General features: G+C 39.2%; 1 protein-coding gene across 2 annotated transcripts; it reads right to left on the bottom strand.

The window, feature by feature from the left end:
• Window positions 1-14,732: 14,732 nt before the first annotated feature.
• Window positions 14,733-47,683, bottom strand: LONRF1 (LON peptidase N-terminal domain and ring finger 1). Of its 2 annotated transcripts, none has more exons than XM_047771914.1 (12): window positions 46,863-47,641; window positions 36,996-37,114; window positions 35,576-35,698; window positions 32,622-32,771; window positions 31,815-32,055; window positions 31,618-31,714; window positions 29,959-30,073; window positions 26,409-26,530; window positions 23,481-23,639; window positions 23,206-23,368; window positions 20,117-20,269; window positions 14,733-15,097 (listed from the first exon to the last, which is right to left on the bottom strand). In XM_047771914.1, the coding sequence occupies exons 1-12, from the start codon at window positions 47,572-47,574 to the stop codon at window positions 15,056-15,058; spliced, it is 2,196 nt and encodes a 731-aa protein (XP_047627870.1). In that variant the 5' UTR covers window positions 47,575-47,641; the 3' UTR covers window positions 14,733-15,055. The 2 variants fall into 2 exon arrangements, with proteins under 2 accessions (XP_047627870.1, XP_047627869.1); XM_047771913.1 differs by lacking the exon at window positions 14,733-15,097 and adding an exon at window positions 15,118-16,461 and having other exon boundaries at window positions 46,863-47,683.
• Between the last annotated feature and the right edge of the window lie 24,406 nt (window positions 47,684-72,089).

Below are 72,089 nucleotides of genomic sequence, written 5' to 3'. Positions count from 1 at the left end.
ATTGCACCCCCAAAAATCTAATACCTGGGAATACACCTGACCAAAGAAATAAAGGACTTATATGCCGAGAACTATAAACATTAATCAAGGGGGAGTTCCCATTGTGGCGCAGTGGTTAATGAATCTGACTAGGAACCATGAGGTTGTCGGTTCGATCCCTGGCCTTGCTCAGTGGGTTAAGGATCCAGCAGTGCTGTGAGCTGTGGTGTAGGTCACAGACGCAGCTCAGATTTCGTGTTGCTGAGGCTCTGGCGTAGGCCTACGGCTACAGCTCCGATCAGACCCCTAGCCTGGGAACCTCCATATGCCATGAGAGCAGCCCAAGAAATGGCAAAAAGACAAAAAAAAATTTAATCAAGGAAATTAAAGAAGATGTACAGAAATGGAAAGATATTCCATGTTCCTGGATTGGAAAAATTAAGATTGTAAAAATGGCCAGACTACCCAGAGCAATCTACAGATTCAATGCAATCCCTACCAAATTACCATGACATTTTTCACAGAACTAGAACAAACAATCCAAAAATTTATATGGAACCACAAAAAAAAAAAAAAAAAAACCAGAATCGCCAAAGCAATCCTGAGAAACAAAAACCAAGCAGGAGGCATAACTCTTCCAGACTTCAAACAATATTGCAAAGCCACAGTCATCAAGACAGTGTGGTTCTGGTACCAAAACAGACATACAGACCAATAGAATACAATAGAGAACCCAGAAATAAACCCTGACACCTATGGTCAATTAATCTTTGACAAAGGTAGCAAGAACATAAAATAGGAAAAGGACACTTTATTCAGCAAGAATTGCTGGGAAACCTGGACAGCTGCATGCAAATCAATGAAACTAGAACACACCCTCACACCATGCACCAAAATAAACTCAAAATGGCATAAAGGTTTAAATAGAAGACAAGACACCATCAAACTCCTGGAAGAGAACATAGGCAAAACAATCTCTGATATCTGACATTATGAATATTTTCTCAGGTCAGTCTCCCAAAGCAACAGAAATAAAAGCAAAAATAAACCAATGGGACCTAATCAAACTGACAAGCTTTACAGCAAAAGAAAACAAAAAGATAACTTACAGAATGGGAGAAAATAATTTCAAATGATGCAACTCACAAGGGCTTAATCTCTAGAATATACAAGCAGCTTATACAAATCAACAGCAAAAGAGCCAACAACCCAATGGAAAAATGGGCAAAGGACCTGAATCGGCATTTCTCCGAGGAAGAGATACAGATGGCCAACAAGCACAGAAAAAAATGCTCAACATCCCTGATTATTAGAGAAATGCAAATCAAAACTACCATGAGCTACCACCTCACACTAGTAATAACAGTCATCATTAATAAGTCCACAAGTAACCAGTGCTAGAGGGGGTGTGGAGAAAAGGGAATCCTCCTGCACTCTTGGTGGGAAATTAAGCTGGTACAGCCACTTTGGAGAACAGTATGGCGGTACCTTAGAAAACTGTACATAAATCTACCATATGACCCAGCAACCCCACTCTTGGGCATACATCTGGAGAAAACTTTCCTTAAAAAAGACACATGCACCCACCTGTTCACTGCAGCACTATTCACAATAGCCAAGAGCTGGAAACAACCCAAACGTCCATCAACAGACAACTGGATTAGGAAGATGTGGTATATATACACAGTGGAATACTAATCAGCCATTAAAAAGAATGAAATAATGCCATTTGCAGCAACATGGATGGAACTAGAGATTCTCATCCTGAGTGAAATAAGTCAGAAAGAGAAAGACATATACCATATGATATCACTCATATCTGGTATCTAATATACAGCACAAATGAACCTTTCCACAGAAAAGAAAATCATGGACTTGGAAAATAGACTTGTGGTTCCCTGGGGCGGGGGGAGGGAATAGGAGGGATTGGGAGCTTGGGGTCAATGGATGCAAACTATTGCTCATGGAATTGAATGAGATCCTGCTGTGTAGCACTGAGAACTATGTCTAGATACTTGCAACACAGCATGACACTGGTAGAAAAAATTATGTATACATGTATGTGTAACTGGGTCCCCATGCTGTACAGTGGAAAAAAAAAAGTGTGTTGGGGGAAATAACAATAAAAAATAAATTAAAAAAAAGAAAGAGAGGAAGTTCAAGCCAATGAACTCTGAAGAAAACATTTCTAGATTACAGAATATAAATTTTTTTTAAGTTAAAATTCAAAGGTTTCCCCTTTTTTATGACTTATATCAACTTATATTGTCACCAGCTGAGCTTGGGAGTGCCGTCTCCCTATACCTACTATTAGATGCTAATGATCTATTAAACTGTTTTCCAACCTAAAAGGTTAAAAAAAAATTGACTCTCATTATTATCCTAATTTGTATTTTCCTATTACTGAAGTTGAATAATTTTATTTATATATTTATTTATTGTCTTTTTAGGGCCGCACTATGGCACATGAGGGTTCCCAGGCTAGGGGTCAAATCAGAGCTATAGCTGCTGGCTTACACCACAGCCACAGCAATCCAGGATCCTTAACCCACTGAGCAAGGCCAGGGATCAAACCTGCATCCTCATGGATACTCGTCAGATTCATTTCCACTGAGCCACACAGGAGCACCCTAAATAATTTTACTTATGAATCATTTGTATTTCTTGTTCTGTGAACTAGCAATTCATATCTTTTGAACATTTATATTGGATTGTTTGTTTTTTTCTTAGTGATTTATGGGAACTATTTATATATTCGAGATAGAAGTTCCTATCTTACAAGTTATCAATATTTTATTATAATCAGTTTTGTCTTTTAACTTTAAGAAAATTTTGTTCACACATAAATGTTTAATTGTTATCTAGTCAAAGTTATCTGGGTTTTGTGACTTTCTTAACCCTGAGGTACACTATACTCTTTTACATATTCCCCTGCAATTTTTTTTACTTACTTATGTTTAACACTTCAGTTCATCAGAAATTATATATAAACACAGTAACAAACTTACTTTATTATGTTTTCCCAAATGAATTTACTGGTACCAATATAGTTTATTGAACAGACTGACCTTTTCTCATTGAGGTGAAATGACTCTTTATAATGAGTGGCGTGTGTGTGTGTAGTCTGGTCCTTTTTATTGATCTGTCTATTCTAGGCCAATATCGCATTTTTATTATTCATTATATTTTATGGATTTTTTTTGGGGGGGGGTTGCTTTCTTCAAGGCCTATACCCACGGCATATGGAAGTTCCCAGGCTAGGGGTCAAATCAGAGCTGTAGCTGCAGGCCTATGCCACAGCCATTGCAATGCTACATCCGAGCCAGGTCTGTGACCTACACTACAGCTCACAGCGATGCCAGATCCTTAACCCATTGAGCGAGGCCAGGGATTGAACCTGCATCCTCATGGATCCTAGATGGGTTTGTTAACCACTGAGCCACAAAGGGAACTCTTTTTATGGTATATTTTGATATCTGACTGGGAATATGCTTCCTCGCTTTTCTTTTTTAAAGGTTTTATAAATGAGCCTAATTAATATTTTTTCCTTTTTCCATGGAGTGTTGGAAACAATTTCAGTCCGTTTAAACATTTTCCTTTGCCCTGTTCTCTGAGTTTGCTATAGATGGAAGGGGGAGGATGGGCACAGGGTACCATCTCAGAGGCCTGCTTGTGTATGACTCTAGTATGTTCCCTGACATGTGCTGCCTCCTCCCTAGAAGGCCCTGAGTTGGAACTTTTTTCCCTTTTCATTTCCTGTGCCATTGTTTCTAGCAGGGCTACTCTTCAGTGGAGGAAGAGTCACAGCACAACAGAAAGAACAGTTAAAAATACAATGGTTACATATCAACTATTATTCTATACATTATCACAAAAGAAGGGAGTCTGCTGGGAGTCTTAATTTGGGATTTCAGATGGGATTTCCAAGACTTTGTGAATCCTTCCCATTTAATGAACCTCAGGTCTTATCTGCTTTCTACTTTTCGTCTAAATATCACACAGTCCACCCTTCACAATGAATGTCTATACTCTCTATCAACAGACACTGACCGGATTCCTTGTAAAATTATAATCCTGGCCTTACTGTGCTAAAGATGTATTGTCCTCTTTCCTGAATTGACTTTCATTATAAAGGGTCTTTACATTATTTGATAATACCTCTAGCTGAGTCATAAAGATTAAATATTATCACATGGAACCCCCTGGTGCATGCCAGTTATTGCAGTGGGCCCTGGTTTATAATCACCTGTTTCTCCATTCATCTTCCTCATTATAATGAGAGCTCTCTGAAGGCAGGGACTTGATGTTATTCATTTTTGTTGCCGAGCATCCAGCAGGATATTCCTTGTGTGAATTACAACAGAGAAGTGACTGTGGCTTCATAGCCACCCCGAAAGAACATTTACAGGTGGCTTCATAGCCAGAGCTCTCCTGGGTCTCAGTGACTTCTCAGATTGTGGGGCAAAAACTGACTTGAAGATGTAAGGGTTCACAGGAATGACACTAACATAACACCCCTAATCACTGAGACATAAAGAACCATTATGTGGTAATAGAGATTGAGGGAGTATACTCTGGTTATCTTCCTCAACCTAAACTAGGATCTAGCCAACAGAATCGACATGGTAAAAGGAGAGAAAAGTGGAGTTTGACTAGTGTACAGAAATGCATCTGTCTGTATGGCTAGAGAGCTGTTAAAAAGTTCAATTTGACAGTGGACTTGCCGTGACTTTTCATATGTCAACACCAGCAGCAAGAAAGTCTCAACGAAAGTTTAGGGCAAAAATGCACTAAGTATAGTCTTTAAATGGTACCATTTTAGTAGACAGCCTAAGTTTGAGATTTGGTATTTATTCATGTGTTAGCGTCAATTGTAACAAATTTTGGATCTCTGAAAGCTGGTGGGTAGAATTTTTAGATTTCTTAATTGAGACTTATTGCTACAACTGAGGAAGTGTGGCAGATGGAGCTTCCTGCTGAATTGATTTTTTTCCAATTCTCTACCAGTTTAGTACGAAGAAACCTCCAGCAAAGCTCTTCTCTCTAAAAACATGTCCAAACAGTGAGCAGAATCCTTATGGGGTTCAAAATTTGGAATAGTTGGGAAGAATAGTGAGGAGATTTTGCTTTCTGCTTATATGTCTGTATCACTTAATTTCCTTATAAAAATATGTTATATATTATGATTACATTAAAACTAGCCACCAAAGCAATCATCTAAATCAGCGTTTGGTAAGCAGTCAGCCTAATTCTCGATTTTTAGGTTCGGGCGATAATCTTCAATGCATTTGCAAGTTTTTTCTGGTTGTTATTGGGAGGCAGGAAATAAGTCTGAGCCTCAATATTTATAAGAAGGTCCTCCTATTTCCTCCACTTTTTTGTTTTCCCCCTCAAGGACGACAGTGCAAGAAAATAGAAAGAGTCTTTTCTAAAAGCATTACATTTTCAGTGCAGATAATTCTCCTGGCCACCAGGTGACGCTTGTGTGCCGCTACAGGGAAAGATAGATTTGAGTAACATTAATCTAAACAGAAATTTTTCGAAATTCAGGATATTAAACAATTGCCAGATTAACCCATGGAGAAATGGAGTAAACATTTTTGACGCATTTTTATGAACAGATCAGAGAAGTTTACCTTGGTAAGAAATTCTATTTTCTCCTCAATTAAGATGACATTCTGATTTCCATCGGAAGATCCCGTATCTAAATTCTGAACTCATACTTAAGATTGCAGTCATTAGGTCAACAATAAAAATGTGCATAGTTTATGCATAGTCATCTCATTCCAAATCACAGGTTAAGTCCATGTAGGTAAAAAGTCAGACATAACCTGCCCTCCCCACCAGGATAACTGAAAAACATTTGATTCCTTCCTAAGCTTGGGTGACATTGCAAAACAATATTCCATTAATTTAACACAACAAAATGGCACAAAACCCAGGCCCAACAAATTCCTAGATTTTCCCAGTAGTTGAGAGTGATTCCACCACACTTAGCTTCACATCTTTTTTTAACATCTTCAATATGTGTTTGTATCTTCTTTAAGAGACATACACAAATGCATTGTTCAAACCTAGAAAAAACCCATGTGTCTATTAATAGTAGAAGAAATAAATAAATTGTGGTAAGCTCATAAAATGGAATACTATTCAGCAAAGAAAATGAACAAATGATGATAATATTGATTGAAATTAGCCAAGCCAAAACAATTTTAAAAAAAGAATATATATCATGTGATTTCATTTATATAATTCAAAAACAAGCAAAATTAATCAATGGTTTTAGAAGTCAAGGTAGTAATTACATTTGGGGAGAAGCCAAGATTAGCAATTTTGAGTGAGTTTAAGAGGGGATTCTGGGTACCACTTGTGTTCTATTTCTTCACCCAGATATCTTTATTTTGTGATAGTTCATTAAGCTGTACACATTATTTGTACACACTTTTCTATATGTACATAATACTTTGAATTTAAAAGTTTAAAATACAAAAATAATTATTTTTCTTAATACCTCAACACAGAGATTTAAAATCAACTGGCATAAAATTTTAGTAATTACATAAATGTTATATACATAGTAAAAGCTCAACAAATAGTAGATAGATTAGGGGATTTCATGTATTAATTAAAGCTATTTTGATATCGACCAACCTTGATTTTTTTCTGGCTATGCATATTTTGTTATAAACTGTTGAGTGCAGGAATAACATTGGTTAGGTCTAATGTGAGGTAGTCTTTTTTTTCTAATTTAAAAATTTTTTGGAACTATATCTAGTCACTTGCAATGGAACACAATGGAGGGTAATGTGAGAAAAAGTATATATGTAAAAAATTATTTTATTATTGGAGTTTAGTTGATATACAATGTTGTGTTAGTTTCAAGTGTAGAGCAAAGTGATTCCATTTTACCTGTGCGTGTGTGTATTCTTTTTCAGATTATTTTCCCATATAGGTAATTATAAAATACTGGATATAATTCCCTGTGCTATACAGTAGGTCCTTGTTGGTTATCCATTTATATGTAGTAGTGTATATATGGTAATCCCAAACTCCTAATTCCCCCCAACCCCCCTTTCCTTTTAGTAACCATAAGTTTGTTTTCTATGTCTGTGGATCTATTTCTGTTTTGTATGTAAGTTCATTTGTATTTTTTTTTATGTTCCACATGTAAGTGATATCATATGATGTTTGTCTGGTTTACTTCACTTAGAATGATAATCTGTAGGCCCATCCATGTTGCTTCAAATGGCATTATTTCATTATTTTTTTACATATATACATTTGTTTATTTTTTATCATATACAATTTAAAAAATTAGGCAGGATACAAACATCTGTTTTATGTTGTATTTTTACAGGAACATACCATGACAGATTAATTTAAAACTCTTCTGTTTTAAATTTTTTTTTCAATCTTGATAAAATTGATACACATAAATAACACTGTAATAATGAACATCCCTCTGGCTAATTTTTGCATACATTCAAAATTATTTCCTTAGGATAAATTATCCTCTGTATGTTCACAAACTCTGGGGTGGTGAAGTGGCCAGTCACGTATGTAGTCTGTAATGTTTGTGAAAAAATCTGGGTGAAATGAGTATTTGATAAAAAATGTTTTCTGTAGGAGAAAGTCCTAGCTCATTCTAGTGCCTTCATAATTTGACATGCACCCATCGTCTCAACTTCATCTAGACCCCCTTTCTTTCTGGCCACATGGTAAACAATACAAGACTCCCTGTGGTCCTCTGATCTCATGTTGACCCCTTTACCAAGACCACTGCCCACACCCATTTTTTTTCAAGGGTCAAGTCCTAGTCTACATCCACTGTTCTTTCCGCTTTCCTTCTTCATGTACTTCACAGCTGCCATCCATCCACTCCCCAGCTAGCAGACCTATCTTGAAACACTGATCATGCACGTAACACATTTTTGGACTTAATCTGTTTTTCCCACCAAACTGTAAGTTTATAAGGTGTTGATACAAGTATTCCTAATAACTGCAACATGCTGGTCCTGCCCTTCCCGGGCAACGTTGACTTGGGAGAAAGAGGCTAAGGTGGCGCAGCCGATGGCCTGTGGGTCCTGGTAGCACGTAGCTCTCACGGTTTGGATGGAAGAAGCAGAACAACCGACCCAATGGCAACTTTCACTTGGAAACAGAAGGTGAAGAGCGCTGGCTTCAGTAGCCTTCCCAGCTTCAGCCGGGAGATGGTGCGGAGAACCGGCCTCTACCCGGTCCAGGACTTCTGGCAAGGCCAGACGTGTACCCTGGACTACTGACCCCGCCTGGCCGCGGGGGAGCGCCCGCCCTGAGCCTCAACCTCCTCTAGCCCCAGGCGGCTTCCCTGAAGAGGCCTCTCTGAGGAGGCCCCACTGCCCCAGCAGCTCAGTCCGGCTCCACTCCGCGCTCCCGGCTGGGCACCCCAGCTCCACCCAGACAGCATGCCCTCTCCCGCGGACATAAGGGCCTTGGTGGGCGCCACCTTCAGAGAGCCCTGGGCGAGCCTGTTCTGGCCGCAGGGACCGGAGGGGTAACAACGAGCGCCAGCCAATCTTCCTCCTTCCTTCAAAGGAAGCCCAAGTTTCCAGAAAAGATAGCTCCTATATACTCACACCGTGGAGTATCTGCCCTGCCAGAGTTGGTTGTGATGGAACGAATATGTGCCAGGCCATTCCCCTTTGACCTGCACCAGGGCCGCTGGTCTGGCTATTTAATATAGTCTCTCTCCCCTGCTCTAGCGTTTGAAGCTTATTGAGGGTGGAGACCTTGTTTATTTGACAAAGACCTTTGTCGTTAGGAGAGCACCTGGCAAAGAGTAGGCTTTTTTTCACAGGAAACATCCTGACCAGACCCACTTGTGAAGGGTTGCAGGAAGGAAGAAATGAACACACCTCCTCTGGAGTCTGGGGAAACCAGGACTTTAGCCCCTCCTCTTTTGGTATAAAAGAAGCCTGAACCCTGGCTCAGGGAAGATGACACTAGGCCAGCATCTTTTCTGTCTTCTGGCTTTCCAAAGGAAGTTGCTATAAGAGTAGATTTTCTAACCATTTGACATTCTTAACCCTTATATATTATCAACAAGATGGTGCAGAAATAGCATAAGAATTTGTAAAATTAAGAATAAAAGTAACTCGGGTTGACTTCATGAAATTTGTTTCCCCATAGACCCCAATGATCTTTCGATTTTGAAAATCAAACCAACTTAGTAGTAACAAAATCATTTGTTTATATTTATATCCAGATAGGCAGTCATTCTAGAGGTATTTATTGAACACCTAGTATGTGTGTGTGTATATATAGTATATATTCTTGTATATGCTAGGATCATTCAGATATGTTGCCATGGGATGAGAGGATGATGTCTATTTGTCTCATATTTACAAGTCTGAATGGACTTGGGAATAGATGTTTCTGGAGTCAAAGGCATATTTATTTTGAGTCTTATCTGTTGATTTTTCCTTAAGTCCTTTTCTTTCTTCATTTTTTGGCAATTTTATCTCAACCTACAAGTATTCCAACTCCAGCTACCAGAATCAATTACATCTGAAAAAAGGAAGTTTTCAACCAGTTTCAGACCCACTTCCATATGGCTTTGCATCATATTCTTTATCAGTCTAAATTGAATGTGATATTAATGTCCTGAGGTTGCAGTAGCAAAGCACCACAAACTGGATTGTTTTAGGCAATCTATTCTCTATATAATAAACCAGCAGAGCCATCTTCAGAGTTCATGCTGGAGTAGAGTGTCTCCAACTGAGGGGAGGGGAGCAAGATGAGAGAAACCCCCTTATTTACCAGGCAAGTAAGCACTGAAAAATAAAAAACTGCTATGAGGTACAGGTAGCAGGAGAAGCATTAAGCTGAGTATAAAACACAAACACAAAGAAAAAACCTCAGGCAAACTGTTGTGATTTTGTTAAATTAACATTTGCTAAGTAGAGCCTTGGGTACCGAGTCAAAATGATGAGCCACAGTTCAACAAAGATCGAAAGGGAAAGTGAGCTAGAGAAGGTTATCACTCACAGATCCCAGGGGAGGTCCACAGCAGCCTCGAGGGGCCACACAGTGATGTTAAGGCAGGATGCAGGTGGCGTTCAAGTAGCAGGACCTGGGGCACATGCCTTTACTAAGGTCCACAGGTGCAATGCTTTGCCGGGCTCAGGCTAAGGCTGGATCAAATCATAAAGAGCAGGTTTTAAGTAAGCTCCCAGGGACTCTTACTTAAAGGACACACGAATGGAAAAAGCTAGGCGTCTGGAAAGACTGTTTATCACCAGGGATGTTGGGCAAGTCATACCAGGAACTTGTGACTCCAAGGCTGTCATGGAAAGCATGCACTTGTGGGTGGGACTAATGTCAGTTCAAGGTCACAGCAAAGCCACTTAACCACACAAATGGATGAGGAGGCAGCAATATTTTGGAGTAGCTTAGTGAAACTTTAAACACAAACAAATGCCCAAACTTCAAGAGATCAATAAAAATTATCTAAACTACAACATAAAGTGGAAAGGGAAAAACACTAGAGCATCAAAGAGCTATGAAAGAATATCAAATGGGCTAACATATATTAATTGTAAAGAAGGGGAAAATAAATGTATATATGGAGATATGTGTTTGTGTGTGTGTGTATATATATATATGTGTGTATATATATATATGTGCATTTATGGCATAGTTTAATACATTTACAGTGTAATACCAAGTCTGAAACTGAATAAATTCAACCACTTTTTTCATACTAAGAACAGGGAAGTTATTTTTAAAAAATTGGGGCACCCGGGTATAAATCTAGATCACTTAACAAAAAACCAGGATTGCATTAGACTTTCAGTAGCAACATCTATATGTAACTACATATATTTAGATCTATGCGTATATATAGCTATCTATATACACACATCTATCTATATACATATATTTAGATATCTATATCTATATAGATATCTATATAGATATATTTATATGTGTGTATGTGTATATATATATGGTAGGGGGTCTGGTACTTAAGAGAAGCTCAATTAAAGGCCAATAGTGCAGACCCAGAGACCTGGTTTTGCATGCCTGTTTTCACTTGCTGCTTAACCACCATCTTGGGCTTGACCGTTTGAGTACAAGAGGTAATTCATAAGTCTGTTCTAACTCCACCGATGTGGAAATATTCTTGGAACTAGCGATATGTTTTTCTTCCACTCTGGCTTGTATAAGGAGTTCTTATAACCTTTTACCTTCCCATTTTGTTTTCTTTGTTGTCCCTACCCTTCCAGCCTGCTAGGCTCTTCAACAGTGATTTGTTCTGTATGTTGCAACATTGTTACTTCTTTACCTTCATATTCAATTTGTTGGTGATAGTAAAATTTACTTCAGGAATCACACACACCCCTTCCTCCTTTACTTTACTTGAAAGGAAAGGTCTCTAGACAGTCTTGACTAATTTCAGTGACACTGACAATTAATGAAAGTGGATTAAAATTTGGGGATCAGAGATTGAGTACTCAGCAACAAAGGCATTCCAAAGAATATAGAAGATATTCTAAGCATGGAGCATATGAGATTTTCCCAATTTCAATGTTATATACCATTGTTCCGTTCTGGGTTTTTTAATTTGGGTCTCTTCTAATTGAAACAAGGAGAGATAAGACCCAACAGTGAGACTGAGTTGAAGATTATGAACATCTTTGATACGTATCCTGCAATATTACTTTCTAAAAAGATTGTTAGCAATTTATACCACTCCCAGAAATGTAGGGCTGAGCCTGCTTTGGCCATATCACCATCTTGGTGAGGTGCTTAAAAACAAGTTCTAATTCCATGGTGGTAATATATACCCTTCCCCCAAGTGCCAAGTCTGCTAAGTTAGAGAGTCACGTCGATCACTTCCAGACCCTTCACACATCAACCTTCTTAGATGCTTTATATCTTGATGTGGCAGAAAAGTTTAGACATATTGCCTGGGTTCAGTCAGTCCCACCAGATATTAGCTGTGTAATCCTTTGACAAATCACATAACTACTTAGTGTTTCCTTTTCCTCATCCTTACAAAGACAATACCTATTTCACAGGACTTTGAGGATTAAATGTGAATGTTTACCACCTTTTGAAATGAAGCCTATATGCTTTTCCATATCCTGCTATGACCAAAAACAACAAAAATCTTACATTTAAATTTTGGTGAACAGCCAAAAGCTATTTGGAGGCAGGTCTATAAGAGAGCTCATTTAGTAAACCAGGTCATAAATATCTTATCTATAAAAAATGTTTAACATTTTCAAAATGTTGGCATTTAAACATTGGCTTAGAAAGAAAATTCATCCCATTGAGCTAGCCATTTCCCTGTGGATCAATGAGCCAGACAATTGAATTATTGCTTTGTTCTCAGTCATCTAAGTTGGCCTTACTGTTCTCTTTAAATGGATGAACTAGGTCCCTAAGAAAGTGCATGTTATTTCATTACTCAAGCTAATATTTGTATTGTTTCTTGTCTACTCTTAAGAAACTTCTATCAATGGATGTTAAAACTTTGAATCTCTCCTCCATGTCTCCATCTTTCCCTCCTGCTTTGCCTCTCCTGCTCTCTACATTATGTTCAGGAAAGGTCTCCAACTCAACCCTCTACCTCATCCCTTCATTATTTGTCTGCATTCATTCTTCTATTTAACTCCTCTGCTTAGTTTATTTTTATGATTTATTCCTTGACTCAACAAATTTCATTGAACGTTTCTATGGTGCCAAGGACTGAGGACACTATTGTGATTCCCAGATCTTTTTAGGAATTGCGCATGCTCAAGTCAATGGGTGCTGGGTTTGTCGTCTTTAGTGTTTTTCCTCAAATCAATAGGATTTGACTGTCTACTTATCTTCGTGGTGCGGGACCCTTGTTCCTTCCTGTGGGTTTGGTCACAGGTGGCCTGCTTCTGCTGACCGTGGGGAACGCTGGGACATAAGCCAGGTGAGGAACATCAGCAGCTCGCTGTGCATGCAGGCTCTCTACCCTATTAGGAATCTGTAGCTAATTAAGGTTTCATGGTCTTCTCTGGTCCAATGCCCACATTTGGTGTTTCAGCCCGAGAACAGCTGCTATTGCTGCCTGCTGCCCAGGACAAGTTGGGGAGAGGCCAGATGATCCAGCTGTGTTAAGTGCAGCCTCCCCAAGGAATCTTCCCAAGTTTTCCAAGACTTCTATTAGTTTCGGGCACCTCTGAAGTCCGCTATTTCTGTAAAGCCATGCTCTCTTCTGGTCTTCTATATTGATCCCATTTTGACATCTCTGAAATTCCTCAAAAGCATTGGTCAATTGACAGACTTTGTTTTCGCAAAGCCATTAGATTTCCTTTTCCTTACTGTCATTGTTTTGAACTTGAGGAGGAAGGGAAGGCAAAAGTATTTGCTCATTCTAACCATCTTTATCCAGCTTCTCTTTTCAACTGGTATTTATTTTAACTCTGTTCAGTGGTCAGCCTATGTCTTCGAGGTTAAATCTGTCTAAACTGCTAGACACTGGTCTTAATACTCAGGAGAGGGTTTATGTATTTAATTCAGTTATCCCACATAAGTGCTACAAGCAAAGTACAAGGAAAGTGCTATAGGGTTCTGGCTGAATGTAGGCGTTCAAGTTGACCTTGAGGAACAGGAAGAACTGGACATGTAGAGACAGATGTATAAGAAGAGAAGAGCAGGGAGCTCCCGTCGTGGCACAGTGGTTAACGAATCCGACTAGGAACCATGAGGTTGCTGGTTCGATCCCCGGCCTTGCTCAGTGGGTTAAGGATCCAGCGTTGCTGTGAGCTGTGGTGTAGGTCACAGATGCGGCTCGGATCTGGCGTTCCTGTGGCTCTGGCATAGGCCGGTGGCTACAGCTCTGATTAGACCCCTAGCCTGGGAACCTCCATATGCTGCAGGAAGTGGCCCTAGAAAAGGCAAAAAAGACAAAAAAAAAAGAAGAGCAACAACTAGCCACCTTGGCTTGAAATATGGGAATTCATGACAGAATTTAGTCACTTACTGTGGTAAGGGAAAAGATTATGTCAGATACTTTGCTCTCTTTTTTTTTTTCAGATAAACTGAATGGAAAGTGCAGCAGGAAAAGGATTCCAGAGTTAAAAAAATCTATAGACAGAATAACTACCAGAGATCATTCACTTATCACAAAATTAGGGTCAATGATAAATAAAACCCATCAATTACCATTGGGGTATGTGTGTTTGTGTGTGTGTAGAGACCACCTAATGCTCATTTATGTATGTACATACACATGTATGAACATTCCACAGATGTAGAATTGGAAACAGGTATTTGATACATATTTTGAGAACTATACAGAACTATTAGGTAAACTCTTCATTTATACTATCCAGACACTATTTAAGCTATTTAACAGACATTTGATAGTTTTTTATTATAAGAAAGTTTAATCTAAAACATCAGGAACTATTGACAAGGTATATGGCCCATTCTTTAGACATTTTTGATAGAACTATTCAAAATTCTTGATTAGCATAATTGTGAGGTCAAAGAGTGGCCCTCTGTTGAGACAGTCATTTCTGCCTATTTTTTTAGGGCTGTACCTGTAGCATATGTTCCCAGGCTAGGCCAACAGCCACAGCAAAGCGGGATCTGAGCTGCGTCTGTGACCTACACCATAGCTCGTGGCAATGCTGGATCCCCAACCCACTGATAAAGGCCAGGGATCAAACCTGCATCCTCATGGATACTAGTCAGATTCATTTCCGCTGTGCCACAATGGGAACTCCCTCTGCCTATTTTTAAATTCAATATTACAAGACGACTTATTTCCATTTGAAAAATCCTAGCTGGGAACTGGGGACTGAAAGGGTCAAGGCTGTTTAGCCAACAGGAGTCCCAAATGGGGTTAACAAAAATGTAAGAGTTTTATCTTTATCCTACAAAGACATGGATTTTTAAGAGGTTTGAAAACTGTGCTTTAGAGCATGGTTTTAGGGCCTAAAGCTTCCTTAGGATACTGCATTATTTGATCAAAAGGTGACTAAAAAAAGTATTTTGAAAGCTACAGTTTATGTGTCATGGCACAAAACAGTAAGCAAAACTCATCTGTTCTTTATGTATCTTGATTCCTCTGCTGATCTTTTTTGTCCTTGACCTAAAATTTAAGAAAAAAAGTACTATGAATTTAGCTTTTATTCAAAATTAAATAAGCAAAAGCAAAAATTTTAAGAAACTTTTACAAATTACTTACATAAAAGAAAGTTAAGAGAGACAGTCACAAGTCTGCAACAAATAATTACAAAAGTATCTAGGGCAGCATGAATACAGACCATGTCACAGCATGGTGACCTAACTGTGATATGAATAAGGCATAACTAACATTTGCACCAAGACCAGAATTTAAAAAAAACAAAACGTACTTTAAAAGCTTAGTTCTACATTAAGCTTCTTCGCTTCCCTCAGATCCTTAATGGGTTTATACTAGGTAATTTTTTTAAACAAACACATCATGTCAAACTATAAATTACACAGATGGGCAGTTAATGTGAAAAGCCCCCCTTAAAATGTACAGATTGATACTGAACTGAGCTCTCCATTTACCTTTATGTACAGTTAAGTGTAAACCATATTTTCACAGTTTTAAGTGTTTTATGAATAGATGCACAGTACCATGTCAGGTTTGCAATTGTTCCTGAAAACTGGCTCTAGATTCTGCATCCGATGCCTGTCGGCCATTGGGATGCAAGTATTTACATAAATAAGAGACTGTGTCATAGTCAATGGTCAAGACAGTTCAGCAAGAGCGGTATTTCCAACGAAGAGTGATACTCAATACCATAGCTTACATACTTGTGCAAATATAAGCATTAGGACAGAGAAATTTGAGGCAAATTCAACTTGCAAAAACTTATATCGCTACTGTTGTAAACTTGGGCAATAAATGACCCTCGGCAAGTTCTGCTCTCTATGGCTTTTTTTTTTCTTTTAAAATTTTAAAGCCAGAGAAAATGCACCCATACTGCACGCACGCACGCGCACACACGCACACACACACGCACACACACACAAAGAGTTCTCATTTCATTTAGAGTATGGTACATAGTGCAACTTCATCACAATGTAGAGGTTTAACACACATTCAGCGTGTGTTTTTCTGTGCAAGTTCTTAGTGGTCTAAATCCTAGTTGAAGGTATTTGTTTGCAGAACCACATGATTCAGGAGGTTGAAGAAAAAAAAAAAAAAACAGAACAGGTTCATTATGTTTCTCAAACCAGCACTGGATGTGCAAAGGCAGCGGACAATCTGGCTGTCACCACAGCCAGATTAGGGTAACTTGAGAGGAAGATCCAAGCAATTGGTTACTTAGATTGGTCTCTAGAAAAATAGGTCAGTATATGCTGTATCTTTGTCAACCGTTCTTTCAAAGACTTCATTGACAAAACCGACAGCTGATATCGGGGATCAACGGGAAGGACAGCAAGAAGCCACCAACACCACGCAGGTCCATTAGGGACTGCCTAAAAATAATCCACATATTACAGTTTTAATAAAACAAATATTTATGTAATCATAGCAGTAACAAATCATCACCAAGCTAATCCTTAATGAACACTATGGAGTGAGATCCTATCTCAAATTCTTTTTTAAATTTTTTGATTTTTTTATTTGAAGTATAGTTTGACTTACAATATTATATTAGTTTCAGGTGTGTAACAGAGTGATTTGATATTTTACAGCTTATACTCCTTATATAAAGCTATTATAAAATATTGGCTATATTCCCCGTGCTGTAATGTATTTATTTTACACCTAGTCATTTTTACCTCTTAATCTCCTTCAACCATTTTGCCCCTACCATTCTGGTAATCACTATTTGTTCTCTGTATCCTTGAGTCTGTTTCTGATTTACGTTTGTTTGTTTCATTTTTTAGATCCTACATAGAAGTGAAAATGTACAGTATTAGTCTTTTTCTGACTTATTTACTTATTTTAGCTTTTTTTTTTTAGGGCTGAAACCACAGTATATGGAAGTTCCCAGGCTAGGGGTCAAATCGGAGCTGTAGCTGCCAGTCTACGCCACAGCCACAGCCACACCAGATCCAAGCCATGTCTGTGATCTACACCACAGCTCACAGCAACACTGGATCCTTAACCCACTGAGCAAGGCCAGGGATCAAACCTGCATCCTCATGTATACCAGTCAGATTCGTTACCACTGAGCCACTACGGGAACTCCCTATCTTTTTTCTGACTTATTTCACTAAATATAGTACTCTGCAGGTCCATCCATGTTGTTGCAAATGGCAGAATCTCATTCTTTTTTTTATGGCTTAGTATTCCCTTGTGTGTGTGTATATGTGAATATTACCAGAAAATACACAAGCACACATATATACACACATCTTCTTTACCCATTTATATGTTGACGGACACTTAGGTTGTTTCCATATCTTGCTACTGTAAATAATGCTGCTATGAACACTGAGGTGCACGTATCTTTTCAAATTAGTGCTTTCATTTTCTTTGGATATATACCCAGAAGTGGAATTACTGGATCATGTGGTAGCTCTATTTTTTAATTTGTTTGAGGGACCTCCATACTGTTTTCCATAGTGGCTGCACTAATTTACATTCCCACCAATAGTGTTGGAGGGTTTCCTTTTCTCCACATCCTTGGCTAACACCTGTTCTTATCTTCCTGACAACAGCCATTCTGACAGGTGTGAAGTGATATCTCAACATCAATAATCATCAGAGAAATGCAAATCAAAACCACATCTATCAGAATGGCTATCTCAAATCCTTTATCAATCATGCAAGGAAGATATTATTATGCCCATGTAAAATGAGGAAACTGAAGTTCATGAATATAATGCAAATTGTCCAAGTTTTCCCAGCTCATATGTGGCAGAGCCAAGATTCAAATCCAGACCTGCCTCTGGGCCAGCACTCTTTCCTCTGCACGACACTGCCCTAAACAGGGTGTCTCAACCTCAGGCTGCTGGCATTTGGGGCTGGACTGTTCTTTGTTAAGAGGACTGTCCTGTGCATTGCAGCCCATTTACCACATCTCTGACCTCTGGCTACTGACGCCAGTAGCATCTTCCCAGTTCTGGCAGTCTTAAAAATGTCTCCAGATATTGCCAAATGTCTTGTGGGAGCAACACTGACCCCAGTTGAGAACTGCCTTCTTAAAATGTATATTTAAAACACTGAGCCAAGTTTATTGATATTTTTCAATTTCTTCAGACTTGTGGAATCCTAGGAAGGATTTAAGAATAAGACCTCAGCCTCCAGTTTCATCTGAAAAATAAACATTATCTCCACCAAGGAAGACCCTCTGATGTTTTAAGGTTGGACTATAGGCTATGGAAAGAAGGAAGAATTTATATAAAAGAATGTTTAAGCCACCTTCACTACACATTGCATTGCTTTTTTTTTTTCAAATTAGAATAACATAAGAAAAAACTGAAAATTTATTCATGAAAAAGTAGAACAGAGAATTGAATATATGGTACGAATTCAAATACATAAAATATAGTAAGTATATACACCAAAATGTTAACAGTATTCATGGATGAATGGAGATATGAGTAATTTTTTTTTTACTAATTTCCTAAATTTTCTATAATGAACAACATTTACAAGGGGAAAAATTTTTACATAATGTCATTCTTTTTTTTCAAGTTTTATTGAAGTATAGTTGATTTACAACATTGTGATAATTTCTGCTGTACAGCACAGGGAACTGCATACAATCTCTTGGGAGGAAGCACGATGGAGGACAGTGTGGGAGGGGAAAACGTGTCTACGTGTATGGCTGGGTCATGATGCTGTGCAGTGGAGATTGGTATGGCACTGCTGACCAACTATACTCTAATACAAATAAAATACAAAAAAAAATTTCTGCTGTACAACTAAGTGATTCCATTATACATGTACACGCATCTGTTCTCTTTCAGATTCTTTTCCCACATAGATTATCACAGAATATTGGGTAGAGTTCTCTGTACTCTCCAGCAGGTCCCTGGTGGCCAATCATTCCACATACCTCAGTGTGCATATGCCAGTCCCAAAGCCCTAATCCATTCCACGCCCCCCACCTCCCTGCACCTGTCCCCTTTGGTAACTACAGTTTTTTAAAGTCTGTGAGTCTGTTTCTGTTCTGCAAATAAGTTTGCATTGCTTTTTAATGAACCTGAAACAGAAGCTTCAGAATGACAAAAGGAGCTATGACATAATCTGATCTCAACAGGCTCCTCCTATAATCACACTGGGTTTCTCTATTTGTGTCCTGTTTGTTCTCAGCTCATCATTACTACCACCACCTCCTTCTGCAATTCAGAGATGTCAGAAATGACATTTCCCAGAATCCCCTCCCCTGTGTGGTTCCAGGTTAAATTTGACCAGGCAGAGGCACTCTTGGGAGATGCACAGTTGGGAGAGGAAGCCATTATTTCCTGGAGTCTGCTGACAAGTGTGGGCAGCTGTAAGATTTGCAGAAGCCTTCCAGAGAATTCTTAACAACCACCTGCTCTACTACTGCAGACTGAGATAAAACTGGTGGGGACTTCCCTGGGATTCCAAGGGATGACAGCATCTTCCCCTCAAGTCTTGAGCCTATGCTGAGCTGAGGCAGGCAGAGATTCCCTGAGTTCCACTGATGATGGCCCTGACCTTCCTTTGTCTAGCTCTCCCAAGGGCTGTATCAACTACATCCTACAATAAACCCTACTGGCTATTTTATTTTCCTGACTGAATCCTGACTGATACTATATGACTCACAGAAAGCAATGGAAGAGGACTGTGGAATAAAAGAGGGGGTGGTAGAGGTGAAGGAAAAGAAAGCAATGTTGCATTTTCCTACAAGCTGGTTTGTTAACTTATTTGATTTTATGCTCATCAAAAGCTATTTCTATCAGGTTCAATCAGATTTAGGTAGCCAGGATAAAACAAACATATGGCAACTGACAATATGCTGGGCACTGATGAGAGCTCACTTTAGAAATGGTGTGATGTTGAAATTTCAAGGTCAGCTGAGATGTGACTACTAAAGATGGGACAAAGGAAATGCTGTGCAAAACTGAAGATGAAGAAAGAAACTTAAAAATCTACCAGTTTAGGTTGACACAAAAAGTGAGACTTTTGGAAACAATATCAAAGCCATCATACCTGCAGGTTTTCCTCCCTCCCCGGCATTGATCCAAAGTGCTGAAGAATTTGGCTTCGAAATCTGTCTCTTAAATTCTGAAACCAGCTGCAGGCTTGAGAGTACACCAAGTCATGAAGCTGTCGGAGATTTTCGATCTCATCTTCATTCTCAACCTAGGAATACAACAGTCAGTAAGATGACTGTGTCTCATCTTCCCAACCATACTACCAACCCTATGGTAATGGAAAAAAAAAAATTAAAAATAGGGAATACCTATTTCAGTGCTGGACCAGAGTATTACCCTTATGCAGCATACACTGTACAGTTCTGCCTCATGCAGAAAGGGCCACCCTGAGGAGGAGAGCAAGGCCTGACCTCCCAGCCTAGCCAACCTAGCCTTGCTGACTTAGCAATGCAACACTGCAGAACCCAACTAACTGCCCCCAGCTGGGAGGGGTAAGATGGAGAGCGAGTTCCCAGACAAAGGTCTACGGGGATTGACAATTCCTTTCTTCTTATGGATCCATGGATTTTGAAAGTAGTGGAACAAAAATTTAGCAGAGGAATACAGCTGCTAGAACAAAAGGAAAGACTGGGGGAGGTTTAAGGTGTAGGTAACATGGCAGGAACAGGATGAAGGAAAAGCATAATTACATCTTTAACCAGGAAATTGGGTCCAAAAATAAGAAAACAAAAACCCCAACAAAGAACTTAGTATATAAAGCCAGAATATCCAAAGAGAGAGACTATATTATGCCTTGATAAACATCTCCTGCTATCTCCATCCCCTCTGTACACCCTTCAGACATCTGGCTCATCAAACTACAAATATAAAATTAAATGCATCAACCCTCCAGACTAAGATCCAGAAGCGCAGTCTCATAAAACAGAGGTGGGAAGATGGAACATTAACTCATCCATCTCATACTGATTTTTTTTAACACACACCCATATCCCTCTCACTCCATGGCAGGGAAAGCCCTATTGCACATATATTAGCACATCTGAACAAATACCAGGCCTGAGTCAGCCTTTCATACCTCAAGTATGACAATATAAAAGCAACAATGGGACTTTGAAAACATCCTGAGATATAAAAGGTAAGACAACATACTTTTTATTTTTGAAAGATTTGAAATGAAAAATAAAACCAAAGTTTAAAAAGCATCTGCTTTTCCACCACAACGTGAATGTACTTAATACTTAATTCCACTAAAGTATACACTTAAAAGTAGTTAAAATGGTGAATTTTATGTTATATATATTTTACCATATTAAAAATTTCATTTAAAAAAAGGTAGAAGAGCCATACAATTCAAGAATTCTGGTCTTGGAATTGGCTATACAAGATTTAGTCCTCTGCTAACAAACATTGGTTTGATATGAGTAAGAAATAAACGTGTGATTGCTAAAACTATTCAAAAAGAAAAAAATATCTGCTTTCCACCCTTACAAAATCCAAGAAAACAAACCATGGGCTCTAGTAATCAGGGAATGATAAAAATGATAAGAGTCTTGAATTAGAAAATGGAGCAAAGAAGCAGGCATAAGTTTTAAAGGCAAACTTTTAAAGTTAAGAAACTTTGCTGCAATAATATAACAAAATCACCTTGCTGTACACTAAAAACTAACATAACATTGTCAATCAACCGTAATTCAATTAAAAAAAAAACAGAATTTAAAATGTCATTAGAAGACAGAGAAAACAGAATTGCTACACTAAGGGAAAAAATCCTTTGATATAAAAAACAAATTTGAGAATGAATGAATAAGAAATCATTATACAGATGAGGCACTAAACATCAAATCCATAATTCTTTCAACATGCTATTCTACTATTATATATTTATATATTGTCATATGTTTAGCCATATACTTAATGGATTTTGTCAGCAAATCCAATATACAAAGATTTAAGTTTATATAAAACTAAAATAAGGTTATTAGTTTTACAAAAAATACCACCTTAAGCAAATGATTCCATTAACCAAATATGCCTAAAGCACACACCATATCAATCAATCAAAATTCCAATTTATACAATACTTTTGGCCCACTGCACACAGCAAAGTTTCCCCACAGCACCTCTATAATATGATAGGAGAGGTAATCAGATTAATCAAGTTTATTAGCAGAGAGGCAATATGGTATAATCATAAAACCCAGCACTTGGAGCCAGAGAGCTGGCTTTATATTATTTTTATTATACTACCTACATGATATTGGGTAAATTAATTAACACTTCTGAATTTTACTTTCCTCATCTGCTAACTATCTCAAAGTTTTGAGAATTCAATAAGCTAATGTTTGTAGAAATGCCTAATGTCAATATTTAATAAGTGCTGACTGAGATGAAGGGCTCAAACAGATCAACGAACAAGTGACAGTGTAAGATCTAAGTTTTTTTAATGCTAAGGATTTTGCCCTTAATTTGATATTTATAGTATCACAAACCACTTTTCTGATACTTAAACTAACTGTAGATGGTAAAGTAGATACTGGAAATATCAAAAGGGCAGCACTAACCCCATCTAAGAAAGTTATCACAATAACCCTTCCCAGGTAAGACATCACCAAATGACTATACTGACAGTGCTTTATCTGATGCCTTAGAGTTTGAACACAGCACCCGAATGTGTCTATTTTATCATTGAGGTTATCTTAGGCATATCTTAATATATGACACAATTTTTCAGGGACTTAATGTGCTAACTTTATATCAAAGTTCAATATACTGATTATTACATCAGCCTTGACTACAATAAATTCAATTAAAAAGGACAGAGATTAGCAGGCTTCAAAACTTTGGGCTAAAAGTTCAATTCAATCCTTTGCTATTATTAAGTGACTACCATGCAGATACACACACTGTAGGCACTGTGGAGGTTGTCGAGCCAGTAGAAATGAATGAAATCTCGATTCTAGTCTCCCCATTTCTCTTGGAACTCACCAACTGAGAGCAAGACGGGTAAAAGGTAACATAGAGCTAATTTGCATCAGTATTGCCAAGGGCCTCTGATAGGAAGAACCAGAAAATCAACCTGTAAGTCTATATAATGTCTAGGACAGAGTATACCGAAGCATGCTGAAAAAGAATAGTTTTTAATACCTTAACATCTTCCAGATATTCAATGTCTGCAGTGCAATATCCATCTTTCATTCCTCTTTTTAAAACCCGAAATCGCTTTCCTCCGACTGTATCAACCACAGACCTTCCATCAGGCAAGAAATGTACATTTCTAATTTGTAACATACAACCATAATCTGCAAAACTAAAATAAAAATTCTAATTAATATCAAAGTTCAAGCAATAAGCATGCACACTGTCAGCAATATTCAAAGAAAATTCTGGTATCAATAAAAATATTTACACAAAAATCATACCTATTTTGTGTATCACTGACACACATCCCAAACTGTTTTGTTCCAGTTTGTATACTTCTTCGAATCATCAATCTGTATCTTGGCTCAAATATATGAAGAGGGCAAGGCACAGTGGGGTAGGCCATAGTGCAAACAAATATTGGAACATTCTTGGTCAAGCTGAAGAAGAAAAAATTTTCATTACTACATATCAGAAGATACAACAAAAATGAGTGAAGTGTGAAACAGTAATAAACAGTATAAAACACAAAATAAATTAGCTGTAAAATCAGGTAATTTTTTTTTTACTCTTAGCAAGAAGAGCAATTAGCATCCCAATCCTTTAAGCTCATGTGATGCAGTATAAAGCCTAAAAATCTGCTTGTGATCTTCTTACAAGCAGAATTTGAGATTTTAGAGGTTATAATATGGAGCTAAGCACTTCTGTAAATCAAAAAGCAATTGATTACAACCACTATTTTATATTAAAAATGTTTAAAATACTTGTAACATGCAGAGTTGATATCTTTTATCTGTAACACTCTTACACTTAGATAACAGCAAGGAAAAAATGAGCTCCCTCAAAAGACAAAAAGCAAATCGTTAAAAATTCTTAGGTATTAAAATATTTTCATACTCACTACCAAAAATAAGTATTTGATGAGATAACATTTTTTTCCAAATAATTAAAATGAGACCACCTTTTTTATTGCCACATTGGCAGGAAATATGGAAAATAAAGGCAATGCCCAGCTTTGGCAAGGGTATGGGGAATACTGGCAGTGCAGGAGGCAGTCTGAAACAGTACAACCATACTGAAAAAGAACCTGGCTATAAACATCACAAACTTTAAAAAATATTCATATCCTTTGAACCAACTGGCTCACTTCTTTTCCTGCAAGTACTATAAGAATGTTCAACGTAGCACTGTGTATAGCAGCCAAAAACTTAGAAGCAAAACGAGAGGGCCAGTAAAATAAATTATGATATAACCTTAAAATGAGATACTATATTAAATGTTTAATGAGAAAAATAAGTTCTAGAATAATAGGAATAAAATGATCCCATCTTTGTTTTTTTTTAAAAAATATATATATATATTAACCAGGAAGGATATATACCAAAATGCTAATGATTCCCTATGGCCTTTTCCCTACTGTTCACTAATATTTTCTAGCCTTTCTTCAAAAAGACCTCAAACTACCGATGTAAAGGTAATATTTAATATATATGTTTAACATACAAGCCCTAGTTCCTCTACTTTCAAAACTGTATATTCTACCATCACTGAGCATTCTTGTGAACAGAAGAACTGGGTGGTGGTGGGGAACCAAAACAGTATACCTCTTAAAAGCAAAACTTTTAAGTACCAGGGGCTAAGTGACCTCTTTAAAAAAAAAAAAAAAAAAAAGCCCTGGGGAGTTCCCACCATGGTTTAGCAGAATCAAATCTGACTAGCATCCATAAGGGACTCGGGTTCGATCCCTGGCCTTACTCAGTGGGTTAAAGATACAGTGTTGCCCTGAGCTGTGGCGTAGGTTGAAGACATGGCTCAGATCCTGCGTTACTATGGCTGTGGTATAGGTCAGCAGCTATAGCTGCAATTCAACCCCTAGCACGGGAACTTTTATATGCCATGGGTGTGGCCCTAAAGAGACAATAAATAAATACATAAATATTTTCAAAAAGCCCTGTTAACAAGGCAAGATGCCCTGAGCTTTCTGTCCATTACACTCCAGCTTCCTTTATGTCACTACTCCTGTCATCCATGGACTCCACTCTTCTGTAGCAAGGGGCAGAAGAGGGGGTCTGGTCCTACCACTGTGTTTAGGTATCTCAAAAAATATCAGCAGCTTTCTTATGTCCAGCATTTTGCAGTATTGGTCAAAAAGGTTCACAACCTTCACATCAGAATATTTTCTACCATAAGATCACACAATAAAATATCAGTTCCACAGAAAACAAATCAATACTAACTTCTATAAAGAAAAGATTGGAAATCTTTCTTTTATTGAAGGCTACTGGCCCAATGAAGACATTTGGTGAGAGCATACTGAAAAAGAAAAGTCTGCAAGCACAATTATTTTTTTCTTAGAAAGTGAGAAATATAAACAACTTAATTCATATTTTTAAAAATAATAGAAACAGCATATAAAAATTACAATTTTGCTCTTTAATGCCCAGTTAAAGTGTGTGTGGGGAGGGGAGAGTTAAGAAATTAGAAACGCACAAAAGAAACTTGGAAACTCAAGAGAATGGTGAAAGAGGTAAAGACATGAAGGGAAGAGAAAGGCAGAAGAAAAGTAGAAGGAAGAAAGAGATACAAAGCAACAAAATCAGGCCCAACCTACCCAGCCCCATTTTGCTCTTACGCGCCCTTAACAGCAGCCTGTACTACTAAATCCCAAAGTTATCACCAGGCTTTTCACCTTCCTCATACTAAGTCAACTCTGCTAACAGTCAATATCTTCATTGAGAATTTAGCCCTTAAGTCACCTTTCCAATTTCAGTCTCAGGCCTCAAGGTCCCACCCCTTTCCAAACCTCTGATTGGCTCACCCCTCTGCCAATCCAGGTCACTTATGCTCCACCTCCCCCACTGCTGCCCTGATACACAGGCCACCAGCTCCACCTGTCCATTCTCAATTTCCCTCCCAATTCTAGGGCCTGATGTCACTGTAGGAAACCCCTTCCCCATGTAAAACTGCTTCAGTGAAGAGAGCTGAGTCAGTTATTCCCAAGAGAATATCTACAAGTTACCAAGTGAACTTAAAACTTCTATCTGTTGAGGACAGGGGAAGCTAACCACTATTTGTTTAAAATATGCTTTTGGTTAGACTGGGTTAACTAAAGACAGAATCCAGTTTGCCGTGAGGAGGCTTTTCCTTACTATTTCAAAAGGTAGTAGTTCATAATTTGATTATGTTAATTTTTATGAGAAGAAACTTACTGTGAGAGTTCAGCAGTTTCTTCATCATATATTTTTTTTCTCTCAGACAGTTCATCAGGCAGATACTTCACTATTAAATCTTCCAACAGCTGTGTGACACAGTACCTCCTATCTGCTAGATACTAAAAGACAATATTATTTCACATTCTGTACTTTTTTCCTACAGTATAAAACAGGCAAAACAGTTCAACTGCTATAGGAAAGCTTTCATTACATATTTATACAGTCAGTTCTAAATTGATTAATGAGGGGGAACATTACAAGGGAAGATGCTAAACTGGTACACCTGCTCAAGGCTTAGCTCAAGAACATTAAAGATAACACACTTGCAACCTAAACTAAGTTCAGTATAAAAGATCCTTGACCTGCTCTGATCACAAATCTTCATTAGCAGCAGTCGGTGCTGCCCCTGCATTCTCCACGCCAAAGGCCAGTTTCCATCTGACAGTTTGTATCTCAAACTAGCATTTTAAAAAGATAAGAAATAAGAAAAAATAATTCATGTGCCTTATATAAGAAAAGTAAAACTATTCTCTTTTTTGGTTCTCCATTTTGGTGCCAGAGTTTCCAGATGATTTTTCTTTCAGATTTTCCTTCCACTGTCACCCCATTATGACCACTGCTGCCCTTATTAAGAGGATGCTCTTCCTATGTGATCCACCCTCTATATAAAATGGAACATCTGCACCACGCTCTTAATAGTCTGGAAACTGCAACCCTTGTGCAATTTTGTGTTATTCTCTTTTCCATCTGCTAAAAGCCTTCTCTCTCACTCCAGCCTATGAGAAGACTGACTATCCTTCAAGATCTGGCTCCAATTTTACCTTTTGCATAAAGTGTTTCTTAATTATTCTGTCTCCCAAGAATCCTTTATTTTACCCTTTACCATATAAAAAGGCAGTTACCACACCCTTCTCTGTATTACTGGATAGGAATACATTATTTCTCTGTAACTAAACTAAAAACTGTGAAGGGCCAAGGACCAGGTTAGTGTCTGTACACAGAATTTTGGAGGGAAAAAAAAGCCCAATACCAATTTATTTAATAAAAGTAATGAGGAAAAACTCTTGGGAGATAATCACAAGTTAAGATCAAGAGAAGATACCTTTTCCTCTGTAGAACCCACAAAAATAAGGGTTTTTTTCATTACCCAATGAACAATGAAGTACAGAGTAGGAAATATGAATGGTGGAGAAATGAGTTATAGTAGTGGTTTTTAAACTTTAGCATGAATCAGGACTGGTTAAAATGCAGATTTCTGAGCTCCCCTCCAGGGTTTCTGGGGTCGGGTCTGAGAATTTGTATTTCTAACAAGTTCCCAGGGGATACAAATGCTGCTGGTCAGGGGAACATACTTTGAAAACCATTGGGCTATAGCCTGGAGAGACATAGTCTTGAGTAGATAATACATATATAGATAACTAAAGAGTTTATTATAATTAGTCAAATTGCAGACATTATAAAAGCAATTTTATTATCACTTTCAATTAAATTGATGAAGACGTTTTAAAATTTAAGACTCATGTATTAAACCTGGGAAATACGGCCTCTCTTACCATTACTGGTAAGAATCTAAATTTGCACATCTCTTGGGATGTGCCACTTGGCGATCTGGCAACTGGTTTTAAGAGTCATGTAAATATATAGCCTTTGATCCAGTAATTCACCTCCCAGGAATTTATCCTAAGCAAAGAGTTAAAGACACAAATTGCAGTTTATTTAAAAAAAAAAAAAAAGACCAACTTACATGGCCAACAATAGGCAAGTGTTATAACATTAGTCTAGTATGCTGCTATGAAAATTATCTTTAAAATGTATTCAGGGGTTCCAAACCTGGCACAGTGGAAACAAATCCGACTAGGAACCATGAGATTATGGATTCGATCCCTGGCCTAGCTCAGTGGGTTAAGAATCCGGCGTTGCAGGGAGCTGTGGTATAAGTTGCAGACGCAGCTCGGATCTGGCATTGCTGTGGCTTTGGCATAGGCTGGCAGCTACAGCTCTGATTTGACCCCCAGCCTGGGAACTTCCATATACTACAGGTGTGGCCCTTAAAAAAAAAAAAAAAAAAGCAAAAAAAATGTATTCAAATGAAGAAAATGAGCAACATAAAATGAAAATGGAAGCAGCAGAAAACTGTAGAGCATATCAATTTTATTATTGTAAATATATATTTAGATTTTACAAAGTATATTTTATAGGGTGTCTTCAGGGTCAGGACAAGGGATAAAGTTATTTTTAAACAGTATGTTAGTTATGTTTTTAAAGAATATGCTATTTTGTTTTCCTTAAAACTCCATTTTTTAAGGTGAGAAATCTTGAAATTTAAAGTAATGTACCTGAAATGTTAATCTAAAAAAAAAAAAGCAAAACAAATACATGAGAGTACCTAAAAACTCTGGAAAATCAGGACAGACAGCATGTTTAAGAGTACTTCACCTGAAACTATATTAACATATTAGTTGAAACTGTTACTAACAAATTCTTAAATAACAAAGAATTTTTTATCTTATGTTTCTGACTTTGCAAACATTCTATATGTGGTTTTGTGTTTTACCACATGTAGGCTTGCTATGTTGTATCAAATGTAACAATACATACAAGCTATTATGTATAGAGCTATGTATCTGTATAGAGCTGTGTTTTCTATATAGGACATAATTAGGTATTTTCAATAGCAAAATGGTTCCTCAAACAATCCAGAGACAGAATCACTCTCCCTATTCAATGCTAGCACTGCAATTGGAGCTCAGAATTCTAAGGCTGTGGTCTCACCTTTGGAGATCTCTAGTCACTCAGGCATGACTGAGAGGATGCTGCCCTCCTAACAGAAGACACCCAACCTGAGAGCTAGCTTGTTTCCTAACACAGGTGATTGATGTTGATCACTTACTATGAAAGGAGGGGTGTGGGAAGCTGTGCCTCCCTCTCTTCTACTACTTTCTAGAGCTGTACTATCCAATGTGGTAGTGACTACTCACATGTGCTTACCTTAATGTAAATTAATTAAAATTAATTGCTTAATTAAAATTGATTAAACTAATGAATTAAAATTTAAAATTCACTTTTTCTGTCACACCAGCCATGCTGCACTCGTGTGGCTGGTAGCTACCATGCTGGACACGTAGATACAGAGCATTTCCATCAGTGCAGAAAGTTCCATTGGACAGAGTTGTTCCAGATGTTAAGAGGCTTGGACTAGGCCTGAAATCTAGCCTAATGGCTTGGGAGGCAGGGAAGTTGGGTTTCACCAATCCTGTCATCATTAAAATTCAATATATTCCTGACCAGGTACTTGACCACTATCCCTTTGCTAAAAAAAATTAAGTATGGGGGCTTTGTCTCCCCAGCCTCTCTTTCTCCTACCATCCCCAAACTCACTTTTCTCCAACACTAGCATATGGGTAATGAAACATGATCCCTTTGGGTCACTCAACATATAAATGTAATTTATTCTGAACATAATAATCATTATTTCTATGGCTGAATAGAAATCAAACCGTGCTGTCACACTTAAGACCAATAAACAGATAAACAGACAAATGTTTACCTCTTTTAAGCTTTCTTTGCAAAGGGGACAATATGGTGTATGATCCAAACAACGCTCAAGACAATTCTTACAGAATGAATGTCCACAAGGGGTTGTTACTGGCTCAAAAAACAATCTGAAATCAATCAAAATACATATTAGTTTTCACAATAAACTATTCACTGGAAAAACTGAACGAACTAATAATTGAACCATCACACTAATCTTTACTTAGAGGAGAAAGAAGGAGGGTCTGGTGGGCAGGAGAGAAGGGAAGGGGCAGTGATAAAAGCAATTATATTCTCCAGAACCTTTTAAACCTTCAGCATCAACAGAGGTTGATGGGGGCCTGCTGGGGGCCTGGAGCTGTATTGACTAATATAATCGCCACTCATATGTGGCTAGCATCCCCTTGAAATGGGGCTGGTCCAAACTGAGATGTGCTGAACATCTAAAACACATACTAGATTTCAAAGACTTAGTGCAAAATTAATGAGGTAAAATGTAATTAATTATTCATTCATTTTTGCATAGATTCTTACTTTAAAACTGGTTTTCTTAATAAGCTTATAAAAGCCTTACTATATAAAATTCATTAAAAATAACTGCTAAATATTATCACTGAATTCTAAAGAAATATGAGGCTTAATATCAAGTGTAATACATTATAATTATTTCGTGAAACATGTTATTTCACAAATTCCTAGAAGTACTGCTAGATGTAAAAGTACTTCAGAAATTGTCTGGATCTAATCCCCTTGCCCCACAGATGAAGAAACCAAGACTGAAAATTAAGGGACGTGTTCAGAGATTCAGTTGGTCACCACCAGCCTGGTGTGGCCAGCACCAACTGCTTCATACACTGTTCCCTTGCCTCCACCACAATTTATGTAAATGGAAAATGCTCTTTCCAAACTATCTGTCTTATAATTACAAACATTCCACATAATGGAAATCCTTATCCAATGTTACTTAAAAAGGATTTTAGAGTTAAGATATATAAATAAGACAGAATCACATACACACAATACATTATATTCTTACTCAAATCTAAAACCATGGATGTAAGTCTCAACAATAACATGCATATAGCTTTTATAGTACTCTGCAATTCCCCAGATAGTTTTAATTGTTTAACTTTTTTAATTTTTTATTATTTTTGTCTTTTTGTCTTTTAGGGCTGTACCCACGGCATATGGAGGTTCCCAGGCTAGTGGTCCAATCGGAACTGTAGCCACTGGCCTATGCTGGGATCTGAGTCCCCTCTGTGACCTACACCACAGCTCATGGCAACGACGGATCCTTAACCCACTGAGCGAGGCCAGGGATCAAACTGGGGTCCTCATGGATGCTAGTCAGGTTCACTAACTGCTGAACCATGACGGGAACTCCTCCCCAGGTAGTTTTTATATTTCAGTCATTTGATTCTTACAAGATTGCAATATAGGCTATGCAAATCCTGACCCCACTTTCTAAATAAGGAAAAACTAAGTAAGGTTCAGAGAGTATGTTATTGGCCAAAGATGTGAAAGGGAAGCCAAGGACTAAAATTCTTATCTTTTGATTTTTAATCCAGTATTCTGTTACTTCACGTTGCCTATTATTACAGAGTATATTACCTTTACCTACTCTGTATTTTATGTACATTAATATATTCATCTTTTATAACATTTTACATACCTCATACAGAGAGAACACTCAAAATCTGAGGCATCTATTAATTCTTCTGGGATGTCACCGCAAGTTAATGAAAATGTACAGACTTCATTGGGAGTTTCTATTAAAACAAAGAGATGGGATTATCTTCTTTAGGAAAAAGTCTAAAGACCATTCTAAAAAAATCAATATGTTTTATATAAATGTAGTGAAATTTTTACCTCCCTGTCTTTTCAGCTTATTTCGTCCATCTTCATTTACAATCACATCCTGGTCTAAAAGAGACAACTTTCTTTTCAGCAGAACACCTTTTTCTTGAACAGAGAGTAAAGGTTCTGAGGACACTCTTTTTAAACAATCCTCTCTGGCAGGCATGACCGTTGAATTTATAGCCTGTGCTGACTGAGCACGGTTTAGGCTTCCTTTGACAGGTTCTGAAGTGACCTCTGCTATTTCTTCATTCTACCAAAAAAAATAAAATAAAATAAAATAAAATAAAATAAAATAAAATAAAATAAACAAAGGTAATGAACTGTATTTCTTTGCTATCTTTATTGCTCTCACCAAGAAGCAAACTGAAGTGAAATTCTAATGCCTTAAAATGTTCATTTTATTGTTCATTTAACAGCAACAACATTGAACTCTAAAACCCTGACAAGTAAATGATTTTTGCCAGGACTGAGATAACCTTGGGCATGTTATAATGAGGTTGAAGCAGTTATGCTAATATAGTTGTTCCTACCCCAAAATAAACACAATGTTCTGTATTTTCCAAGAGACTGAAAGGGTTTTTTGTTTGTTTGTTTGTTTTTGATATTTAAGTGACCTAAAATTGTGACTAATGAGCAAATAAAACATAAAAGTTTACACTGTAAAATAAAAGGCCACAGATGAAATCCTATTAACAATGTTTAATACATTAAAAGTAGCTAAACAGCTTTTATTACTTGAAACTAGGAAAGTGAAGATCTTTACTTGAAAAGAAACAGATATACTAAGACCATGATTATCTCTTCTCACCCCCTTACCTGCTCTGGGCTAAGCTCACTGGCAGAGTGAGACTCGTCCATTACTGAAGGAAAACCAAAAGGTTTGTTTTTAGTACACGGTAATGAATTCCAGGAAGGGTCCTTCAGGCCTTCTTTTAAGTTTTCAGGTGTTAATAAATCACATAAAATCTGTAAGAGAAATATTATAAAAAGAAATGAAAAATATAAGACATTTGGTTAAGGACAACAATCTAAAGTTACCTAATAGTTGAGAATTTTTAGAAAATTTGTTATAAATGTGTAATAACTTCATATGGGATATGGTTTATAAAAATATCAAATAACTATGTTGTATACCTGACACTAATAAAATATTGTAAGTTAGCTATATGTCAATTAAACAAAAAAGAAAGAAAGAAAACTTGTAGCCAATGAGCAGGGAAAGAATGCCTTAAGTAAAAAGGAAAACTTCCATATTGATTAAAAAGTCCTTGCAAAACCAAGGTGTATGCCTCAATGGGCTCAAATCATCTCAAAGAAATGATCCAAAAGAAAGTCATGGCGGTGGTTAGGCTGGTAGCCTGAGAAGGTATTCAAAGTAATATAAGGTTTGTAGAAAGAGGAGATCTTAAGAGAAGTGGAAAATACTTACCTCTGAACAGTAGTGAGTCCTATTGGGTCAAAATAGTTCCCGGTTCATCTCAATGCATACTTTAAGGCTGGACTTACAATGTTTATGTGAACTTGGACCTCTAACTACAAAACTGTAAAATTCCATGTGTTTACACTGAATTTAGCTTTTCCCTGAACAAGTGACTTACACAGGCAGTCACCACTGCCTAGCTCTTATTGGGGCACCAAATGGCAGCTATTCCATATGGGAGGCAGTGGGTGCTTCTCTCAGGAATACATCTAAAACTTTCAAAGGAACAGCATGTTAAAACAAAGGAGGAACTCGGCTACAAGGAAATGAGAGGGATTCAAATGTGTTTGCTTGTCAAATAAGATAGATATATATATATATATATATGCAGAGCAGAGTATTTCTTGAAGCCTCAATTTGGAGGTTTGGTTTTTCAGCTGTACTATCTCTCAATACACAAAAATCAGAATTATTCATTTATCTTTACATGTAAATAAAAAGTATATGTAGTATAAACAAAAGTATGCATATCTGGTAGGTGCTCAAGCAATACACCATTTAATGAATGAACATTTAAAAATCTGGATATGTTTTTGCATTTCCCCTGATTTTAAAAAAAAGGTATTAAACACCCTAGAACCTAGTAACTCCACTCCTAGGTATTTGCCAAAGAAATATAAAAAACTACATCCACAAAATGACTCGTACATGAATGTTCACAGCTATTAACTCTGAATATCATAAACTGTGGTATGTTCAAACAATGAGATACTTGGTGAACAATGAAAAAGAAAAAAAAAATATTGGATGTGTCTCGAAAACATTATGTGCTGAGCAAAAGAAAAAAAAAAAAGCCAGATACAAAAGAGTAAACACTGCATGATTCCACATATACAAAGTTCTAGAATAGGCGAAACTACTCTACAGTGTTAGAAATCTGAACAGTAGTTGCCTCTGGAAGCAGGGAGATAGGGGATTTGCTGGAAAGGAAATAAGGGAACTTTCTAGGATGATGGAAATATCCTATATCTTCATTGGAGCACTGGTATGTGAGTGTATAATTTCTCCAAGTTTAATGAATGGAAAATCCATGAATTTATTATGTGTAAATTATACAATTTACAAAAAAAGCATACTGGAGAAAAATAAATATTTCAACGCATTTTTGGTATTCTGCATTCACTTGGCCTTATTAACCAACAAATAAATATTTACAGAAATGTAAGGATATCCAGTAGCATGAAAAATGCAAAATTATTAGCCCTAAAACATCTGTGGTCTCACCAGGGAAATAACACTAGCAAATAGAGAACAGTCAGACAATGAACAACAGTAAACCATTTTTTCTTAAATCAGTGGGCTAGAACATGTATGCAAACGCATCTCAGAGAATACAGCAATATTAGCTGTATTCATAGGGCATTTGGGATCAGAGAAAAATTTCAAAGTTCTCATACTTCAAGATACCTAAGAATCTCCGAGGTGCTTGTTAAACTATGCCCTAATTCCAGAGATTCCAGTTTCAAAGGTCTGTGGTGGGGCCCAGGAATCTTTGTGTTTACCATGTACTGGAGATGATTCTGATAAAAAGCCATACTCTAAGAAACACTACCAAGGTAATAAATAATGTGCCTTCTTTGGGGGATGTTGAGGAGCGCATCATGACTGGACGCTGAAATTGTATTAGGGTAGATTTTCCCAAAATACTTTTCAAAGACTAGTCTCCCAGATGCTCTGTTAGTAAATTTGGCAAAAGCTAAATGCTATTATCACACTAGCAAAGCAAAAACTTGGAGAAGTTCTGAAGAAATCTGTCTGGTTTAACCCAATGTTTCCCAAAGTCACTTAATCAGAGACCATCACTCCCTTTTTTCGTTTTAATTAACACCTACTAACACACCACTAAAAAAACTTTGGAAAGTGATGTATGGAGTTCTGAGAAAATTAAGGCAAAACAAATTGAGTGGAGCAATACTATTGGCAACCATGGAAAGCAAGCAAAGTTTAGACCTGAAATGAAAGGCAAAGGAAGCCAATAAAAATTCTTGAGCAAGAACATCATGACAACAATGTTTAATTAAGGATGATTAGTCTGGCTTCCACGGTACAAACCATTAGAGAACATCTAAATTTAACTAAGCAAAAATAATGCATTTAACTCTCTCTGAATGAAATGTTTTGATTTTGGTAGGAACTCAATAAGCTAAGTTTTGAAACCACTTGTCAAATTGCTACTAAATTTGACTTATGGCCATTTCTTATGTTCTTACCCCAAGATTCTAAATGGCATTTGTACAAAGACTTGTGTTGTAGCCTTGTCTTGAAATTTTATAGTTGGTAAACTGATTACCTTTTCCACTTCTAGCTTTGCAGGTGCAAATTCTTCATCAAGCGCTAAGCACTGAAGAAACAGTTGTAAGGCATCACCTAAAAAGCCAGCATCATGGAGGACTTTTCCTTTCCTGAAGTAGACCTTTGATAAAAGCACACATACATAACTTCTATGGATAGAATAGTTTTTAAAAAATCATTATCAAGTAAAGGAAAAAAGATCTACTCAGAAATGCTCATTTTGAAACTCTGACTTTCAGGAGCTCAAAGCATTTCAAAGGCATATTTACACCCTACCCTGGAGAAGCACTTACGGGGGAACTGAGGCCCAGAAAATGACTTCGAAATCACATTTCTGATTATATCCCTTCAGTGATAAGTCCAGAGGAATCTTTCCCCTTCAACAGTTGTAAAGCCATTCATATAGAGCATTAGATCATTTTCCCTCTTTTTTTTTTTCTTTTTATGGCCACACCTGTGGCATATGGAAGTTTCCAGGCTAGGGGTCCAATTGGACCTGCAGCTGCTGGCCTATACCACGGCCACTGGAACATCAGATCTGAGCTGCATCTGTGTCCTACGCCACAGCTTGTGGCAATGCCAGTTCCTTAACCCACTTGGCAAGGCCAGGGATCAAACCCACATCCCTCACAGAGACTATGTCAGGTTCTTAACCCGCTAAGCCACAATGGGAACTTTCATTTTCCCTCTTATTCTTAACATACATTTGACTTGTACTAACCAGTCACGCCATCATGGGATTTTGTATTATTTTCCCTGTTAAACTGCAATTTTTAGAGCATCCTTACTACACTGTCTTCAAAGGCACAGCTTTGAATGGAGGAAAAGTTCACATAAAAAAACAACTTCCAGCTTAAAGAACATATATGGGAGATGCACTGATTTGCCTTGGTAGTCTGATTAAAAGGAGAATTAGTAAACTGATTATATAATCTATACATGTCTCAAGTGTTCTTTAAAACAGCACAGCCAAGGCAACTTCCTTTGCCCTCATCTACCCTATTAAATCCCTGCCTAATCATCTAGTTTCCATTATAATGCCTCACTCAACTGTTCAGTCACAGGGACCTCTTCTCTTTTTATTAATAAACCTCCTCCATTAATAACCAGTTTGGATCCATCTCTGCAATATGGCCAGTATTATCTCTTTGAAGAAATGCTGCATCCTAAGGTCTCTTTCTTTTTCTGTGCTTTGAATTCAGGTTGTTCTTTAGTTAGGAAACAAAGGGTTCTTATAATGTAAAAAACTGTCATATGATATTCATCCACTCAAAATACCGACCTTAGATTTCTAGAACTCTATATATTTTATTTAAGGAATCACCAATCCATTCCATTATAACTTATAACCATAATTGAATGCATGTTCCCTACAGCTGAAATTTTAAATGTATGTAAATGTAAAACAGTAATTTTACCTCAGGCCAATTTGGCAGTTGAAACAGAACTGCATTTAAATCTTCTATGGCTGCTTTAAACTCTTGGAGACCAGCATATGATTCAGCTCTGTAAATTTTCAGAGTCAAGTCACTGGGCTCTGAAATAAATATGTTATGAAGGTTTGATTATTTTTTAAAAGTTATTGTATAATCCATAAAATACATCATACTAGATTAAGAACTGATTCAGTGACTCTAGTCAATAGCCACCAAAGTCAGGTAGTAAACCAAGCACAATACAGGTGCAACCTACCAGCATGTTGATATTTACATAGAAGTTATACAAATCCTTATAAGTAGATTATTTTAGAAGAGGAAATCATGCTTTTAAAAATACTGAAAATAGGACTTCCCGTTGTGGCTCAGTGGAAACAAATCTGACCATGAGGATGCAGGTTCAATCCCTGGCCTCACTCAGTGGGTTAAGGATCCGCTGCTGCCGTGAGCTGTGGTGTAGGTTACAGATGAGGCTCAGATCTGGTGGTGCTATTGCTGTGGCATAGGCTGGCAGCTACAGCTCCTATTGGACCCCTATCCTGGTAACCTCCATGTGCTGTGGCTGTGGCCTTAAAAGGACCAAAAAAAAAAAAAAATAAACCCTGAAAATATTTGACTAATCACCCCTATGAAAATGAATGTTTTCTTAAAGTAGGTCATTCTATAAAGATTTAAAACACTTATGTCTTAGATGTTTAGAATACCTTTTTGTGGTAAATTTCATTCTTGTATATCTAATTTTTAAATCCTCATTTATAAACAACTACATGTGCAACTACCGCACATGGAATTCCCAGTTACAAAGACCAACCAAGACACAATCTTATAAAGTACACAGTAAGTACACAGTGGCCCTGCTTTCTAAAGGAAATGGGTGATAAGAGTTAGCTTTTTTAAGAGGGAAAAATGTTCAATTCCTGCCATTTGCAAGAACAGTACTGGACAGTCCCAAAAAATTTCAAATATTTGAGGGAGAAAAAAGCTTTGTTAATAATTTCACTATGTTCTACATCTCCACTTGAAAAACCATTATTACTATCTAATGGCACTCAAAATTTCAGACACTCAGTTGGTTTCTTTCTGATACTATAATGAATTAATACAGGTATAAAGATTCTAAAACTGAAGATGAAATCAGAAAATAATTTTCAGTACATTTACAGATGACATTAACTTGACTTTTCTTTTAAAGCTAGTCATCTTTGAAGGTTTCAAAAGGTATGTTTATAAAAACATTGACTGTGGAAAAGGCATAAAGACACATAATGCCTTCATTTAAAAAAAACTATAATAAAACTCCTTAATAACTCCCTGATTTACTCTAGTTTTTGAATGACTGCTTTTCTACAGATAACTCTCGATTTAACAGTTAAATTAGACAAGCCTTTTTCAGTTGCTAGTACTTGACAACCTGAATTGTTCCCTCAAATTTATACCAATGAAAAATTTTCAAGAATAAGACTAATATTTCATGAAAATATTTCTTACTTCCTAGCTAGAAAAAGACACATTCGGAATATTTCATTTTTTGTTTCTGAAAGTAATATAATTGTAAATCATTATCTCTCAACAAAAATGCATAGAAACTGAAAGCTCCATATGGTTAACCAATCAAGAATGAAGTGTCCTAGCACCAAGCTAGACCCTGTAAGGGTTTAAAATATTCCGCTTTAGCCCAGTCTTTGAGGGGCTTACAATCTAATTAGAAAATTCTATTACTGTGTAATAGCATCATGTGATCCTGATTTGACAAGCTGGAGTTCAGAAAATGGAGAGCAGTGTGTGCCAACAGTCCAAGGAGTACTCAACACAGCAATATCCAAACCCCTGAGCTGTAGGGGGGGTGAACAGGCTGTGCACAGCCAGGGGCTTCCAAGAGCCTCCTGGGGACCCCCACGTGTCCCAGGACTTCTGGAGAGATGGGGTTCACGGTCACAGCAAATCTCCTCCACACTCAGATCCCTTACAGGGCTTTTTCCCTTCTCACATGTTTTCCTCTACTGCAAGCCCCCATGGCACAACACTTGACACATTGAACTCTTGAGTCTGGGACCCTCTAACAAAGGTCTTCACTGCCCAGTGGTGCCCTTTATGCAGCTTCTTTAGGGCAGCACTCAGGGAAGGGGCTGAACCTCCATCTTTAAAGTACCCCATCTATCACACTTCTCCACTCTGAGCAAAACACAAAAGGACTGTGCCCCCTCTCATCTTAACACAAAAACACTTGAGTTATAGAGACTACCAAAAAGCTAGTGTATTTTGGAATAAGAAGAGGTGAACCCCATGAAGAGACAACAGCAGGGTCAGATGTTAAAACTCTTGCTCCTCAATTCAAATATCAATGGAATAATTTTTTGTGTGTGGGGGGGGGGCGGGGGAGTTGTCATTTCTTGGGCCGCTCCCGCAGCATATGGAGGTTCCCAGGCTAGGGGTCTAATTGAAGCTGTAGCTGCCAGCCTACGCCAGAGCCACAGCAACGCGGGATCTGAGCCGCGACTGCGACCTATACCACAGCTCACAGCACCGCCGGATCGTTAACCCACTGAGCAAGGGCAGGGATCGAACCCGAGACCTCATGGTTCCTAGTCAGATTCGTTAACCACTGCGCCATGACAGGAACTCCAATAGAATAATTATTTTGAATGACTCTACTCAAGGTAGAAAAAAGCACCAGATGAGTTCAAACTTCCAATAAATACATTTTAAGAGATTAGGGCCACCCACTTATTTCCTACAAATCCTTCTTAAATCGAAAAAAGAGCCAAATGTACTAATTGAGGCCCTTTGAATAGTCAAAGAATTTCTGTCCTCCATGTCTACTTTTGCAAAAGGCAACTGTGAAAAGAAAGTCATCAGACAGGGCTCTGTCATTAACTCAGATTTGAAAGAGGCAACAAGTGTTTACTGTTTGCTCTCTACCCTAGCCCTGTAGATGCTGGAAGGAACAAGTCACCTCACTGCACAGGCCACCAGGGATGGCCTGCCACTCAGTCCATAGCTGCAGGTATGTAGTGTCTGGCACATTACAGACTCAGTTTGTTGAAAAAGCAAAGAAATACAAGGATGTAGCTTGGGCTAACTGAACTGAGCAATATTTGATTCCCACAACTTTATCTTTAGCCCTGATTTGTTTACCCTACCTTCAGTTGCATCCAACTTCCAATGACCTGCCGTGCTTTTCCTCAAACTCGGTACACTCCCCACACCCTCACCCTCCCCAAAAGGTGTCTGTTCACTGCATTCTGTCAGTTACACCACTTACTTCCCAAATTAAACCCTTACCTTGGTCCATTTTACTTCCTTTATTTCCCAAATCCATCCCTGGTCTTTTCTAATCTTACTGCCTATAGCTTTAATTTTAGCTTCCAAAATACTGTTAAGACGATTGTAACAGACTGCTAATTGCATACCCTGCCTCCAGTTTTACCTGTATCCTCACCATCCACATTGAAATAGGCATTTAGCACATCCAAGTTTCTCCACACCGGGTTCCTGCCCTTCTCTCCAGCCTTCCTTCTGGTTATGAAGTTCCCAGGAAGTCCCAACAAGACCTAACTACTCACCCTGTCCCACGCCTGTCATTCTATTTCATGCCTCCTTCCTTTCTGGCAGAGATCCTTCCTAGTCTATCATTCCCTGTGAGACCACCCCAACCCAACTTCCCTTGGTAAGGATAACTGTTTCTTATCCAACAAGATTCAACCACCAATCTCTTCTCCAAGATCCTTCCTTTGAGTATATTGCCACTCAGCATCCCTTGAGGATCCAGAGCCTAAGCCTGGAAGGCAGGCTGCCTGGTTTCAACTTTTTTTTTTTTTGGTTTGGTTTGGTTTTGTTTTTAGGGCCGCAGCTGCGGCATATGGAAGTTCCCAGGCTAGGGGTCGAATAGGAGCTACTGCTGCTGGCCTATGCCACAGCCACACAGGATCTGAGCCGCATCTGCGACCTTGACCACAGCTCATGGCAACACCGGATCCTTAACCCAGTGAGTGAGGCCAGGGATCGAAGCCACAACCTCATGGTTCCTAGTCAGATTGTTTCAGCTGTGCCATGATGGGAAGTCCTGGTTTCAACTTCTGACTCCTCCACGCACTGGCTGTAACCTGAGGCAAATTATCAAACACCTTTCTTCCGTTTCCTCAGCTATAAAACTGAGTTTTTTTAATTTTTATTTTTATTTAGGAAACTATGTACTGATCTAAATGATTTACAACCTTCAGAACAATCCTATGTGGGTATAACATTTCCACATTTTTATAGATAAAAGAAACTGAGCATAGACAGTAGTAATCTGCCCAAGCTCAAACAGCCAGTAAGTGGTAGATTCAAGATGCTACCTGGAGCAGCCTGGCTCCAGAGGCTCTGCTGTTCATCTCTATGTTAGTAACAGTATCCCCCTGACAGAGTTACTTAAAAGAGAATGTGTATACAAAGTACTTAGAACAGGGCTTTGGGACACTGTAAGCATATTTAAGTGTTTGTTATTATGACTATGCTTCTTCACTCTATATGCATAGTATTTATTAATTTCTTAAAAAAACTATTTTTGAGCTCCCTCCATTATTTACTGTCTATAGGTTTTTTCCTTAGGTTTATATGTTGAGCTATTTCAAGAATTCCAATGGCTAACTGAAATGCCAAATGTCTGTTTCCATTACTTTGTCAAGTTCAGTATGGTAGCACTTTACCGTCACAAACTAAGAGCTGCCAATTCACAAGTTATTAGCAATTGATTAATAAAGTCTAAGAATAGTAGTTTGGCATCTAATTACGATCATAATCATTGGATTCAGAAGATGTGAGCTTAGGTCCACTTTGGACAGTCTACCCAACCCTTTGAACCTGTCTGCTCACCTATAAAATGCTGCTGATACCTACCTCTTAAGGCTGTGTGGACTAAATGATAAATGATAAATGTGTGTTAACAATTAACACAGTGCCCAGTTACACAAGTGCTCAATATATAACAGTTATTGTTAATATTATAAAATATTTCAAAACAAGTTGATAAAAACATGAGATTAGCTCTTGATACAGGGTATTAGAAGAATATGTTCTACCTCTTTTGCCCAAATAAACCTTAGATGATGAGACATACCTTTAGGGATCAGTAATGCAGACTGGGCAAAAGGAGGGGAAGTAAAATGGAAAAAAAAAAAAAAAAAGCAATCCTATCCTACCAAAGATAAAGAAAAAAAATTGAATAGAAACTTGTATTGAATTTTAGAATTAGCTTGAATGATTCACCTTCTACAGTAAGAAAATAATAATCTTGAACAATACCTTTACAATGTAAGAGCCAGAATACTATACAAATTCATTTAAAATTACACTTGAATATATCTAAGCCTCTTAGAAATAATCCACTAAATAGTAAACCAAGTCTGAATAAACCAAAGGTTAATATACAAATAACTAGAAATCTCAGATAAATAAGTTTTAGTAAATCCTCCATTATTTGTGTGATGAATAAAACAACCAAGTGAAAACATGAAAAATACTTATTTAAAACAGAACACTTAACAGTTACTTATATAACCCCCTTTTCATCTTCTATATCAATAAGAAAATGCTGCTATAATTGATCTTTATAGTGACCCTAAGACACCAGAAAAACCCTAAAAGTGACTTCTGAATTAAAGAAAAGATGCATCAGAGATATACTGCATATAGGCTCCATTTGTCAGAAGTCAATCAAGCAATCAACCTCTTTTCTGGTGATTCTCAATAAATACCAGTTTGTTCCCATTTTAAAAGAATCAAAAAAAAAATGCAAGCTCTGTAAGGACAGGGACTTATTTTGCTCATCTCTGTAAAAACAATGCCTAGCATAAAGTAAGCACTCAATAAATATTTGTTAAATGAACAGTAAGAACACAAGATTTATGTTTTATATGCTAATTTTAAAAAATCAGTCTTAGAAGTAATAGCCACACACTTGGTTTCTGCTTTCAGTTCTTAGTTACTTGCTTACCTTTAAAAAGTCACAATTCTCAGAGCTCTGTTCTTCAATCTGTGAATTAAGGGTACTAACACATGCTCTTCTATCTCACATGATCTTTTGCAAGGATCAGTTAAGATCATGGAGATGAAAATATTCTGTGAACTAAAAAGCACCATATAAATATCAATGCTACTGTTTCAAGCATTTTATGGAATAAGTTAAGGCATACATAAATTTACTAATCAATAAATTCAAATCTCTTCGTGTTAACCTAGTTAACTAAGATACTAAAAATCTTTCATTTTCTTTAAATGTATTTAGTATATACCTATAATTTGGCTAATCTTTTTATAATGAAAGTCTTGCAGTATCTGTATCTTATCGATACATGCTAAAACCTTAAGAGGCAAGAAGCAGGATTTAATCCTCACTCCGGTAATATTAGTAACGTGGTAGAGAAAAGGAGTTAACATTTTAAGATGTTGATTTCAATTTTAGCGAAATCACCTTCTAGCTGGAGTGCAACTTTTACATTTTTTAAATATTTTGATTAATATTTACTACGTATTTACTTTGTAAGGTACCATTCAAAGCACTTCACTTGTTTTGACTCTCTTAATTCTCACAACAGGCCTAAGCCATTGTTTTGGTTGATAACTACTGGTAGATCCAATTCTCACTTTTCAAATAAGGAAAGCAAAACAGGGAGGCTAGACACAGGCCCAAGGCCAGAGAGCAGGTGAAAGCTAAGCTGGGATTCAAACCCAGGTGGTCAGACAGCAGCATGCACAGCTCTGACCACTAGGCAGCTCTGCATCTCTAATCCTAGGTGCCTCACTTTCCCTCTGAGGATAACACTACTCCACAGGATTCCTTGTGAAGATCAAATGATATTAAGAATTTAAAACTACTAGGTAATAGTAAAGGACTACATAATTGATATTTAAGATAAAAATTTCCTTCTCTAAGTATTTTAAATGAAATGTTCTCCCCCTCATAACTTTTATTTCTTTTTAAACCAGTTCAAACTGTAAATTATACTTTTCTATTGTCTTCTTTGGGGGGAGAGTGGCAAGTCAGTGCAAAAATTCATTGAAAAGAAGAGAGCATAACAAAGTGGGATCATTTCAATAGACTCCTGAGTATAAAAATTCAATACAGAAAAGACTTTTACATAATGTCCTTGAAAACTAAAAAAGACAGAAAGTTATGAAACATCTGAGAGTTAATACCAAAAGATCAATGGATTAAATGTTATCTAAATATATTTCGATTCAACAGAAACTTATGTAATCTCAATGGGAACGTTCTGATTTTGGCAAAGGTTTTCTAGCTTTCCTTTCTTGTTGACAAGGATTAAATTTGGATGTGTGTGGGCTAACTGTATGTAGACTAGATTTTTTTCCTAGTTAATAGTATTTACTTGTTTCATTGTAAGAATCATATGAAAAAATTATAGTGAAGGTCTTTTTCCACTGTCAACAATAATGAAGATATCAGAGTAACTACAACTGAATACAATTATAAACACATTTTAAATGACGATCTAGCTAACTAGCTCTCAAAAAGTTTAACTCCACAAGTAGATTTCTAAGTCTACCATATCTTTTTATTTATACTCATAAACTGTTAAACACTTAATATCTGTACTTCACCAGTTACAATGTGTTGGTTCTAAGGTTTTTTTCCCTCTAGTCTGTAATGAAAATTCAAAGGATGAAAAAAGCTATCTTCATTAGTACCATTCAGACACGTTTTTGACTGGAATTTTTGAAAGACCTAAAAATGAGGGGAAAACAGACTAATGAGGTGAAAGCAGAAGACTTGAGTTCTAGTTCTGCAAAAGCAGAATTAAACAGCTGAATGGACAAGATTCCCACATGCAGTCTATGCAAAAAGAAAAAAGGAGAAAAAGTAGATCTTTCATTCTTTTTCTGTTAAAAATAACATCCTCAACCCCAGGCCTCAAATCTTCTTTAATTAAAAGATTATTGGTCATAGAACACTAAGCTACATCTTAATTAGTAAATGTACTCCCTGTTCTTCCAGAGATTAGGCTCTGAATTCTTATGAAATGCCTAATTTAAGAGATCAAACCACTAAATCAGTAGGAGTTAATACTGAATAGCGCCGTCAATAAGTTTCATCTTTTATTGGTGACAAAATACTTTCTCAGAAATTTATGTTAAACATTTTCGTTGTATGAGCTATAAAGGTAAGACAAACCATGGTCCAACATTTAGGAGAACTGGAGGACATAGTGTTTCCTCTACAACCAGCAGGCTTGTGACTGTGGACAAGTCATTTCACTGTCCCAGCTTCTGCTTCTTCATTTTTAAAATGAAGACCATGTCTTAGATGGTGTGTACTTCCCCCTTCATACTCTAGTCACCTGGAGAGGCTGAGTTGTACCAGCATTTTATATTCCAAATAGTTTTCTTTGGTTCTGCCTCTATCAACCTATTTTACAACTGCAACTTCTCATAAAGACACTGAAAGAATATAAAAATATGCCAAGTTTGTGCTTTAAACTTTAAAGGTAGTCAAAAATTCAAAGTAGGTATTAGTTCAAAATGACTCAGGACTTAAGGTAAAAGACCTACAACAAAATAAGTTTACATAGTTTATAAATGCACCTAATACCACTTTATATTCCACATCTATTTTCTTGGGGATTATTTCCCCAAGTATGATTTCATGCCTATATATACCTTAATTTTGAAATATGCTTACTCAACACAAGGCTCAGCAGTAACAAAACTGATATTTGGGGCCTGACTATTGTGCGGGAGGTTGTCCCAGAGCATCATCAGTTGTTGAGCAGAAGCCCTGGCTTCTACCCATTAGATGTACCAGCACCACTCCCACAAGGGGTGGCAACCAAAAAATGTCTCTAAGATATGGCCCCAGACAATGTTCCCTGGGTAAAATCCACCTGGTAGTAAACTACCCATTTAAATAACTTTTCATTTTACAGAGCTAACTCTGTCAATGCCTCTTTCCACAGCCTAAAACCACCTCAAGTGCTAGCCTAGGTTAGGAGGCCGAAACTTTCTTGGAGCGAAGAAATAGCGACAAAAGCTCCCCAAGGCCTTTCCCCGCAGCTTAATAAAGAGTGGAAAGGCAAAGAGAAGCGTGGCAACGAACTCATCAGGCTGCCTCTTTATCTTTAACCAGGTGTATTCAAAAGTAAGTACACGTGTGTTTCTGAAACAAGCATGATTTGAAATAGGTTGAAACCAACAAGAGGAACCAAGTATGCAGGGGTTTTCATCTAGAACTCCAAAGCCCGATTGCCTACAGAGCCTCGGGGTGCGGGGTGCGGGCGCCAGACTCCCGCCACGCCCACTGGACGTCACCCGTTACACAACGCCCTCCCCCCCGCTCCTCGCTTATGCAATTCTGCCTCCCGCGGCTTCCAATTGCCCTGGTGACTTTTGCGGGAGACCGAGGTATACGTTGCACGCCCAGCCTCGGCTGGGGATCCTCTCCCCTCCCTGGCCAGCGTCGCCCCGTGGCGGCCCCGGCCCCCGGCCCAAGAGGCCAATTACCGGAAAGAGCGCGGCAGGAAGCTGGCGGCCACTTGGGCTCGCCCAACTCCCACCCCATCCCGCGCTCCGGCGGCCTCACCCGGTCACCCGCTCGCTCGGTCATCCGGGCGCGCCCGCCACAGCGCCAGGCCGCGGCGGAGGGAAACCCGCGCCGCGTCACAGTCGGCTCGAGGGCGATCCCCATTGTGACCGAAGCACCCTGGGGCGCCGCCCCCTCCCACACCCTCCCGGACCCTGAGACCCGGCCCTTGGCCCGGAGACGGCCTCGGGGAAGCCTCTCGGGGTCGCCTATGAGCTCGGGGCCGCCCGCCCGTCGGGGAAAGGAGGGTGGGGTCGCCGGGCCCGCGCGGTCACCTGCTCGCAGAGCCTCGCAGGCAGCGGCCAGGGCCTCCCGGTAGCGCCCCTGGTGCAGCAGCTCCCCGAGCCGGCCGGCCGCCCGGGCTCGCTCCCGCTGGCCTGGGAACCACTTCTCGGCCAGGTGGTTGAGGACGACGCTGGTCCTGAAACCCGAGGCGGCGATGGCGGCGGCCAGAGTCGGCGGCCGCGGGGAAGTCCCCTCAGCATCAGCGGCTGCTGCGGGCGGCAGCCGGTCTCGGCAGAGGCGGCAGCGGGCGCGAAGCTCTCTCCGCAGGCAGCGGCGGCAGTAGCTGTGGCCACAGGGCACAGTCACCGGCTCGCTCAGGAAGCCCCCGCAGCCAAGGCAGCTGAGCAGCCCCCCGGCGCCAGGGTGGGCGCCCGCTGCCGGGGTCGCACTCCAGCCCAGCCCGTGGCGGAGCCTGTAGTTGAACACCAGGCAGTCCACCAGGGTTCCGAGGCACTCGGCCCTGAACGGGGCCCCACGGCGCAGCGCCGCCGCGTACGCCTCCAGCGCTCCCTTCAGGTGGCCGCCCAGCGCCAGCAGCTCGCCGCGGCGGAGCAGGAGCTCCCAGCGCTCTGACTCCGCGGCCGCGCGCTCCAGTCGGTCCCCGTCGCCGCCCACTTCCCAGAACCGGCCCCGGCTCGGCGGCCGAGGGGCCACCTCTTGGCTCCCTCCGGGGGAGCTCCTCGCCACGGCGGGAGAAGACATGGCCCGCGGAGGGCTGCTCCGCCGCCGCCGCCCGCCGCCACGGTCCCGGAGCCTCCGGGGCGCGCGGCTCCGCACGCTGCCCGCGAGCAGGGGGGCGTGGCGCGCGGACACGGCGGGGCGGCGCGCGCCCGGGAAGCCCCGGGGGCGGGGCCTGGAGGGCGCGGGGCGGGGCCGGGCAGAGCAGCGGCGCCCGGGACTCCCCCACACCGCCTGCTGCTGGGTCTCTGAGGAGCAGACCGCCGGCCCCGCCTCTCCTGAAGCCCCTCCTGGCGGGAGACGCGGGGTCAGATGATCCCTCAGCGGGGATCTAATTGGACTCTCTGGAAAGACGGGCCTGGCTTATAACTGAACAAAGCCCGAAGGAGCCCACACTTCCTTTCCCTACCCCCTTCCCCCTCCGCCGGACATCCCCCACCTGGCATGGCCTCTACCTTAATCCCAGTTTCGTGGGTGGTGTTCTGCCCGGCAGCCCACCTTGTGGGACTAAGTCCCAAACTGCCAACACTCTCTTGACTTTAACTTCCACCTGAGTGGGAACCCGCCCCCTCTTTGTGGCCCCTGGGAGCCTCCTGGTGTAGTGACCCAGTGGTCAGGTGCTCCTCTGCATTTTCACTAGTTTATGCCCAAATTACAGATGGACACGTAAAGACAAAGGGTTTAGGAATGCGCAAAATCAGTCTAATGACTCCAAGGCTGGAGTAGGTCAATTTTAAGACCAAAATAATCCCACTCACCTATCTGATGTACTCACTCCAGAGGGTAAAACATTTTTCCCTGGTGGTGCCAAGTTAAGGCTGCCTTTTTGGTTTAAAGCCCAGCGCCCCCGCTCCGCGCGCGCCCCGCTGTTTAAAGCTTTCCTCCCATCTCAGAGGAGACCAAAGTTTCCTCTGCACATCTCATATACTACCACACAGCTGGCTAAGGCCTATGTTTGGCATTTTTAAAGAGAAAATACCAGGATAAACGTTTTTCGAACGGCAGTAACCACATCACTGTAACCCAAGCAGGGTCTGCAGTTTTGCCCATAGAAGAAAAAGAAAATGATATAATTTTTGTTTAACAGATTATATTTCCTTTAAATTTGGTGGCAGCGAGATTAAAGCTCTTTGTTGAAAATGTTTATAGAATTGACCATTGGGTACTGGATTATTAATGCTGTCCTTTTTCAAATGTTTAGAAGCAATAGCCCAGAGAGGGAAAGTTACTTGCCCAAAATCCCACAGCTAATAATACAGGTTTTAAGATCACTTTACTCTCATTCCACTATTATTAGATCTTAGGTAAAAAAAATTTCAAATGCGGAATTTTAATCTGATGCTATGTCTGAAAATAGCTGATATTTAACATCCCTCTTTATACAGAACAGGCAGCTAGGCTGAAAACTGCTTCGATTTACATGAGTTTTTAACTACACAGTAAGTACATCTTGCAACTTGAGGAAATGTATATACATGGTGACCAAGGGAACAAGGAAGAAGCTGAGGAAAAGGTCAGGCTCCTGTTCCAACAGGGTGCAGAGATAAACCAGTTCATTCATCATCCACATTGAACCTGAAGCAAACTGCAGCTGAGAGCCAAGGAGTAACTCCTAATCATTTGAGGTGACAAATAATGGGATTAATTCAGAGCATAACCTTGAATCTAGTCATAGCCCCCTTGAATTACTGCCTTCCCTTAATAAAAGAATGACATTAGTCAGATGCCCACATACTCATCTGAAACTTGAAACTGTTTGTAGTAAAACAAATATCCATATGCCTGTGGACATTTACTTTTTGAAGTATTCCTGTCCTTAAGAACCACTTGCAAAATATGCAACAGTAAATATTTAATACATGTATTCATGATTACACAAAAAGTGTAAGTTGATAAACATGCTTATATTTCTTATCAAATATAGTTCAAATCAGGATTATTATGAAATTCCACCCCCCAAGTTAAATATATGGTTCAGAAAATAATATGAAGCATCATTTGTCCTTTGCAATTTCTTTCCCCAATAAATATGACAAATAGCCACATTTGATTCTGGTGTGAAATAAAATAGTACAATTATGATAATGAGAGAAAAAATGAGACCGTAGGAGGCATCTTGCCGTGTTCTCCTTGGCATTTGTGAATGGTTATAATTCATGTTTGCTGGTTTATACATTTACATAACTGGTTCTCATTTATGTAACTTATTTATGTAAGAGGTTGTACTGCCTCTGTGGCCTTCGCATGCTGCCCAATTTCCCTCTGAATCAGGAAGTCTGGAGCAAAATGATCACTGGTTTTAGGATAGGACACTTGTCTGTCATTCTGTGCCACCAAAAGAGGATAAGCACTTTGATGCGACTGCTTTTTAAATTCAGAAGAGAAAGGAATTGGTATCTTTCTTCATTCATTTTCTAAAATTTGGACTTTGGGCTCTGACTCACCCAGCAGGCTGCAGTGGAGGAGAGGGAATCCTGGCGGGGGTGGGGAGGGGAATGGGCAGGGAGAAGCAGGATGGGGTGAAACTCTCCTCACTTTCCCTTCCAGCATTACGTGCTTGTGTCTTTGCTAAGAAAGTAGTAAAATCATGAGATTTGTATTTCATTTCAGTTTTTTCATGTTGTCTTCTAAAATAGATCAGTTATGTAAGAGAGTAAGAAGAAAAGCATATCTGTTTCCTAATTTGGAAAATGCTTATCACCATCTTTCCCTGCGTATCCCTGCCCTCCCCCGCCCCACTGCACCAGAAGGAGACTTTTCCTGATATAATTAGGTAAACTATTTAAGAATTGTGTAACATAGTGCTTTTCCTGTGCATGAGGCAGCTAAAGATGTGTATTTGAACTTTTTTTTTTTTTTTTTTTGCTGTGGGTGAATTTACCACTTGTTTCTTCACATTCTTACCATTTAAAAAAAAAAAGAGAGAGAGAGAGAAATTGAATTAAAGCTTTAAAGAGCCAAGCAAAATTATGTCCTCTTCCTGATTCATTTTAGTTGGTAACATTCTAGTCCATGCATTGAAAATAGTAAATTCTAAAATGGAATATAATAAGTACATACCAACAGCATATCAATACATAATGCACAAATGGAAGGGACTTTAGAGCCCACCTTCCATACCCCTCATTTCATATACAGGAGAACTCTGAGAATGAGAAGCTGCTGGTTTAATAGAATCCTACCAGGAATCCAGTCCTGCTCTTGTCCGCATTTGTGCCTTTATATCCCAGAGGAAGTTCTCTGGCCTCGCAGAGTCTCTTTTGCTGTCTATAAAATGATGGCACTGGAACTCCTATTCAGGTGCCTTCGGCCTCTGGAGCCAAGTACTAGGGGTTTGTCTGAACACAGTGAGAGGAGGCAGAGAGTCTCCCAGACACAGGAACACAGCAACATGACACCTGATGAAAATGTAACAGCAGAAGGTGAAGGCTGAGAATAGGAGAGGGGGGTATCAGAAGCACACTTGGCTGATGCACCCAGCCCTGTTCACAGGACGAAGAACCAGCTCTGGGACAGAAACATTTTCAGTGGCTGGATAGGAGTCCCCCCCACTACACATACCTCTGAGCCCCTTCTGTAAATCTGCGAAAGGCTGGAGGAAAGCCTGGGGGGGGGGAGGGGTGTTAGTTACATAACTTGGGCATTTGTGGGGAAGTTTATATAAGATGCTAAAAATACAGTATATGATTGCTATAATGATGTTCTAAGTGAAGAGCCCTAATGAGGACAAACTGAGTAGGTTAAACAGAGGTGATGCTAAGTAGATGTCTAAACCCAGTTGCCTGCAAAGACTACTGCCTAAACAAGTTTACTACCCATTATTACAATATTCTGTCATCCCCGCGGGGAACACTGTCAAAATGCTCAGGGGACATTACCCTTACCAAGGGCACCATTCTTAACCTTTACTAATACTTTGAAGAACCTAGAAATACTGTGTAACCCAACTACGTACTTTATTGGTAGTGAAATTGATAAAATAAATATATTTTCTGGTATCAAACTGTTAAGTAGAAATAGACATAGGAACAAATCTCATACATTATTTAACAAGTTCTAAGAATTAACTACAATAAAAATATATGGTATTGTCTATCCTCCTTCCTTCTCCCCCAGCCCCTTACCTTAGCACTTATCATCACCTGACATGTGTGTGTGTCTGTGTGTATGTCTGTCTATCCTCTAAAATGTAAGCAGCTTGGAGTTCCCGTCATGGCTCAGTGGAAACAAATCTGACTAGCAACCATGAGGATGCAGATTTTATCCCCAGCCTAGCTCAGTGGGTTAAGGATCCAGCGTTGCCATGGGCTGTGGTGTAGGTCACAGATGAGGCTTGGATCTGGTGTTGCTGTGGTTGTGGTGTAGGCCAGCAGCTACAGCTCCAATTTGACCCCTAGCTTGGGAACCTCCATATGCTGGGGGTCCGGCCCTAAAAAAACAAAAGGCAAAAATAAAATAAAGTAAAGTAAAGTAAAGTAAAGTAAAGTAAAATAAAATAAAATAAAGAAAATAAAATTAAAAAATAAAATAAAATGTAAGCTCATTGACAACTGGGATTTCTGCCCACTTGGTTCACTGATGTGTCTCTAGCACTGTGAGCACTAGATAACCCTTGTTTAATGAGTCATACACAAATGATACCACCTAATATTCTTCATTCTCATCAGTGATAAAAATACATTTACCATTAACACACAAGGATAATTTATATTCTTCATTTCTCCTCTTTCTCTCATATATCCCATGGGGCCTGCCAGAAAATCTTTTCATCTCTGCTTTCAGAATGCATATAGAATCTGACCCCTTCTCAACTGTTCCCACTGCCCCATAAGCCCCTGCCACCTACACCACGGCTCAAGCTGTAAGCATCTCCTCTAAAATAACACAATGGGTTTCACAATGGGTTTTGGTATTCTTTGAGTAAGAAAAAAAAAGTGCAAGTAAGAAAAGATTTTAAGAATTATAATCAGTAAAAAATATATATATGTACATATGTATACATAAATCAAGAAAACAAATATGTAACAGTCCAGCAGAGCAAATAAAGCTTTGATAATTTGAAAATTACAAAGCAGTAATAATTTGGATAGAATCTAGCATTTTATTACTATTGTTATTTAGAAATGTCTGCTAAACTCCTGGGAATATCAGTCTTTGAAGATTGGAGATCTGGTAGGATGCCCACATAGGTCAAAAAAATCTTGGATATAGTGGGCTACAAAATCCTTTTAGTTCTACCTTCAGAGTGTATCCAGACTCTGATCCGGTCTCACTTCTCCCCTGCCACCACACTGCTCCAAGCCACCAGCAGTATTTCTCACCTAGATTGCTGCCACTGGCCTCTGTTTTTGTTATGACATGCTTTCATTGTTATCAGCATGACAACCAGAGTAATCACTTTAAAATATAAACTGCAGCTCCTTGAAAAACAGCATTTATCTCTTGTTTTAACTCAGAAAAAGAGCCAAAGTCCCAACCATGACCCAGGAGTCAGTACTTGATCTATCCCACTCTCCAGCCCTTTTGCTCCCTCTTCTAACATTTTTCCAGATACTTCAGCCTCCCAGGGTCTTGGTCCTTTCAGTTCTTCTGCCAGGAATCTTCAAATGCCTTTCTCTCTTCCTTAAGCTTTTGTGCAAATGGCACTGGTGATGTCTTGCCTGGTCTCCCTATCTCCTTTTCCTGTTTGTTTGTTTTTTTTTTCTTTTAATCCTTAGCATTTATCTCTAATATACTGTATATTTTATTTCTGTATTTATTGTTCAGCTCCTCTCACAAGGGAAACTTTATATAATAAACTACTTTAATCACTGTTTGATTTTCAGTGTCTAGAACACATAATAGGTCCTCAATAAAAAAAACTCTCAAATGAAAGAGTAAGAAAGGGGCTCTGGAGCTCCCACTATGGGGCAATGGGATCAGCAGTGTCTTGGGAGTTCTGGGACATGGGTTTGCTCCTTGAAAGTGGGTTAAGGATCTGTCATGGCCGAAGCTGTGGCTTAGGTGGAGATTGCAGCTCTGATCTGATCCCTGGCCCAGGAACTCCATATGCTGCAGGGTGACCAAAAACGAAAAAAGAAAGAAAAGGGAGTTCTCATGATGGCTCAGCAGTTACAATCCCGCTGAGCATGATGCATGTGTATCCATACATGAGGACACTGGTTCAATCCCAGGCATTGCTCAGTGGGTTAAGCTATGGTGTAGGTCGCAGACATGGTTGGTGTGACTGAGGTGTAGGCTGCCAGCTGTAGCTCCGGTTCAACCCCTAGCCTGGGAACTTTCATGTGCCATGGGTGCGGCCCTTAAAAAAAAGGGGGGAGGCTATAGATGTTCCCTGGTGGACATTCCCATCAAATACATAGGCGCCCCTCTGGCTCCCATCCCCCACCCGTGTGGTTTTGTTTCATTTGCATATTCCCAAGATTATACAACTTGATTGGGCTGTTACCTGGTTTAGAGGGTAAAGGCGTGCAATGAACCTTCGCTTGGTTCATTTTCAGCTTCTATGTGGCTTTCTTAGAATCTGAGTTATTAAATAAAGCATAAGGATGCAAGATTGTAATTTATAAAATAATGAGTGACTTGGATAAGGTGAATAGAATTTCATCTCAAAGACTGAAGTACGTTAGTTGTGTGGGGAGGGCGTTCATCTCAAAGACTGAAGTACGTTAGTTGTGTGGGGAGGGCGTTGGAGCTGGTGAAGGAGATCAAGCATGTCAGGTTGGAAGCCTGTGACTAGGTTAGGTCAGATGATGTGTGTCCCAAGATGGTCTACAAGGTCAGTGTCAAAAAAGGAGAGATGGAGTTCCCATCATAGCTCAGTGGAAATGGATCTGACTAACATCCACGAGGACGAAGGTCTGATCCCTGGCCCCGCTCAGTGGGTTAAGGATCCAGCGTTGCCATGAGCTGTGATGTAGGTCACAAAGGTAGCTTGGATCTGTTGTTGCTATGGCTATAGCATAGGTCAGGGGCTACAGCTCTGATTTGACCCCCAGCCTGGGAACCTCTCTATGGGAACCTCTATATGCCGAGGGTGCAGCCCTAAAAAGGACCCCCCCCAAAAAAAGGAGAGATGATGACTTCAGATAATGGAGGAATTCATAACCAGGAGGCTAGTATGTACAGATCAGAAAACCAAGACAAGAGCAAAATGGTACCATAAGCAGCCAGGTTAGTCGTTGAGAAAGTTAAGAGAAAAAAAGAAGAGGAGGAAGATATGGAACATAAGTTGATATGCATTACAGGTCACCTTTATTCAGTGTCCAGTGCATGCTGTACCTCTGACATGGCTAGCTGAATGGATGTTCTTTCAAACTTAAGTGATGGGACATTCTTTCAAAGTTAAATGACATAAATTAAATAAATAACACAAAGAACTCTTTCATCCAGCATGAAACACTGTCACAAAAATAACCAAATACATTAAAGGGTTTTGAACATATTTAAAAATGGGTACCTTAAAATACCACTAAAGGAAGTCAGACTATACTGAAATTTTGTTTAGTCAGAGAAGACAATGACAGAGTTTCTGTTGTGGTGCAGCGAAAACGAATCCACCTAGCAACCATGAGGTTGCTGGTTCAATCCCTGGCCTTGCTCAGTGGGTTAAGGATCCGGCATTGCCTGGGCTGTGGTGTAGGTCGGCAGCTGTAGCTCCCATTAGACCCCTAGCCTGGGAACCTCCATATGCCATAGATGCCACCCTAAAAAAAAAAAAAAAAAGAAGAAGACAATGATGCTTTCCCATGACCCATCCTTTGATATTTCTGTCAATAAAAGAACTCTGGGCTGAATGGTCCAGGGATCTACACAGTTCCCATATTCTTATGTCTCTACTTAATTAATCCCACTGACTCCCTTATGAAACAAAATCAAAAACATATGATAACTTTGAATAAAATGCCTTAGAATCAGAAATGTCTCTACCAGAGCTCTAAGTAAAATGTGAAGCATAGGAATACGTTTCAGTTCACAAGTGTTTGTTTAAGATGACCCTACCCACAGCTAGCCGACCAGCTCATAGGAACCCCCAGAATTCTGGCCACTAATTTATCTGATCCTGACTCTGGTTTTTGCCTTTGAAAATTCAGGACCTGAAATCTCTGACTCATGCCTTAGGTAAGGAGTGTGGAGGGAACCAAAGCTTCCCACAAGCACATTTATTACCTGGATACTTTTGCTGCAAGTCCCTTTGGCCTTAGAAGATTTATATGTCCAGGTATCACCATATCATTGTCCTCTATTACATCAACTCAGGTCTCAAAAAATTAAGGCCTGTCCCATTGGTAGGCTTCTCTAGATTTTTATCAAAACTTTATACCAAAAGGGGTATTTTGAATAACTAAACAGCTCCATTTTTGTTTCCCTAAAATATGATGTAGTCAACTTATCTGGTTCCAAATAAAACTAAATAGCTCAAATGCAGCCAGCAAGAGCAGAGTTTATGAAGCTTTCATCTATATCCATTTACATAAGCAACTTGCTTCAAGAATGTCTTGGAATTGTTTATATGATAAATCAAAGTTGTTTTGTGTTTATCTGGGGAAAAAAGAGCCACTTACGCACATAAGAAAAGTTTGCAACTGCCAAGATGGTGTGAGTTAAAAGACACCATGTTGCATGCCATAATACCAAAAACTATTTTCCTCAGAGGGAAAGCCACCTGGATTCTCTACAGCCACGAGCAAAGTTTCTTCAATTCTGTGTATGCTGAGGGGGTTGCAATATATAATTTCTAAAGTCCCTTCCAGCTCAGAGAAGCTGTAATTTCTGAACACACACATCCTTGCCTTTAGATAATTTTCTAGTGGAAAACCAAACAGTTTGGGCTCACACGCGAAATCTTTAATTTTGTACTTAAGAAGACCCCCTTGGGACTTCCCCCAGAGGGGTGGGCCATTTCCTGTGAAGGCCGAATCCGTACATATACACCGTGTTTCCATCCAAGGCATCTTCACAGCTGCAGGGTTTTGGGGGATGGGTGGATGGTTGTGTCCTCACCCAGAAGAGGAGGCTGTTGGGCGACAAGCACAAAGGGCAGTGTGATGGTGCTAGGTCACAAAGGCAGCAGAGGGATTGGTGCCCCCTGGAGTGGTTGAGGTGGAGGCTTAGAGGAAGGCAAGCAGTTGAGCATCTCAGCTCAGGTCCAGGGATGAGAAGTGAACAGGCTTGTCTGTGAGGCTGGGGGAGGGCCCTCCGGAGCGCACCACCATATCTGTCTCAGTGCACTCACATGGGCACAGTCCGGATGCAGACCTCAGGCTCTTCCCCAGGTGGCTACAAAGAGGCAAAGGGTGGGTAATCAGTACCCCCCTCCCTTCTGATCTGTGCCCACCGGGGTGCTCTGGATCTCAGTTCAGCCACCTGCAAGCAAGGCCTGGGGACCCTGAGAAGCCAGCGAGATGTGGAGCCGCAAAGAGCTGTCTTGATAAAAGACGTCAATGAGCTGCACATCCAACGTTACCATATTACCCAGCGTGTTTACTACCTGGATGAGAAAGCTGCAGCTGCACAAGGGAGAGTGTGCTAGTTCAAGTAGGCATGGAGCTTTAAGAGCAACTTTATCCAGATCAGAAAGAGGAGACTTAATCGATGGACACACCACATGCAAATGGTGATAGGTAGTCTCCACCAGCTCCAGCTTCAGCCTTGCAAAACCTGATGTTATGCTGCTGACCCAGACAGCTGTGAGGAGCATGCCAGATGTGGCAAGACACCGGGTTAAGTGGAGGTTTCTACAAAGACCCTGGAGCTAACCAGGCAGCTTCCCTTGAAGTTTGTAATGACAGTCATCCACAATTACTGACAAACAGCAGCCACACCTGAAGCTTGACATTGGTCACTCTTTTCACCTTCAGCTGTGTACCCTTCAGTTGCAAGAGATTGTTCTCCTCACTGGAAAAACCTTGTTTAGCCCCCAAGACCATCAATAGAGGTTTACAGTTGTACCCAGGCAATTCCAGCTGAGGATACAATAGACTTATCTATGTTTGAGGCAAAGCCCAGCAGCCACGGAGCTCCAGGGAGAAGGGCATCACCACCAGGTCAGCATTAGGACCCTTCCCATGTGTTGCGGGACACTTCCTGTATTACGCGGAGGTCAAAGGAATCCAGCAAGCCTTCTGCACTTCCTTTGCCCATGGAAGCACACTCTCTCTCAGTCACATCTTCAATACCTGAGGAAGGGACAGTGGTATTAATGACATCAAATCCTAATGGCAGAAGGAAGAGATGGAGGCAAGCTTTTTATTCTTATCCTTCTGATAACTACCTTTGCAGAGTATCTAACTGTCCAAGGCTTTATAACATTTCCCAAAATATAAATATTAATAATATAAATAAGTGTGCCCATGAAATATGTAAGAAAAGAAAACCATTTTTCAGCGGTGGGTGGGAGAGGGGTTGTAAAGCAGTGGCTACATACACTTAGTATATAAGAAAATTAGGAAACATTCTGTTGTTGTGAGAGGACATCTAAATTGGGAAACAAACTCCTCCCTCCTCTCTTAATCAGTGGCAGGAATAGAATGGCATCCATTTTTCAGGAAAGGAAATAAAATGTCTTATTGCCCAAAGGTACCAAATAATGCTTCTTTCTCACAGTATTACCTTGTCCCAAACTTGCATAGTAAATAGGGGAAAAAGTCTTCTCATTTGCTCTGGTTTTAGACACCAAGAGAATTTGAGGTTCATGATGTTCACATGTCTGGTATCAGGTCTGAGATTAAGGTCCAATATTCTTTGTTGCCTTGACATGTGGTGAAATTGGGAGGACCTCGAATGACCTAAGAGAAGTTTCCCCTCCCCATTCTGCTCCCATGGATGATGGTCCCTAATCCAGGAAACCAAAGTCTGGTCTTACTTATCCTGCAGTAGTGAGTTTCAGTTTCCTGAAGCTGGTAGAAATATCCAAACAAGCCAACTGCATCCTTCAAGGGAACCAAATGTCACCTTACTCTCTGGATGGCACAGGTACACTCTGTTCTGTGTGTCCTTGAATGACATGCAGTGTCCTCCCCCACCCCAGGTTGTGACCCACAGTTGTGGACCTCACCTATCCAATGTTGGTGTCATGTCTTCAGCCATCCCAGTAACCCCAGGGCAGGAACCCTTCCCTAACAAGATGCTGAGGAGTTGATTAAACTACATTTTATCCATTGAAATAGAATCTTTCTTAAAATAAAATTCTTTATGTTTAAATAAATAAGGTTGTGTGTAAGTTTAGAATGCATTAGAAATCAAGTATGTTTTCACCAATAACAAGACAGCTAGAAAAAGCAGTCTCCTTGGATAGTTTCTTTTTATCACAGCCTGGGCTCTTGAGCGACTGGCACTAAAAGTTTAAGCAGTTGGCCAGCTGCACAGTGTCATTTCAGCACAGATTCTCAGGGCAGCAGCGACCCCAGAAATTAGTGCTAGGTAAAGGAGAGAGCCACCAGTTCCCAGGAAGCAAACTAGGCAAGTGCAAGAAATAAGACCCCCCACCAATTTATTTACGTGTGGGTTAGGCGTGTGATGAGCACCCATTGTTTACTTGATCAAAAGTAAGAGCTAAGCTCCCAAGGGTCCTGCAGAACAGCAAACATCAGGGCTCCCGGAAAAAGGTATGATTGAGAAAGAAGGGGAGGGGAGAGATTATCATCAAGTCAGTTCTGACCCAACTGCACACGCCAGTCAAGGACACAGGGACTCGCCATGCTTTCTGCCCAGGAAAGATTTTCACCCCTAGGGTCAGGTGGCAAGGCAGTGAAGACCAGTGCAGGCTGTGTAGAGAAAAATTAAAAAAAAAAAAAACTAGAATAAAACTACCACATGCCCCAGAAATGCCACTCCTGGGCATATATATCTAGACAAAACTGTAATTCAAAAATATACATGCTGGAGTTTCTGTCATGGTGCAGCAGAAACGAATCCTTGAGGTTGAGAGTTTGATCCCTGGACTCAATCAGTGGGTTAAGGATCCAGCGTTGCCAAGAGCTGTGGTGTAGGTTACAGACACAGCTTGGATCTGGTGTTGCTGTGACTCTGGTATAGGCCGGCAGCTATAGCTCTGATTTGACCCCTAGCCTGGGAAACTCCATATGCAGCAGGTGCGGGCCTAAAAAAAAAAAAAAAAAAAAAAAAAAAGCAAAAATAGACATGCATCCCAATTTTCATAGCAGCATTATTTACAATAGCCAAGATATGGAAGCAACCTAAGTGTCCATAAACAGTTGAATAAATTGATAAAGATGATGTGATGTGTGTGCGTACATCACATACACACACACAAAGGAAAATTACTCAGTCATTAAAAAGAATGAAATAATGCCATTTGCAGAAACATGGATGGACCTGAATTCTAGTGAAATAAGACAGAACATCTGTGGAATCTAAAAAAAAAAAAAAATCAAACAAATGAATGAGTATAACAAAACAAAAACAAACTCACAGACAGAGAACAAACTAGTGTTCTAAGAGGGGAGAAGGATGGGGGAGGGGCAATATAAATGCAGGATATTAAGAGGTACGAATTACTACATATGAATAAATAAGATACAAGGATGTAATATACGGCACAGGGAATACAGCCAATATTTTATAATAACTTTAAACAGGGTATAATCTATAAAGATATCAAATCACTATACACTTGAAACTAATATAACAAGAGTAGATCAATTTTACCTCAACTTTTTGAAAAGGGTTATGTTACCCAATAACATAGTCCTAGCAAGAAGCAGAGAGGAGGCCTTTGAACCCCACCCCCAAAAAAAGCAGCACTGTGGTTGGGTGGCTGCTGCTGTTCCTGTTTGTGATAGCGTACCTTCAGAGTGTTCCCCTAACTGGACCTGACAGCCGTACTTGCACATTATCAAATGCAACTGGCCGTTCCATTACCAAAGTAGCTGCCATTTATTAGCTACTGTGCATTACACACTTGTACCTTATCTCCTTTAATTCGCTTAACAGTTTTTTGAGATAAGTACTATTATCCATACTTTACCAATGAGGAAACTGTATTAAGTAACTTATTCAAAGTTGGACCCCTACTAAGAGGTAGAGCCTAGATTCAATCCCAGAGCCAAGATTCTAGCAACCAGGATGTGTCTGGACATTTCTGGCGAGAAGAAACTAGAGAAGTGGGCAACTTCAGACAATCAACTCCAATCGTGATGTTGATAAAGAGGTTACAGCTTTCATACGAACATGGAGATTTTGTTTTAGAGGAAAAGAAAATCAACCAGACGGCCCATAAGCATATACCATTACATCCTGGTTGGAACACAAATGGATCCCCTGTAATAGGAAGTGGAAATCCAGTTAGACAAGATGAAATAAATGCGTAGACACACTGTGTATTTTGATGCCGCTCTCCAAATAGCTTGCAACCTATTGTAAAACTTATGAAAGTAGGATTTTGTGTTGTATATAAAGCACAATCCAAAACATGCATGCTCCAAAGGGCACTGACCTGCAGCCAGAGCTGTATTGGTTATGTTTATTTCTCCTCCCCTTACATACCACCAGTACATAGAGCAGTAGCCAAAGGATGCTGTGCTGACTAGTGGGAACAGAGAAGTTCTGCTGACCTCAGCACTTTAGGACAGCCAAAGGTGTACAGTTGGTTCCTTTACTTTTACTGGTTCTTCTGCTTTGATGGCAGTCTGTCTTTAATTTCCATTTATGGTTAGATTTTGATTTAAGAAATTATTATAAATCCTTCAAAGCATAAAAACCAGCCTGGCTGAATTCCTGGTCACCTTCCTAAAGATCTCTTGTAAGAATTCTTTGTTACCAAGTATTTTAGACATAATGATTTATAATGGCATTTATGGAGCTTAATGTTAGGTCTGAAGGATTCACATCTAAATTATGTAGATTTGAATTACATTCGTGCTAATTGTGTTCCTTCAGAAAAGTGTTTATACAGACATTAAATCACTGTGTTTTGGGGAGACACTGCCTTCCATTAAGCCTGGCTGTGGTTAGACCAGATTACTTCAGCCTCCCACACCACTTTGGCACTTATTTTAATTAGTGTTTACCTAGACTCCATAAGTATATAATTATCTGTACATATCTTCTCTGCAGCCTCTAATTTGCTTTGACTCTTCTTTTTTGACATTGAAAGTTTTCTTTTTAGGATAGATAAATGTCTTTTTTCTCCCCAAACCTCAAAACTCCTAGCAGAATACTCTGAGCATTGTGAATGAACACACACTCACACCAGGATTTTGTGTGACAATAATAGGCGAGTTTCAAGTCTTCTAGCTTTTCAAGTACCTCATAGGAATCAAACCTAAATCATTACTCCCAGATACAAGCCATCTCCTGGGTAGTTTCTTGTCTTCCAATTACTTGCTTATGTAATCAAATGGTCACATACTCCTCTGAGAGGCCATGTTAGAAGAAAATTCAACATCTGAACAATCATTCATTTGTAAAAGATTTTACTGTATCTAGACACTAAAGAGAGTTTAAATGTATTTACTATTTCTATGTTATTTATCTACTTTCTTAACCACCTTTTCTCAGTCTTTTCACTCAGATCTATCAGTAATACTTCATTTTCCCAAGCCCATGTCTACAAGTATTTCTAGAGCTCCTTTGTGTCCATCAGTTACCTTATTTACGAAAATCATACATTTTAAAAGTCTGAACTTCTCTAATGGTTAAATTGGGAAAAAAGTTATTTTCCATGTAGAAGGAGTCTTCATTTTACAAAAGGGACCAAGGACCTCTCATCTCTTCTTTGCATAAATATTAGTGAGCATAACTGCAAGATGAAAAAGTTCTATGGATAGATGGTGGTGATGACGATAAAATAATGTGAATGCACTTAATTCCACTGAACTCTGAACTTAATGTGAATGTATTTAATAATGTGAAATGTATTTAATTCCACCAAAATCTGAACTGAATATACTGAACTCCACACTGGAAAGTTGTTACGATGATAAAGGCTATGTTAGATGTATTTTACCACAACTGAAAAATGTATATTATTGAGCATTTACTGTGGGCCTGCACTGTGTTCAATGCTGTAGCCACGGCCCTGATTGAGACAGATACTCTTATTGCCACATGTCCCGGGCTGCCCAGACAGTCTAGTCTCCTAACTAAGTAATGCTTCAGATGTGGCACAGTGCTGTGACAAAGATGTAGGATGGGTCACTGTAACAGAAAATCTGGCAGTAGGAACCTAATTTACCTAGAGGGGCTCAGAGGAAGCCTCACATCAGGAGGTGATATTAACATGAGATGGGTTTGGCCATTTCAAGTAGGCAGGAAAGGGTTTCTGCATTGAGGGATCGGTCTGGGCAAAGGATATGAGGTCAGAGATAGTTCAGTGTATTTGAGCAGCTGAAGGGAAAGCCTGGTGTGGCTGAAGAAATTTGGGGGAGTAGAGAAAAAGTTGGAAAGAAGTTGGAGAGAAGTCAGAATCTACATCATTAAGGTAAGAAGGGTTTGGATTTTACTATAAGTAAAAGGGTAGCCCCTGAGAAGTTTTAAGCAGGGGACTAATCTGATCTTATTTATATTTTTAAAAGACCACTCTGACTGCAATATAGACGGTGAGTTGAAGGAGGAAGAGTAGAAATAGAGAGAATAAATAAGAAACTCTTTGAACATTTTCCCCTACTGATTCTAAAAATATGACTTGACTTAAAAGTTCAATGGAGTTCCCATTGTGGCGCAGTAGAAACGAATGTGACTGGTATCCATGAGGATGCGGGTTCCATCCCTGGCCTGGCTCAGTCAGTTGGGGATCTAGCATTGCCTTGAGCTGTGGTGTAGGTTGCAGATGTGGCTGGGATCCCACATTGCTGTGGCTGTGGCATAGCCTGGCAGCTATAGATCCAATTGGACCCCTAGCCTGGGAACTTCCATATACCACAGGTGTGGCCCTAAAAGTCCAAAAAAAAAAAAAAGCAAGCAATGAAAATTATATTTTTCAGGGGTGCCCTTTGGTAGAATAAATGCAGAATATATCTACCAGTATTGGTATGTTTTGTTATATGAATCTAAAGGTTTTCTTTGACTTTTTTCTATGCCAGTACACTTTAATCACTTTTCTTTGTATTTTTCATGAATATGTAGTGAATGCTTTTGAGCAATGAGATCATTTACAATGAAACTATTTGTAACCTGCCCAACACTACTCACATGTAATATATTACTATTGCTGTTATTTAAATATCAGATAAAAAAATCTAAACACCATTTCACTGGCTGAAAAGATATTCCTAAACTATTGATTGTTATCTTATCCTCAGAGGTTGATATTGTCCTTTGAGGGTATCTTATTTGAACCATCCAATTCTTCCCTTGCCAATGGACCCTGGTGTCCAAAGAGAAGGTTGCTGGAGCTGGAGTACATCTCCAGAGTGGGCCATACACTGCAAGAGGAGCCTGTTTCAACACTAAAGAATTGAAATGCTTAAATCACCAAAAATCAAAGACTGGCTGAAAACACACAAAGAATGAGAGCAGAGTTCCCATTACCAACAGTGAAGATAAAGGGGCAATTACAAAATGTACCAAGGCTTTCTTGGCCACATCAAGGCTTTAGTCTTTACTTCATGAAGCAGAAGCCCTGTAAAATATAAGAAAATACTTCATAACTCTACCTACTGCATAACTCAAACTTCATGGGCTGCTCAAACTAGACAACAGGGATTCTATGTTCCTACCCTCAGGTAGTAGTTTGAGAAGTAGTCTAAGCACCATCATCCTACCTAAAAACTTCCCACATTCTTCTTATGGCTCACCATCCTCATCCTCTGCTCCATGTCATTCTATCCATATGTCTATCCAGACCCCACAACTCTCAGAAAATAACTCATAAAAAAGGGTGCAGATGAAGGAACATCTTCATTGCTTTAAGGATATTACTCCTAAAGCAAATAAACCATAATATTTCAGCTAGTATCACAGAAGTTTTTTTCTTCCCTTGCACAATAGTTCAAATGGCATCAGAGGATGGTGCTGAGGAGTGGGTGGGGTGGGGTCTGCTCCACATAGTCATTCAAGAATCCAAACTGCCAAAGGCCCTGCCCTCTTACACATGTGGCTTCTTAGAGAGGGAGTGGGGAAATGGAGGGTTGTTTGTTGCCAATAGGTAAGAAGTTATAGTCATATAAGAGGAGTGAGTTCTAGAGATCTGCCCCTCATTAACAATATGGTATTGTGCACTTTGAAATGTATTAAGAGAGTAGAACTCATGTTGTTTTTTATGACAAAGAAACAAAAGCAACAGGACACAAGGAACTTTTGGAGATGATGGATATATTTATTACCTTGATTGTGGTAATGGTATCACCAGTGTATGTGTATGTCCCAATTCATTAAATTGTACACATTAAATACATACCATTTCCTGTATATCAATTATACCTCAATAAAAAAACAATATGTGGTTTAAAATGATTACCAAAAAAAATTGGTAATATACAGTAGTTTATATCTGCTGATCCCAAATTCCTAATTTATCCCTCCCTCCCCCTGCCCCCTTGTTCCTGTTCCCCTTTGGTAACCATAAGTTTGTTATCTATGTCTGTGAGTCTGTTTCAATTTTTTATATAAATTCATTTGTATTATTTTTACAGTCCACATGTTAAGTGATATCGTATAACATTTGTCTTTGTCTGACTTGTTTTGCTTTTGATACTCTTTCACAGAAGAGTGTCTAAGACAGAACATTTGCAGCTCTATTACTCTTAAGTGTCTTTTGACTCCAGGCAGGAATTGGTGATAATCTGAGATCTACAAACTGAAAACAAACTTTTAGTTATTTTGATGCTTATCTGATACCTGTACTTCAATTTGAATACCATGACTAAAATGAGGGGAATAAGGGGAATCCCCAGGTAGAACAGAAAGAAACTTAACAGTTTTTTTTAAAAAAACAAACTCTGATTCTTTTGGCTCTTTTTTTTTTTTTTTTGGTAATCATTTTAAGCCATTTTTATTTATGCTGCAGCCAAGTCCCCCTGCCTAGAGCCCTAGAGCAGAAAGCTCCACCTAGACCAACTTAACCAGAAGTCTTGTTTCAACAAGCCCTCAAATGATTCTGCTGGATATTCTCATCAGAGAACCACTGTCTTAGAGACTAGCTGAGTGAGGATCCTTGGAAGGCTGGTATTCCACTTTTGATTGTCACAACAGTGGCTGATTCTGACTATTAAGTATCTTCTAAATGAGTGGCTTTATATTAACTATGCCAATACTAAAAATCGTACCTTTGGAAACTATTCTTCCAAAATCAATCAGTTCAAACATCAAAAGAATGTCACAGAGCAGATTAAATCATTACACTCTTCTTTAAACAAGGCATGCAAAACGCCAACATAAGTCACAGAACTCAGGGGAATACTTTATTACATTTATCAGTTTCTTCAAAAGGGTACAACTCAAGAACAGCAGATGGGAGAGATTTGTAGGGCAAGGTATGAGGGGTCAGGGGAGAAGTGAGTAGAGCTCCCATGCCCTTTCTGAGCACGCTGCCCTCACTGATTTGTGATGTATTACCAACTGGGAGGCTCTTCTGGGCCATTCTGTAGGACTGGATCATTGAACTCAATCTCCAGCCCCCCTCTCCTCTCTAGATGTCCAGCCCCTCTTGTCTCTCTCGGGCTGAAAGTCCCAAATCACTAATCACATAGTTGGTTTCTCTGGCAACCAGCCCCCACTCTGAAGCTGTTTAAGAGTCAGTAAGTAGCAAACTCAGGTATGGTTGAAAGGAGTTTCTTATGAATAACAGAAGACACCCCTATCATGTCTGTCACTCAGATAGTTCCAAGGATTTTAGAAGATCTGTGTCAGGAATCATGACCAAGACCAAATATATAGATCTTATTGTACCACACTTCTCATACTTTCATTTTGTGTTATTTTATCATTGCTTTTCATTTAATTTTTGCATAGTCCGAGTCCTTTCATGAATGAGGCAGGAGGAAATATCACGAGGCACTAAATAGTATAAAAAGAGCCCACAGAGCAGACATACAATCAAAATCAATATAGCTAGTGAGCTACCCAGGAAACTAAAGGCATGGGTTTTGTGTGCAGTGAATTTTTCTATTTTCCATAAATAGAAGAAATCCTGAATCCTTCCATGTAAACTACATGGAAGAAGGAATGCAACTGGCACAGAGAAGACACAGCCCAGCAAGGTGACAAGGAGATTTAACAGCTATTCACGTGGCCTTCAACTTTTTTTCCCAATAAAATGGAGCTATTATTTTTCCCCAGTGGACACCACATTTAGGAAGATTTTATCCACCAGACTAACTTACTAAGTAATAAATTATTTCTCCCAATTTTGTCAAAGTAAGTACTGATCATGAAGTCTCAATGGGGTAAAAATTTGTTCTTCTGGAGTGACTGAAAATATCTTACTCTTTTTCTATATAAAGCATAGGTATATAGACACATAGAAGGTATGTACAGTACATAAAAACATATGCAATATAATTGTAGTATGAAAATTTCATGGGAGGGTGATTAGGGAAAAATAAGTCTAAAAAGATTGCTTGAGGGATTATGGGTGATGATGATGACTTCCAAGCAGAAGATTTGATCCGTGTGAGTTTAACAGTATTATCACACTCACTTGGAATTTCAGTCAACAGTAAATAAATGTCATATTTACTGCCTGTGGGTAAACGTAATTGTTCATTCAACAGTGAGACTTTGCCAGGCAGTGTTCTAGATGCTGGGAATCCAAAAGAATAAAAGAGTCCTGCGTTTACAGAGCTTACATTCTGATCAGGAGAGGTAGTACACGAATTTAAAAGTGTATAATATATCAAAAGATGATAACGTATTATAAGAAAAATAAAGCAAGGCTAAAGCTCAACAGAGAGAAAGGCTGTGTGATTTCATATAAGGTGACCAATTAGAGAGGTTCTCTTTGGTAAAATGATATTCAAGTAGAGCCCTGAAGTCTTTGCTGCAGACACTGTTGATATAATGGGGGAAGGATGATCCAGGTAGAAAGAACAGAGGTTTAAAGAACCTGGGGTAGGAGTGGGCTCAACTTGTTGAGAGTATAGTAAAGAGGCTAAAGAAAGAGGAAGAGAATGAACAAGGGAAGGAATGAGAGATGGGATCAGAGTAGCAGATAAAAGGAGGAGGTGGGGGTGGAAAGAAAATCACGCCACTGAGTAAATAGGAGGTCTTTCAAGGGTTTGAAGAGAGGAGTTCATTATGTGATTCCCACCCTCAGAGGTTACTGGCTACCTTGTAGAGAAGAGACCTTAGTTTGGTGAGCATGGAAGAGAGAAAACCAATGGGAAGGTTACTGCAATAGTCCAAGCAAGAAATGGTGGAGACTGGACTAAGATGTTCAGATTTGGGATATATTTTTACTGTATTCTATTTTGAAAAATCCAAAACAGCTGGATGTCCCAGTAATAAATGTTTCCAAACTGGGAATTACAGTATTACCCCAAAGTTCTAGGTCTTATTTGGGGGGAAATCTTTGGTAATTCTTCAGGTTGGCAAAAAATAAATCAGCAAATCTCACATTTTCTTTCTTAGGAAAATTTTGTTTGTAGCTGGATTGAATTGCTATTTGGACAAAGAGTGGCTCTTCTTAAAAGACAAGCTTTATATATTTTGTTGCATTGATATCTTTTATTTTATTTTGGAAGCTGTCAATATTTCCTTAATGGTAAATGGTCTATGTTGGTGTAACCTGCTATATCATGTAGCTTTGGAAGTGCATTTATATTTCCAGAGTTCACAAAGTACATAATGAGCATTAATGAGTCTTCCCAGATAATTTTTAAACTTACTTCTGGCATTGATCAACTGTTATGCTTAGTGTGGTAAAACTTTCTTCCAGATAAAACGTAAGTTTGGCTCTGAAGTCTGTTTTCCAACAGCTATTAATCAATTTTGCAAGCTGCCTCAAATTCTTTTTTGGCAAAAGGCTGTCATAAATAAGTAAAAATAATCATGGGTTAGTCCAGAAGTGGGGAAATACAGGCTAGTATGTGCAAGGCAGCAGGACTGGGAAATATTTCTGCATATGGGAAAGACTGATACTTTTCTGTGGTTCTGTGGTTCATACTGCTTGTATATCATCCTCTTCTCTGGCTAATACAAAGAGCTTAAAGGAGCATATGATCCAAGAGTCTACTATCAAAAGGAATCCATTTTATGAGATGTGAGCTGTCAGTTCACTTCAGAAATGACCTGAGATCATTGGTTAAGAATGGCAAAGAATGTTTTCAAAATGCACCTGTATCTCTTACAAAGAATAGGATTTAACAGGAGGAAAAAAAATTAACAAGACTTTTAAAATGGAGACCTACACAGGCTTTTTCAATCCTGGAGTGCAAATAAATTATTTGCTAAGTCTTATGTACATAAACATATATTGAGAAAAAAATCTGTATTCTATATTAAATGTTTTGTTTGCTCTCTGTGTGTATATTAAAAATATATTTTTAAGTATTAGTAAAAGGAATAATAATTTGGCTTATTTTATACCCTATATAAAGAGATAAAAATGCTGGCAGGCTGCAGGCCTAAGATGGAGAAAGGTCATAAAATACTTAATGACACATGGGCCAGAAGATCAAGATTGGGCTAAGATCAAACTCACACTAAAAGTATAGAGGCCAGCAAACCACCAAAAGAGAGCTGGATCTCTCCTGTCCTGAGCACAGGGGACTGGAGGTTTAGGGACCTAATTCTCCACAGAAGGTTTAACTTGCTTGAATGCATACTGCTGAAGAGACAATCCCCAAAATGAAGCCAGCAGAGCAGTTGCCCCTGGCATATCAAGCCTTGAGGGGGAAGCCATAGAGTTTATGACCTTTGGGAAAGCACATGAAAATGATGGTCTGAAGGAAGAGAGGATAGTCCAAGATTCTGGTATAATCCTGCTAGGGCCGCAAAACCCACAAATCTCTAAACCCTAAGTGTTGTGTGTCTATTCCACACAAACGATGTGAACAATAAATCACGTGAGGGGCTTTAAGAATATCCCTAGAATCTATGGCATGTCACTATGTTATCTGTGAATAAAGTATTCTAATTTGAAAACAATTGCTACAACACTTCCCATACAGTATAAATATATGACTGAATATACATATATATAAATAGTTTACATATATATAGCAGTTATAATTTAAGATTTTCATGAGAGTATGTTAAAGAGCAATTAAACCATCTCATAGTTTGAACTTGTTCTTGCCTTTAAAAATATTATCTTCAAAAAAGAAAAAATATTATTTTCAAACACTAAATAGAAAATAAATCTTTAAAAAAAAATAGCATGTGGGAAGTAGAAAACATAATAATAAAAATAACATTTAGGTTATGGGGGGAAAAAGCAAGCCCAGTATTCATTTTTTTATAGACCCCTGTGAGCTTAAGATTTTTTGAAGACTTCTAACACCAAAACTTCTGGTGTTTTAAGAGTTCAGTTCTGCTCTGCACAAGTCAAGGCCAGGAGCACATTTATAATACGGGAAAAAAATTTTTTTTTTTTTTTTGCTTTTTTAGGGCTGCACCTGTGGCACATGATGGTTCTCAGGCTAGTTATCTAATCGGAGCTGCAGCTGCAGGCCTACACCACAGCCACAGCAATGCCAGATCCGAGCCTGTCTGTGACCCACACCGTAGCTCATGGCAACGCTGGACCCTCAACCCACTGAGCGAGGGCAGGGATTGAACCAGCAACCTCATGGTTACTAATCCAATTCATTTCTGCTGTGCTACAACAGGAACTCCTACAATATAAGAAAACTTTAATGGAAGTCCTAATTAAGTTTGCAACTCTAGAGATTAACAAGAACAGGAAAAGCAGTTTTAAAGCCAGTAAGAGTTTACACATGTTTAGAGTGTCTTCTTTTTAACTCTTGCTCTTAAGAGTAACTATGTGTAGTTGTTTATGTCCTTATATGGAAAAAGAATGTGTTTTTTTAGAGAATGACAAAAATAATGAATTGGATTTATGGCTAATTTTTCTCAATTTTCTTCTTCCATAATACCTTAATCCAATGGTATTCAGAGAAATAATGTTCCAGTTCTAGAGACAGTTATCAGAATTGCAAACACTACATAGGAAACATATTTCATTTTTAGGTTTCAGGTTTTAACATTCTAAACTGCCTTCTTTCTACCAAGAGCTGGGTTCTAAATTTCTCTCTGAGTGAGGAGGTGACTAAAGCAGTTTCGGGGATCATGGTAGTATTATATCATTGTTATTTCCGGATTTGGTGGCTGTCCTTTGGTTACATAAGAGAGTGCCTTGTTTCTGGGAAATGCACACTCAAGTGGTCATAGTAAATGGGGCATCATGACTGTGATTTACTCAAATGGCTCTGGAAAAAAATAGCAAAGAGAGAATGATAAATCAAATGTAAAATGGTAATGACTGGGTGATGAAATGAGGAAGGTTTTTAGTATTATTCTTGCAACGTTTCTGCAAGTTGGAAATTTTTTCAAAATAAAAAGTAAAACCCAGATTTTCAAAGGACACAGTTACAGAGCCTCCAAGAGGCCAAATTTTCGGACTATCTGAAGTTCAAAAATGACTATAATTTTAACCCAATGGATAAATAAGAATCTAGGAGTCCACAATGATACTTAACAAAGGATGAAAAAAAGCAAGAAAGGGAGGAAGGGAGGGAGGGAAGGAGAGAGAGGAGGGAAGTAGAGAGGGAGGGAGGAAGGAAGGAAGGAAGAAAAGAAGGAAAGAGGTACAGGAAGGAGAAAAACAAGTACCACCACTGGAGGTTACTCTCATGCCAAGAGCTCACTCTGAAAACTTTTAGAGAAAAATTAAGCATTTATTCTTAAGCCATTAATGCAAATAATCAATAGATAATGTATAATAAGAAACAGAAGAGAGTTTTATCCAAGTCCATTTGAGGACTATAGCCTGGGAGACACAGATTCAACAAGCACTTGTATTGTGTTCTGCCAGACAACAAATTGAGGGGGTGTTTATATGAGCAAAACCTGACAAGTTACGTAAGCTATTTGTTAACAATTAGGATCACAGCTGGCAAGAAGTAAGGGTGCTTGTCACGCAGTTACAAGGGGAAACCTTGAGACCATAAGATTGTAGCCAGCAGCTGCTAGCAGATAGTATTTTGAAAATGGCTGATGGTGTCTTTGAGTTTGACACAGTTCACAAAATTCAAGTCTACAGTGATGCAGGAAGATGTTTGAAAATTCATCCCCAATGGCCATCTGGCTCCTTTTTGGATGCCAGAACCACAGTTACTCAATTTTGATTTTCAAATAATCTTAAATATATTATCACGGTCTTTTTTGAGAATTATCATCATTACCAGTTCCTGAGTAAAATGAAGATATTCTCTTCAGAAGAATGTCAGCTCGTACATGTCAAAGAAATGATAGTCTAAAAATCACCATTTAGGAGTTCCCGTCATGGCGCAGTGGTTAACGAATCCGACTAGGAACCATGAGGTTGCGGGTTCGGTCCCTGCCCTCACTCAGTGGGTTAACGATCCGGCGTTGCCGTGAGCTGTGGTGTAGGTTGCGGACGCGGCTCGGATCCCGCG

This window comes from Phacochoerus africanus, chromosome 3 (genome assembly GCF_016906955.1).
Source record: "Phacochoerus africanus isolate WHEZ1 chromosome 3, ROS_Pafr_v1, whole genome shotgun sequence".
Taxonomy (NCBI): Eukaryota; Metazoa; Chordata; class Mammalia; order Artiodactyla; family Suidae; genus Phacochoerus; species Phacochoerus africanus.
Note: the sequence above shows the minus strand (reverse complement) of the source record. Positions and strands in the feature narration are given on the sequence as shown.

Coding starts and splice junctions, on each gene's coding strand:
- LONRF1 (XM_047771913.1), bottom strand. CDS start 47,574: ATGTCTTCTCCCGCCGTGGCGAGGAGCTCCCCCGGAGGGAGCCAAGAG. Junction 35,699..36,995: donor AACTGCCAAATTGGCCTGAG/GTAAAATTACTG, acceptor CTTTTATCAAAG/GTCTACTTCAGGAAAGGAAA. Junction 23,640..26,408: donor GAAACTGCTGAACTCTCACA/GTAAGTTTCTTC, acceptor TTTCTTCTTCAG/CTTGACCAAGAATGTTCCAA.